At 46.7% G+C, this 72089-nt stretch overlaps 1 long non-coding RNA gene across 2 annotated transcripts; it reads right to left on the reverse strand.

Annotated features, from left to right (window-relative positions):
* Positions 1 to 3043: 3043 nt before the first annotated feature.
* On the reverse strand, positions 3044 to 28797 carry LOC126931536 (uncharacterized). 2 transcript variants are annotated; one of them, XR_007717865.1, is made up of 4 exons: positions 28418 to 28797; positions 24720 to 24801; positions 24113 to 24241; positions 3044 to 3178 (listed from the first exon to the last, which is right to left on the reverse strand). It is a non-coding gene; the product is annotated as an uncharacterized LOC126931536 (long non-coding RNA). The 2 variants fall into 2 exon arrangements; XR_007717864.1 differs by lacking the exon at positions 3044 to 3178 and having other exon boundaries at positions 24117 to 24228; positions 28418 to 28796.
* Between the last annotated feature and the right edge of the window lie 43292 nt (positions 28798 to 72089).

Below are 72089 nucleotides of genomic sequence, written 5' to 3' on the forward strand. Positions count from 1 at the left end.
AAGACCAGCACCAGTCTTTGGCATGGGGGTGCTGGGATTCCAGACCCTGGGATCTGGGTCTCCTTTTTTTGTGTCTCTGATATTCTAGTGGGGGAGATAAGCACTGAACAAGTGCAACAAGAAATAAATGTGTAAGTGTTTCACACATAATGTGTTTACACATTTATTTATAAATGTATTTATACCTTATGAATTATAAGTTATAATGTTTCACACATTTATTGTAAATTACCAAGTTCCAGCGTCTTTGGAGGGCCAAGAACAAGGAAGTGTGAGGTGGTCTGTGGGAGAAGGAGGATTGCTTGAGGAAGCCTTCCCCAGTCAGAGCTGCAAGTTAACTGTCAGGAGGGTGGGGAAGCGCATCCCAGGCAGAGGCCTGGCATGAGCAAGGGTCCTGAGGCAGGACACAGTAGAGCATCTTTGAACGACTTCTCGACCAGCTTCTTCAGCATCATCAGAAAGCCACAACCATCCCTCAGGACTTCCGGATCCTCACTTTCTCTCCCGGCCTGTCCCAAACAGTTTGCAGCCTGGACCACAAGCTCTGAGCACCGGAAGAGCCCAGGAGGGCTGGTTTGATTAGATCACTGTCAGCCAGGGACGGAGGTTAATTGCTATTCTCTTTGTGAGTCTGGCTTGGCCCAGCAGCTTTGCCCACGGCTGTTTTTGTGTGCCTGCGTGTGTGTGTGTGTGTGTGTGTGTGTGTGTCTGTGTCTGTGTGTCTGTGTGTCTGTAGGTCACTTTGGCCTCGGGCTGGGCAGAGGCCGAGGGGGCTCGGGGGAGGGTTGCCCAAGATTTTTCTGTGAGTTCTGAGCCTTGTCTTGTCTGGTGTGTAGCAAAGAGGAGTGCTTAACAAGCATTAAGGGACACAAATAATTCCCCTTTTCTCCTCTCCGCCTATTCTTCCCTCTCTCTTTTCTTGTAAATCCTGCTTCTTGCATGTGAATAGCGGAATGGCTTCATCTAGGACCTTTAATCAGATCCCTGGTAGGCTCTAGGAGGGCAAAGTGCCGGAGGGATTACCTTTTATTTTAGGTTTTTCTCCCCTAGTTTTGCCATTCCCCTCTTCCCCTCCCCTGGCTGTGTTTTCCTCCCTGGCGTTTGTTCTCAGCAGAAGTAAGTAAGGAAGGCTTAAAGCGCGGGGGAGGGGGGCTTACAAACTTAAGGGGATCGGGCCCTATTCAGCCGGGCTTGTCCACAGACTTTCTGCTTTTGTTCTCGGGCCATTCTTCAGCTGATTTCTTCACTCCAGCAAAAGCACTTTAATTCCCTTTTAGATACGGAGAATCCGTCCTCTTCCCCTCGCTGCCCCCTCCCTCTCTCCACCCCACACACCCCATTTCACTTTTTCAGACCCTTTATGCTTCGTCCTCATCCTCCCCAACAAAGACCTAACATCCTCGCAAAGTATTTCTTTCACCGAAGGGGGAAGCTCTGGAGAATCAGGGGGAGGGGAAGGGGAAGAGGGAGAAGAGGGAGCTTCTCTGGGACCAGACCCCCAAGCCAGGCCAGGGGAGACCCGTGGCTTAAGACTGCACCCCCTTGGTCTCAGCTTTGCCTTGGTTGGAGAAGAAAGGCTCTGATGCCAGCACGAGCGTGTGGAAGGAGACAATGTCTGAAGGTGTGTCTGTGTGGTTGTGACAGGAGGGATAGAGACATTAGAGACCTGGTGTGGGCTTTGTCAGCATTCCTGAAAGGGGCAGGAGGGGTCCCAGAGAAACGTCCGTGCAAGGAGACGATACAGGGGCCTTCAGTCTCCGTCAGAATCCCCAAGACCTCCTGGGTACATCCCAGCGGAGCATCCCGAGGGTACCAGAGGCGCTGGGTCTGGGGCCCTCGCTGGGGCTTTTCAGCAACCAGGAAAAGGTTTGAGACCTAGAGGAAAAGGGTTGGCTGCAAAATAGGAAAAGAAAACCCCCAACTCAAAATTAATAAGTGCTTGATTGCAAGCCTACACAACGCATTTTATGTCAACTGCCCTAATAGTTCAATTTGACATTCATAAAAATTTCATTGCATATAAAAACAATTTGCGGGGCAGGTTTTCTTTTTCTTTCCATTCATGACCTCCTTCCCTCTCCCTCCCTCTCACCTTGCTTCCCTCCTTCCCAATAACCTAATGAATACCTGTGAACCAGCCACCCATCCCAACACTAGAACGTGCTAGTAACTTCCACTGACTGCACACACTGATTCTAACACCCTCCCTCCTTGCAAGAAGTAACCATCTTCCTAAATTTTTGTCTTTCTCTTTAAAAAATAGTCGTTATCACCCATTTATATTCCTAAACAAAGTCCCTCTTTAGTTTGAGTTGAGATTTTCTCACTCTACCAGCACCGGTGGAATGGCTGAGCCATCCTACCAAACCATCGATTCAGTGAGTTCCTTACAATCAATTTACAAAAGGAAAATGTGAAAAGTTCTTTCAAACATTTTTTTATAGCAAAACCAGCTCTAGGAAATGGGTGTGTTGTGCTTTTAGTGGGTTTGTTAATGATGCGGGGAGGAGCCTTCAAGGTAAGAATGTCTAAGTGCCTGTAAATCACTGAAAATGGTTCTGCCTCCAATCCTACTTTCATTAGGGGAGTAAGTGTATAGTCCATTACCAGCCTTGGCTTCCCCATCTATGAAATGGGAACAACAAATTAGCTCATCTTTTTATTGAAAACATAAAAAGTGAGAGCACGCGAGAGAAGCAATCTCACTGCCTAGCATCCTAGAAAGATAAAACGAGCTTTCCCATCTTCTCTTCTTTCTGTCTGAGGCTGAGAAAGATGAGTTTCTCTTCTTCAAAATGTCGACAAATCGGCGCAGGGCCATTTAAGGGAAAGTGGGCCGGGGCGATAATAGCCCAATTGGGAGTTTGAACGGCAGAAGGGCTGGCTCCCTCTCCGTGCCAGAGGATGGGCAATTACTGTGAGGCATTTTTCGGGCAAAATAGAAGGCAGAGAAATAGCAAGTAGGAGCCCCAATTATCGGGAGTCATTCTCAGGACGAAAAACACTGTCTCATTCTCCTGCAGCAAACTGTCGGCAAGACGTGGGGCGGTTAGAGTGGTTAGGAGAAGATGGTGGAGATTCAGCAGGGATAATGTCTGGCCTTTCTTAGTAGGGGTGGAGGAGGACGGATGGATGGATACTTTGAAAGCCGGTGTAGCTTGCTTCTCCCTCCTGGCTGCTGTGGGGCACAAGTATGGCATTTGATTCTCTGCATTGTTTCCATCTCCCACACCTTGCCCCAACACAAATAAATCAAGGGTTCTTTCCCTCTCTGTGCTTCTAGATAGGCAAACAAAAAGGACAGTGTGTCTCCAGCCACCACAAGGGCTTTAGGCAGTGGGGTGTTGGTAAAATATTTAACAGCCGGCTCTACAAAGAAACCCTGATTTGCAGAGTTTGTCAATTTCTTCAGTGTAAATATTCCCATCTGACATCACCGGATAGAGTTTGGAAGAGACAGGCAGTCGCATACCGTTATAGAGTAGTTCTACCACCCAGAAACGATAGATAGAAATAACCTCAGAAGCACAGATCATAGTAAAACTTAGACAAATAATCAGGATGTGGTGAGTTTGGAGTGTTTATTATCTTTGCTTTAATATGATTGATTTAATCGTAACCTTATTTAAGTTAATTTTTAATGGATGGTTGAACACCCGGCTTGCCAAATTCCTGTACTTGCGCTGGTCGGCTCTTGGGAACCTGCTCGAGCCGGCTGCAGCTCACTGCCTGCTTGCAGAATATTCTCTGTTTGCTCAGGGCCCACACACTCCTGTGTGCTTGTCATTGTTACATGATGTCAATCAGCAAATTTATCACTTCGTGATAAAGGAAAATCAATAGGCACTTTCCACTCTTCTTCCTGAAAAACAGCCTTCCAGGGGACCCTGGGAGATTTTGTTTTCAGATCAGGAAAGTGGAGTTCACTGCATTCCCCTGCCTGGAGCTTATATTTTAGATTGCAAGACTGCGGCCTCATTCTATGCCCATGTGTTCATTCAATAGCAAACCATGAATGCCTACTGTGTGCCAGCCTCTGGGAGAGGGAGATGGTACGAACTCAGTTACAGGCATTCTTCCCTTTCCAGAGAACCATCAACTCAGGAGCAGATGGCTGGCAAGAAGGCAGCTTCAGCCTCCATGGGTTCCTGCCCTTCTCTATAAATCGGGGTTCCTCAGAAAGCCTCCCTTTGAGGACTTGCACTTCCCTCTTGCATCTCCCATTTTCTAACAAGATTTCTTCCCTTTGATCCCTAGACTGTTCCTAAGTTAGCTGATAGACTTAAATATAAAAAATACTCCTACAACTTCATTGCAGAGCTACTGCTTGCTAACTATGAGATTGACACAGATTAGAAACCTGAGAAATACAAAGTGTTGGTGAGGACGTGGGGACACAGGAACCCAGCTGCATAGCACATTCTGGCATGACTTAGATTAAGTCTACAAATACTTCATGCCCCAGTAATTCTACTGCTGGGCATAGAGGACAGGTACATCCCTACTCAGGTCCCTCTTTCTTGCTTCCTGGGATCACCGAACCAATAAGGGTCTAGGATGGGCAGAGAGCAACGCTGATGGCTTTCTTTGCTTTCATCCACCTCCTGAATCTGTGTCACCTGCATAAAACCCATTGAATGAGAGAAAAGATAAATTTTCTAATTTTAATTTTTTATTTTTTTAGAGGTAGAGTCTCTCTGCTACCCAGGTTGGAGTGCAGTGGTGTGATCACAGTTCACTGCAGCCTCAACCTTCTGGGCTCAAGCAACCCTCCCAGCCCAGCCTCCCAAGTGACTGGGACTGAAGTTGTGCACCACCACACCTGGCTAATTAAAAACAAAACAAAACAAAACAAAAGACCTTTTTTTTTTTTTTTTTTTGGTAGAGAGGGGTCCGGCTATGTTGCCTAGGCTGCTCTTAAACTCCTAGCCTCAAATGATCCTCCTGCCTTGGCCTCCCAAAGTGCTGAGATTTCAGGTCTGGCCACTGTGCCCAGCCCAAAAAGAATTGTTTTAGTTCCCTTTTAGCAACCATAATAAAATTTATTGAGCACTTACTATGTTACATGTGTTATCTCATGGAATCCTCACAATCATTCTAAGAAGGGGATATATGTTTCCTCCCAATTGAAAGTCAAGGAAACTGGGGCTCCGAGACCCATCATTTCTTGCCCAAGGTCACATAACCAGTAGGTGCTGGAGCCTCCTGGGGTATCAGCCCTTTCTGAACCTAGAGCCCATGGGCCCTTTCCCCTCACTTGTCAAATTGAGTTACAACTCTCTGTTTATGGGTTCTTGAGGGCACGATCTGGGTACGTTCACTGCCTAACCATAGTGTCTGGCATGCTATAGGTGCTCAATAAATGTTTTTTGTTTGTTTCTGAGACAGGGTCTTGCTCTGTTGCTCAGGCTGGAGTATAGTGGTGCAATAATAGCTCACTGCAGCCTCAACCTCCTGGGCTCAAGCAATCCTCCCACCTTTTGGAGTAGCTAAGACTATAGGTGTGTGCCACCACACCCAGCTCATTTTTGTTTATTTTTTGTAGAGATGAGGACTTGCTATGTTGCCCAAGCTAGTCTTGAACTCCTGACCTCAAGTGATCTGCCCACCTTGGTCTCCCAAAATGCTGGGATTACAGGCATGAGCCACTGTGCCTGGCCTCAATAAATATATGTGAAGTTAGCAAGGGGTTGAAAGAGAACATTTTTCCTCATCTTGCTATTGGGAGGATTAAAGGAGATAATGGAAACAAAATACTTAACACGTGCTCAACAATTTTTTTAAATTAGCTATATGATGGTCTTGATCTTCCTGCAGACTTATAAATAACCAGGTTTTTGGGAAAAGTCCCAAGCATAGGGAGTTGGGGATTTGGTGAGCAGAAGAAAATACAGTGTGAGGAAATTTTCAACACTGAATTGTTGAGTCCAGGAGCAAATGCACAAATCATGGACCCATACAAAATCAGGCCTGGCAACAAACATTCGAAAAAATGCTCAACATCACTAATGATCAGGGAAATGCAAATCAAAATCACAAGACACTAATACCTGGATGTCTGGTTCCTGGGCCACTTCTTACTGCCACCTGGTTGTCCCATGAGTATCATTTCTCTCCAGAGTGGGAGAATAACTTGCCTACCCCATCAGATTTTTCTCTGACTTCCTTCTCTACTTTCCTTTCAAGGGCTGGGGAAGAACCAGGCTCCTAAAATTTGACTTGAGCATCCATTGGTGAAGCTGCTTTCCTAGAAAAGAACTGGGTCCAGAGCCTCCCGAAAACTTGAGGACTCTGTGTAAAGGTGGAGCAGGGGCCATCCCTCCATGGGGACTGAGGCTGTCTTCTACACGTGGCTTAGAGGTCTTATGGCTTCTTTGAGGTCACCTCTGGGCTGGATGGAGCTCTGGGAGGAGTCAGAAGGCTGTTGGTGATAAAGAATACAAACTATGGCAGCAATTTGTCAAGGACACCCAAGTCCTGCAAGGCTGCTGGTGGCAGCCTCTGGGGAGGAAGGCTGAGCACAAGGTGGTCCCCTAAACTGATGGGCACGGGGCAGCGAAGGGATGGAGGAGGGGGAATGATGGGGATGCAGGAAGTCAGTCCAGCTGCTGAGAGCAACTCTGTCCTCTCTGTGCCTCTCTTGCAGAAGGAAGGTCCTGTCGCCAGCCTTCCTTCTGTTCCTTGCATGCCCCAAGCTTTCTCCTGCTATGGGCTCTTTGTCCTGCGGTTCCTTCTGCCTAGAACACTGTCTTCCCAGATCATGGCAGGCTCCTTCGCATCATGTGAGTCTCTGCTCAAATGTTATTCTCTCAGATCAGTGAATCCAAAGTCATCTCCCAGTCAGTCACTTCCTAGAACATCCCCTTTCCATTTCCTTTGTAACTCTCAGCACTATCTGCAGGGAATTCCCTCATTTTTTGTGTGACTTTGGGCAGTTTCTTAACCTCTCTGTGTCAAATTTTTCTTATCTGTAAAATGGGCATATTAGTACCCATCGCATGAGACTGTAATGCTGATTAAGTGAGATGATATATGTAAGGTGCTCCAAACACTGCCTGGTATGGAGTAAGCAGTAGAGAAGTGTTAACAATTATTGCTATTATTACTATTATTATTATTATTATTGTGTTTGATCCATTGTCCTCTATCCCCAACTAGAACATCATCTTAATGAGGACACATACTTTGTCGTTCCTGTATTCTAATGCCTGGTACAGGGCTTGGTTCATAGTAGGTGCCCAAGAAATATTTTCTGAGTGAATGAATGAATGAATGAATAAAAGTTCTAAAAGAAACTAAGCCACAGTTTTAATGAAACCAGGCAATGGGTATTAAAAGCATTGGGGTTTGATTAGGCTCTTGGATACATACATGGAGGTAGGCACAGTGAAAGCAGGAAGCTGGGGCAACTCCAGATGCCTGTCCCTGGGGCTGGGCCCTTCTTTCAGGTAAGGAGGCAGGAGGAGGAAGGAGCTTTCAGGACATGGGGGGAGGTGCAATGTAGATTTAGAGGGGGTTCTGATGGGGCTGTAGGTTCTCCTCAGTTCTAGGAGCATTTGCTGTCTCAGGTATGCAGTGGATCTATGATCTGGAAGGGACTCCAGAAGGAGAGGAGTGAACTCAGGAACCTCAGTTTATCCTCTGCCCACCTGCCATCTTGCAGAAGAGGAGGCTGAAGTCCAGCCCCAGGATTAACCCAGCATCCTGGCAGCAGGGTTGTGTCAGTCCTTCCCTGGCCCCACATCTCGGGTGTGTGCTTGGTCTTCGTGCAGCATTGGTACCTTCCTAGAATTGAGCTCCTCCCTTTTCACCCTGGCGGTGGGTAGTTTAGGGGTCTATTTGGAAGATGTGACCTGAGGCTCTATACAGGAAACCCCGTGATCCCTGAAAGGTCAAACCTTGGACTCCTGGAAGACCTTCTCAAGTGCTGGAATCCATCTGCTGACATTTGCCCTCTGGGCCTTCACTGTGACCAGACCCCAGGAGACAGCAATGGGGCAGGGCCTGGAGGGGGAGGGGCCTGTGCCAGCCCAGGTCACAGGCAGTAATGGCGATGACCCCTCTGCTTCAAGTGACAACAGCAGCAACAGTAACAACATAACAGCACTGATTTAAATATTCATAATACTGGGCCAGGCATAGTGGCTCACATTTGTAATCCCAGCATTTTGGGAGGCTGAAGCAGGAGGATCACTTGAGCCCAGGAGTTCAAGGCCAGCCTGGGCAACATAGTGAGACTCCGTCTTTTAAAAATTTTAAAAATTAGTCAAGGTGTGGTGCTGCACACCTGTAGTCTCAGCTACTCAGGAGGCTGGGGTGGGAGGATTGCTGGAGCCCAGGAGGTCAAGGCTGTAGTGAGCAATGTTTGTGCCACTGCATTCCAGCCTGGGCAACAAAATAAGATCCTGTCTCAAAAAAAAAAAAAAAAAAAAAAAAAAAAAAAAAGATATTTACTGAGCACTTACTCTGTGCCTGACACTGTCCTAAGGGCTTTAAAATATTACTCATTTATTTCTCACAAAGCATATGACATGTATGTTAGATAAGAGAATCGTGGCAAAGTCAAAGTTCCTGAATTGGATAATTACATGGTGGTGATGCTGTGATTAGGAAATGCACCCTAAGAACTTCATGGTGAGGGGATACAAGGCTACCACTTGCAAATGGCTCAACAAAATGAAGTAGATAGGAACGCAGGTAGATGAACTGATATGGAGAACAAATGTGTCAAAATATTAGCAACCGGGGAATACAGATAAGAGTATGCAGATAAGAGTTCACGGATCCTGCAACTTTCTGATAGGTTTTTACATTTTTTTAATAAAAAGGAAAACTAAAAATGTAAGGACAGCACTAATACTGTCCCCATTTTACAGATGGGGAAACTGAGGCACAGAGAAGTTAGCACCTATATTAGACAATGTAGAAATATCAGCTGTTTTATTATTTACATATGATGAGGCCAAGGCTCAGAGACACTCTGTAACCTGTCCACTGTCACATAGCAAGAAAGTGAGTGAGTGACTTTGAAGGGTTCTATCTCTCTGACCTGCTAAGGTTACGTGGACCTCAGGCTGGCTTGGCTGGGGCAGGGGCGAGTGACTGGACTCTCCCCATGCCTTCAAATGAGGCCCCTGGTGTCCTCCCAGCCTTGTCGGGCCCCTTAAGACAGGGCGAATCTTTGTGGAGCCCCTTTCCTCCCTCCCTCCTTGCCCCTGCAGGAACCTCTCCTGGGAACCCTTGCAGCCCTCCCTGATCTCCCCCATCCTCTGTGCACCAGCAGCCCCATCGGAGGGGCTTGACAGGGTGGGGATATTTGCCAGCAAATACAAGCTATGTGTTAAACACTCCGCCAGCAGCTTCTCCACACCCGGCAATGTTTGCTCAGCAAACATCGCTAATTTTCTGGTTTCTTGGGCTGTGCTGGAGCCCCCAGAGCAAAGCTTGTTGTTCATCAGCTCCGCTGACAGTTCCCTGTCCCCATGGCCACCAAACAGGCTCGGGGCGCAGAGTTGAGATCTCCTCCCAACACAAAGTCCCAAGAATATCTGTGGGGAGAGAGAAGGCTTCTCTGGTTTTCTGGGACAGCATCTTTAACCGGAATTCCTCTAGTGCTGGGATTCTGGGATGTAGGAGAGGGGCTTCAATTATTTCTTGACCTTGAGTGTGTTTGGGGAGTTCTTCTCCTCCCTTCTGGTCTCGGTCCCATCCATCCCCCAAGATTCAGGAAGCCAATTCATTCCAGTTCATATCCATCCATCCATCCATCCATCCATCCATCCATCCATCCATCCGGTATTTTTTGAGCATCCCTTGTGTGTCAGGGAGGGCTGGGTGCTGGTGAAACAGCAGTGCATATGACCAGCCTGACCAGCATGATTTCTTGCCTTCCTGAAGCTGATATAATAAAGCAGTTAGAGGCCGGACGCAGCGGCTCATGCCTGTAATCCCAGCACTTTAGGAGGCCAAGGTAGGCGGATCACCTAAGGTCAGGAGTTCAAGACTAGCCTTGCCAACGTGACAGAGGGAAACCCCGTCTCTATTAAAAGTACAAAAATTTACTGGGAGTGGTGGCGGGTGCCTGTAATCCCAGCTACTCAGGAGGCTGAGGCAGGAGAATTGCTTGAACCCAGGAGGCGGAAGTTGCAGTGAGCTGAGATCGTGCCACTGAACTCCAGCCTGAGTGACAGAGCAAGACTCTTTCTAATTAAAAAAAAAAAAAAAGCAAAAAGAAAAAAAAGCAGTTAGTAAATAAATCAACAAGGCCATTCGAGAAGGTGAAGAAAACAAAACAGGGTGATAAAGCCAGTGCTGCTAGCAAAGGTGGCCAAGAAAGCCCTCCTGGAAGATGGGTTATGTGAGCTCAGCCAGTACAACTGACTTTTTTTCCCCCTCAGGCTCTGTATGGTTCAGCCTGGCACTGTTACAGGCCCTGTCTTTATTTAAAATGTTGATATCTTGTTCATCATAGATTTTTAAAGTGTAAATACAATTTACATAACATAAAATCCATTCTGACCATTTCAAAGCGAACAATTCAGTGGCATCTAGTGTATTCACAATGTTGTGCAATCATCACCGCTATCTCACGGCAGACCATTTTCATCACCCAAAAAGGAACACCTTATCCACTCAGCAGTCACTCCCCAGTCCTCCTTCCCTCTCCCCTGACAATTGCTAATCTGCCTCTGTCTCTGCGCATTTGTCTATTGTGCAGTCATAGAAATGCAATCTGCGGTCCTTTTGAGTCTGGCTTCTGAGTGTAATGTCTTTGAGGTTCATCCATGTGGTAGCACGTGTCAGTGCTTCATTCCCTTTTATGGCTGAGTCATTTTCTTTTGCATGGATAGACCACATTTTGTTTATCTGTTTATCTGTTGCTGGACACATGGTTCAGCATAATTTTTGTTGTGGTTTTTCATTTTGAGTTTTAAAAATATCACATCAAAATTGCATCGGTCTATGGAAGAGGGTTTCAGAGAGAAGGAAACCTGCATAAGGGCCTTGAGGGGGGATTATGAGCTTGAAATCATTTTGGGGGAGGGAGCTCCAGGCAGAGGGAACAGTCAGGGAAACCCCTGAGGCAGGAGTATGCTCTGGGCAGTGGAGGAGCAGCAAGAAGCCCAGACTGGCTGGAGAGGAGTGAGCCGAGGGAGACAGTGTAAGACTAGGCAGGGGTGGAGGGATACAGGTGAGGGTGACAGGTGGCTGGACCAGGTAAAGCTCTACAGGCCAGGGAAGGGAGTGTGGATTCCATTCTGAGTGTGAGGGAAGCCACTGGTTGGTTTTGAGTTGGTGAAATTATGCAATCTAGTTTCAGTTTGCAAAGCTCACTGGCTGCCCTGAGTAGGTGTGGACAAACAGGAGGCAGGCAGGCTTGCTGAGGGATAGTGCCAGGCAAGGAGGTGAGAAACCATGGGGGGTGGGCTTGTACCAGGGTGGTGGTGATGGCAATGGACTTGGAGAGAGCTGTCAGCTGCCATATAGATTTTGAATGCATAGAGAGATGATCCATTCATCTATTCAGTTGGCAAGCAATTACTGGGCACTAACTATGTGCCTGGCAGTGCTAGATACTAGGAATATAGGCAAAAAAACCAGACAAGGACCCAGTCTTCATGGAGCTCACAGTCATTAAGCAAGTAATTGCAGATATGCTCAGCTATGAAGGCCAAGGTGCAGGCATTTTGGCACTATCGATCTATGGCTGTTTCCGGAAATGGAATCCATCGCTCAGAGGAAGGCCCGCTGTGTCATTGGGAGATATGCCAAAGAAAATTCTGCTGCTCTCTGATGATGCGATCAACCAAGGAGTCATTCCCAGTGTCCTGCAACATGGCAGCATCCTTGGGATAAACACTTTGAAGGGGGAAACAACTGCTTTGGATGGTTGTGTTAAAAAAAGAACCCGGGACTGGGCGTGGTGGCACACGCCTGTATTCCTAGCACTTTGGGAGGCCAAAGTGGGTGGATTGCTTGAGCTCAGGAGTTTGAGGCCAGCCTGGGCAACATGGTGAAACCCTGTTGCTACAAAAAATACAAAAATTAGCTGGGTGTGGTGGCAGGCACCTGTAGTCCCAGCTACTAAGGAGGCTGAGGTGGCAGGATCGCTTGAGCCCAAGAGGTTGAGGCTGCAGTGAGCTGTGATTGTGCCACTGCGCTCCAGCCTGAGTGACAGAGTGAGACCCTGTCTCAATGAAACAAAACAAAACAAAACAACCAAAAAGCAAAACACACACACAAACAAAAACCAGGACTCTCCACCCATCAGCTCCTCTCCCTCTCTGGTCTGTAGAGGAAATCTGGAGGCCTGCAGGGAAGCTGGAAGAGGCCCATTAGTTTCCACCAAGCCCCGTTCCCTCAGCTGTCTTCGGCCGCAGCCAGCTCCTCTGCAACCGATGATGAGTCATGGCAGGGGGCTGATTTGGAAGAAACGAGGCCAGGAGACCCCTCAGCTCTTGCACAGGAGACACCCCATTAATCTTTAACAAACATGAAGTTCCATGAGGCCGGGCCCTCAACTAATGAGGCCTGGTTTCCCAGGGACGCCCCCGGGGAAGAGGAATTAACCACCAGAGGTACCACAAGCAGGGAGTGGATCTTCTGAATGAGGGCGGGTTTTTCCCTAGACTTGCTCATCAGGGGCCACCCTGACAGTTCCCCCATAGACTCAGGCCATACATACCACTATTCTCTGAATATGCTTCTCTATAGACACTTCCTTTTAAAAACAGCCTTACGGAGGTGTGATTGACACGGAATAAATCGCGCTTATTTAACGTGTACAGCTGAGTAAGTTTTGATATATTATACAACCACGAAGCCATTGTCACAATCAAGGCAACAAACATATCCGTCACCTGCAAAAGTTTATTCTTTGTAATTCCTCCCTCTCATTCCTCTCTTCCATCCCCAGGCAACCACTGATCTGCTTTTCGTCACTACAGATGAGTTTGTGCATTTTCTAAGGTTTTATGTAAAAGGAATCATACTCCTTTTCTTTTTTTTTGGTCTGTCTTCTTTGCCTCAGCATAATGCTTTGGAGAATCATCAATGTTCATCATTGTTCATCCCATCAATAGTTCGTTTATTTTTATTTATTTTTAATTTATTTAAAATTTTATTATTATTGCTTAGAGATGGTCTTACTCTGTTGCCCAAGCTGAAGTACGGTGGTGCAACCACAGCTCACTGTAGCCTCCAATTCCTGGTCTCAAGCAATCATCCTGCCTCAGCCTCCTGAATAGCTGGGACTACAGGAGCACCCCATCTCGCCCAGCTAATTAAAAAAACAATTGTGTAGAGATGGGGTCTCACTATGTTGCCCAGGCTGATCTCAAACTCCTGCCCTCAAGTGATCCTGCTGCCTCAGCCTTCCAAAGTGCTGGGATTATGGGCATGAGTCACCACGCCTGGCCCATTCCTTTTTATGGAGGAGTAGTATTTTGTTGTATGGATATACCACCAGTTTGTTTATTGATTTCTGTGTATCCATCAGGACATTTGTACATTCATTCTCCTTTTCAAAAAATAAATGTATAATTTTAGAATAGTTTTAGACTTAGAAAGATTGTGAAGACAGTACAGAGACTTCCTATATAACCCCACTCAGTTTCCCTTGTTATTAACATCTTAAATGGTTCATTTGTCACAATTAATGAAACAATGTTGAAACACTGTCATCATTAACTAAAGTCCGTACTTCACTGAGATTGCCCCAGTTTTTACCCAATGTTCTTTTTCTGTCCCAGGATCCATCCAGGATCCCACGTTACATTTAGTTCTCACGTCTCCTGAGGCTCCTCTTGGCTGTGACAGTTTCTCAGGCTTTCCTTATTTTTGATGGCCTTGACAGTTTTGAAAAGTACTGCTCAGGTATCTGGTAGAATGTCCCTCAATTAGGGTTTGTCTGATGTTTTTCTAATGACTAGCCCAGGGCTATGGGCTTTAATGAGGAAGACCACAGAGCTGGATTGCCATTCTCATTACATCATATCAAGGGTATGTCCACTATCATCATGACATGCCATTGTTGGCACTAACCTTGATCACCTTCCTGAGGTTGTGTTTGTCAGGTTTCTCCACTCTAAAGTTACTCTTTTGCCACTCTTTCCATACAGTATTCTTCAAAAAGAAGTCACTATGTGCAGGCTACTCTTAAGAAGCAGGGAATTGGCTAGGCATAGTGGCTAGAATCTGTAATCCCAGCACTTTGGGAGGCTGAGGCAAGAGAATCTTTTGAGCCCAGAAGTTTAAGACCAGCCTGGACAATACAGTGAAACCCCATGTCTAAAAAAAAATTAAAAAAATCAACTGGGCATGGTGCTGTGCACCTGTAGTTCCAGCTCCTCTGGAGGCTGAGGCAGGAGGATCGCTTGAGCCTGGGAGGTTGAGGCTGCCAAGAGCTAAGATCACACCACTGAACTCTAGCCCGGGCAGCAAAGCAAGACCCTGTGTCAGGAAAAAAAAAAAAAAAAAGAAAGAAGCAAGGAGTTATGCTTCACTTCCCTGAGGGCTGAGTATCTACATAAATTATTTGGAATTTTTCTGCATGGCGATTTGCCTTTTCTCACCCATTAATTTATTATTCAATCAGTTATTTGTTTATGTCAGTATGAACTCATGGATATTTATTTTATACTTTGGGTCATAATCCAATTCTACTCTATTAATTTTGTTGCTCAAATTGTTTCAGGTTTGGCCATTGGAAGCTCTTTCAGTTGGATACTGTATCACATTGACATGGTCTCATTATTCTTTCTCTGTGTGTGTGTGTGTGTGTGTGTGTGTGTCTGTGTCTGTGTTTGAGCACTTTATTACTTGCTGGCATGACAAGATGCTCCAAGCTCATTTTGTATATCTCCTTCCCCAACTCCAGAATGAGCCATTTCTCCAAGGAATCCTGGTTCCTTTTCTTGGAATAGTACTAAGACAAGATCTGGGCACTAAACTGTGCTCATTGCTTCTGGGATGTTGTGTCAAGGCCCTGTTGGCTGACAGAGCAACGAAATGTAGGCATGCATACATCTCTCTATCTCTCTCTTTTTTTTTTTTTTTCTGAGACGGGGTCTTACTCTGTGGATGACGCTAGAGTCTAGTGGTGTGATCATAGCTCATTGCAACCTCAACCTTCTGGGCTTAAGTGATCCTCCTACCTCAGACTCCTGAGCAGCTGGGACTACAGGCATGCATCACCAGGTGTATAATAATCTACCTGGCTAATTTTTAAATTATTTTAGAGATGGGGTCTTACCGTGTTTCCCAGACTGGTCTTGAACTCCCAGGCTCAAGTGATCCTTCTGCGTTGGCCTCCCAAAGTGCTGGGATTACAGGCATGAGCCACTGTGGCAGTGTCTCTCTCTATTTTTATATGTATCTATCAGTATCTATATTAAGCTGAACAAGAGTTCACACTGATGTCACCAATGCTGATGTATAATACTTGGATCATTTAGCTTCCTCCCCTTGCTTATCTGAAACTTTTCACTCCGACAATGAGAATTCTGGCTCCCACCATCTGTCTTCCATTTGCTTAATTGTTTAATTCCAGTATACATGTATAGTGGTTTCAGAATTGTTAACCCATATGCTTGTGGGAAACAAGCTTATCAACTAGAATACCGTGCTTGCATACAGTTCCTTTTGCCTTTAGTTGTTTTTTTTTTTCCAGACAGGATCTCACTCTGTCACCCGGGCTGGAGTACAGGCATGATCATGGCTCACTGCAGTCTTGACCTCCCCAGGCTCAAGTGATCCTCCCACCTCAGCCTCCTGAGTACAGCCTCCTGAGTCTACAGGTGAGCGTCACCATGCCTGGCTAATTTTTCTATTTTTGTAGAGACAGTGTCTCATTATGTTGCCCAGTCTGGTCTCAAACTTCGGGGCTCAAGTAGTCCACCCATCTCAGCTTCCCAAAGTACTGGGATTACAGGCCTGAGCCACTGTGCCTGGCCCCATTTTGAGTTAACTTTTGTGAATCATATAAGGTCTGTGTCTTCCCTCTTCTTGTTATTATTGATTCATGTATTTATTTTTAGCATTTGGATGTTCAATTGTTCTAGCATTATTTGTTGAAACAAATGATCTCTTCTTCATTGAATTGCCTGTACCATTGTAGAAAATCATTTGACTGTGTGTGTGTACAATCTACCTTCTTTAGAATTTAAATTTACTTTCAGAAGAAACTTTACAAACTTACCAGCATCTCTTGCCATAAATATAAGATTTTGAAAATAAAATAGAAATGGATATTATGGTTAAATACTCTGCTGTCTGCCATGATTTTGGGGCTGGGGCTGGCAGCATCATCACTGAGGGGAGGTGAGTGTGTGTGTTAGAGAGGTGTTCATGTGCGTCCGCTATCTCGTCCAACAATTCAACTCCTGGGTAGATATCCAAGAGAAATGAATGCTTATTTGCTTAAAACATGTACAAAAATATTTATAGTAGCCCAAATTCCACTAACAGGGGGGTAAAACAACAAATTGTTGATGGAATGCTATATAATTATAATATTATGTATAAATAAGTATATATTACATATTACAGTATTATTGTATAATATAGTTATTACTGCATACTATATATGGTTTGACTGTGTCCCCACCCAAATCTCATTTTGAATTGTAGCTTCCTTAATTCCCATGTGTTGTTGGAGGGACCTGGTGAGAGGTAATTGAATCATGGGGGCAGTTCCCCCATGCTGTTCTCAGGGTAGTGGAAAAGTCTCACGAGATCTGATGGTTTTATAAGGGGAAATCCCTTTCACTTGGTTCTCATCCTCTTCTCTTGTCTGCCACCATGCGAGACGTGACTTTCACTTTCTGTGTGATGATTGTGAGGCCTCCCCAGCCACATGGAATTGTGAGTCCACTAAACCTTTTTCTTTTGCAAATTGAGTTTATCAGCAGTGTGAAAACAGACTAATACAATATATATAATGTATATATTACACTACAATATATACTATACTATATAGCATAACTTATAGCATATTGTATAATACCTATTATACTACAGTAAATATGTAGTAGTAATATAATAATATATAGTAATAAAAATGAATAAACTACTGATGCATATTGTATTAGGCTATTCTTGCATTGCTATAAATAAATACCAGAAACTGGATAATTTATAAAGAAAAGAGGTTTAATTAACTCGTGGTTCTGCAGGTTGTACAGGAAGCACAGTGCTGGCATCTGCTTGACTTCTAGGGAGGCCTCAGGAAGTTTACAGTCATGGCAGAAGGTGAGCAGTGAGCAGGCACGTCACATGGTGAAAGGAGGAGCAAGCGAGGGTGGGTCACTTTGAAATGACCAGATGTAGTGATAACTCACTATCAGGAAGACAGCACCAAGCCATGAGAGATCCACACCCATGATCCAAACACATTCTACCGGGCCCCAGCTCCAGCATGGGGGACTACAATTCAAATTGAGATGGGGGGGGGAAATACCCAAACTATATCACATACAAAATGGATTAATCTCAAAAACATTATACGAAGCTGAAGAAGCCAGAAACAGGAGTTCACCATGTATAATTCAATTTCAGTGAAGTTTTAGAACCAAAAAAACCAAGTCTACATTGATTGCCATTGGAACTGCACCTGGCAAGGCAGAACTTGAGACAGGAATGTGGCAGGCTGCTGGGTGGAGGTGGGATAGAGGGTGATGTAATAATAACAAGGGGGAACATTTACTGAGTGTGAACTCTGTGCCAGCCACTGTTTTTTAAGACCTTGTATGTATTAATTCATTTAATCTTCCCAGTAACTTCATGAGTGAGTACTGTCACTATCCGCATTTTACAGTGAAGGAAGCTGAGGCACTAGGAGGTCAGGCCACTTTCCCAAGGTCACACAGTGAAGTCAAGAAGAAGTAGGATTCACACATGGCCTATCAAGTTCCTGCATTTTTCCACTCATTGTGCTGCTTCTTGAAGAAGCAAAAGAGAGACTGTTGGGGTTTAGTGGCAGAAGATGGAGTTTTGGAGTCAACAAGCTCATTGGAGTCCTGACTGGGCCTCTTGCTACCTGTGTGATCTTACGCAAGCCTCTTAACTCAATTCCTCATGTGAACAATGGTGCTACCAGTCACTCCTACTATGTTGGATTTGGGGATGACACCCAGCATGTAGCCACAGCCCAAGGAATGGTAGTAAGAAAACAAATCATCTACATTTCTATAGCTATGCTGGGATTGCTTTTGGAGTTATAACTAGTGAGATTACTTCTCATTTTGTGGATGTGGAAACAGAGGCTCTGAGATGAGAAGGACTTTCCCAATTTCATCTGGCTGAAATTCACAGCTTCTGGCTCCTAGTGCAGTCTAGCACATCTCCAAGGGAAGTGTAGAAAACAGTGAGCCAGGAGGGGCTGCAGAGAATTCTCCCATGTCACTAATGTACCCTCTAAGATTTTCTAACAGGACAGCACAATAGAAACAGTAGCCATAGAATGAGGTAGGAGAGATGATGTCAGATGAATAAGAGGGGATATGGAGAGGTGTCTTTCATTCTTTGTTCACTTATTTATTCATTCCTATTTATTGGGTGCCACTGTCCAGGCATCAAGCCATAGACTGAGGAGGTAGTAATCCCTACCATCATGGAGCTTATGGTTTCGAGAGGGAAGTTACTCGAGCAATTATACAAGTAAATGTGAAATTCTAGCTGTGGCAAAGTGTCACAGAGGTGAGAAACACGATGCCATGCGCATCAAAAATAGGAGGGTTTGACTTGGTCGAGGAGATCAGGGATGGTTTCTTTGGGAAGGCAATACTTGAGCTAAAATCTGAGGGAAGAGTAAACCTGTGGAGTAGTCATCAGGATTGTTCATAAATATTTGATTCCTTCTCTTCGTCCAAGGACATGCATGGTAGGGTTGCACTTTCCTGCCCCATTGAACCCAAGAATGGTCATTGCTTCAACCAGTGAAATGTGAACAGAAGCAATGGCTCACTTCCAGGCAAAAGACCTCAGAGACAGTACACATTTTGCAATGTTCTCTTTTTCCTCTATCATAGTTGCTAGCAATGTTTCAGATAGTGCTTGCCCAGGGGCCTGGATCCCAGAGTGCAAATGAGAGTAAAAATGCAGGGCAGAATGCCCTGCTAAACCATGACAAACATGGAAAGCGTACAACTAAAGGATGCAGTGATGAGTTTGCCATTCATTCAGCAAGTATTTAGAATGCCTACTGTGTCCCAGATACCAAGTCTAGCAGACTCATCCTAGATGGAATGACGAAGGGGCGGATGGTATCTGAGCTAGGCTCTGAACAAGACATAGGATGTCAACTGCTTTAGAAGAAAGGCACTGGGGAAGGCATTTCAGGCAGGATAAATATCACTTGCAAAAGCGCAGGTATATGAAAACTATCAGCTTGTTGGAGAGACAGCTGGAGGAGTGCAAACTGAAGACAGAAAAGCAGGTGGGGCAAGGCCTTGAATGCCAAGCTAAAGAACTGGAGGCCTTTCATCTGAGAGCCATAGGGAGTCACTGAAAAAGTTTGAGCTGAGGACAGCCATCAGAGAAGCTGTTCTTGAGGAACTGGCTAGGACGCAATGCCCTATGATGGCAAGGGTCTGAGAGTACATATGGGAGCACATTTCAGGTTGGAGAACTGTTTGAAAACTGATTCTTATAAATTGCTCGGAGGAGAGAAATGTCCTAGAGGGCTGTGATCATTGACTTAAAATGTTCAAAAATCTCCAAGTGGGTGGGTGAGTGAGTGGGAATCACGGGTAGTCTAAGAGAGCAAAAGTGGGTTCAAAGATAGTGATGGCTGGAAGGTAGATTTGTTCCAGCAAGCCAAACTTCCTGACAATGATAGCAACTATATTCATTTTCTTTTGCTGGCCTAACAAATTACCATAAACGTAGCGGCGTAAAATGACACAAATAGATTTTCTCATAGTTCTGTAGGTCATAGTTCAGATGACCTTGGCAGGTCCCCTGCTTAGGGTTTCAAAAAGCCAGAATCAAGGTGTCATCAGTGCTGCATTCCTTCCTGGAGGCTCTAGAGGGGAATCCATTAATGTAGTTGGACAAATGCAGTTCCTTGCCATTGTAGGAGTGAGGTCCTCATTTCCTTGGTGGCTGTCCACTGAGGGATTGTATTTGCTCTTAGAGGTTGCTCACATTCCTTCCCATGCTTTCCATGTGCTCCCCACATCCCCTCCACCGCAAAAGCAGATGGCATTTTTCTCATGCTTCACCATGCTCAGGCAGGTGGAGACAAATTTGATTTCTTTTTTTGCCACATCTCCCTGACTCTAGCTAGAGAAAATTCTCTGCTCTTAATTTGTCATATAATTAGATTATATCTACCATCTGAGTAATCCAGAATAATCTCCCTTTCTTAAGGGCGAAACTTTAATTATATCTGCAAAATTCCTTTTGCCATGTATTTACAGGTTCTGGAGAATAAGATGGGGGCATGATAGAATTTACTACAGCAACACAATAGGCTGCTTCAGGTTGGTAGTGAGCTCCCATTTCTGGATGGCAATAAGTATTCATTCATTCACCAAACATTCACTGGACACTTACTCTTTTTAATGTCATTCTGCTTAAATTCCATTGTGTATGTTATTAATATGGCTTCACCAACTTTGTTTTTGTTAGTATTTGCCTTGTACTTCATTTAACCCCTTTAGTTGTACACGTTCCGTCATTTCTTTAAACAACATATAGCTAATTTTGTATTTTATCTGACTTGAGAATCTCAATCTTTTAATGGATACATTTAGACCATTTACATTTATTGTAAGTTATGTGGTTATAATTATTTCTGTCATTTTATTTCTTATTTTCTGATTACTACACTTTATTATACTGTGGTATATGTGTGTGTGTTTCTGATTACTATACTTTTTATTTTCTCTTCCCCTTTTCCCTTCTCTGCTTTCTGTTGAATTGATTGAGATCACTGTTCCTTTTACTGTTTTGGAAATTATATATTGTATTTTTTTTTCCTTCTAGTGATTCTACAATAAAAAAATTCTTATTTGCTTGTGCTTATTTAACACCTATTCAGTGCCAGCCTAGTTGTAGTTATGCCTTCAGTTGGCAATTCCCTTTTGAGATTGTTGGAGAAGGAACTGCTACCTTTGGAAGAAAGAAAGAATGAGCTCTAGAGTCCTCTTGGCTTTAACATCTTAGGATTTTAAAAATCTGTAATTCTAAGATTTTAAAATTCAGTAATTCTCACACTCTCTACATTTTATTCTAATATTCTATTAGTTTAATATTCTAAAATTCTGTGGTTCCCTGTTCTTAACATAATTCTGAAATTTCAAGGACGTGAGACACCCTATATCTAGTACTTACAAAATTAATTAGTTTACTATTTTAGAATTTTTTAATTCTAAAGATTTACTTAGGTTTTAATTAAATTAGTAGTTCAAAATTACCTAGTTAAAACTAAGGTTTTAAAATTTTCTCTTTAAAACTGAAGGTTAAAAGGAGTTTCATTTTTAAAGCTTTCTCTAGTTCTAAAATTCTGTGGTTCTAAGTTTCCTATAAAGCTAGAATTTTAGAGTTTATTGGTCTAATATTTTAGATACGGAGTCTCACTCTGCCACACAGGATGGAAAGCAGTGGCATGATCTCTGTTCACTGCAACCTCTGCCTCCCTGGTTCAAGCGATTCTCCTGCCTCAGTCTCCCGAGTAGCTGGGACTACAGGCATGTGCCACCACGCCCAGCTATTTTTTGTATTTTTAGTAGAGACGGGTTTTCACCATGATGGCCAGGATTGTCTCTATCTCTTGACCTCGTGATCTGCCCGCCTTTGCCTCCCAGAGTGCTGGGATTACAGGGGTGAGCCACCATGCCTGGCTGAATTCTATAATTTTAGATGTTATTGTTGAGTCTTCTAAAATAATATGGTTCTAAATGTCTCTTGAGCTAGTTTTTAAAATTCTCTTGCTCCAAGAGTCTAAGATTCAATCTTAGGTCTCTTGCAGAATCTGCGTCTGGTCTCTGCCTAGGTCTCTTGCAGAATCTTGCAGAATCTCTGAGGAAGCTGAAGCCAATCAGTCTACCTTCCTCACACTTGATCCCAGTGCAACCAGCTTTGTCCCAGGTTCTCCTGGGGCTGACTAGTCCAGCTCTGGATTAAAGCCAGGCTCTGGCACCTGGCCCTGGAATAGTGTTTGAAGATCAGCAGTTTCATGTGGCTCCATCACAGGCCAGGTCTCCCTAAATGCAGTGAGGCCTGGTTCCCCTGGACCCATGAGCCCTCAGTATCATGGAGGTACTGAGCAATTTAATGAAGTGGCCAACATCTGGTTGATGATGGGTCCTTTACAGAGTATGACACAGGACCAATAAGTTGTGCTGAGAGTTGCTTAGATGGCAGGTTCTTGTACCTGTGTAGATGGAGATATGACATGTTTCTTCCACAGCCTTTCCACCTTTCCTATTTTGAAATACTGCCTGGAGCCAGTCCTTGCTAAAGGCCAATTTTCTTCTCCATCTACCTACAATTTATGGTCCTTCCAGATTGCTATCTTTGCTAGGTAATAGAGATGAGTGAACAAGGTAGGTGATCATCTTGGAGCAAATAGAGAAGTCAAAGCAATTTCTTCTCATCCTACCAGTTTCTTCCTTCACATTCCTTACATCTCTTGGAGAAAGCATATCAGGCAGGAGTTTTTCAGTTGCAAAATCAGGAACCCCACTCTATCAGTTAGAATTATACTTCCTTGAAATGCAAATACAGTAGCTTAAATAAGCAAAGTGTTTATTTTTTGTAAGTATTAAGAAATCCAAAGATAGGCATTGCATTTGTAATTCAGGCAGGAAAAAGGCAAAAGGGCGAAGAGCTTTCTTTTAGGGTCTTGTCTTTTTATTTGAGAATGACATTTCTCCCAAGGAGTCATTACCCAGAACTGGGTCACATGGCCCCTTAGAGGTACAAAAAGTACAAACAAGTGTTTCAGACAGCTGCATTGCTATACGAAATGCCAATAGCATTGGAAAGGGAAAATGAATTCTGATAGGTGACCAGCAGCATCTGCCACACCAATTAAAACTTATGTAACTGGAAAACAACTCTGGGTATATGCAGGCTTCAGGCATAGCTGAATCCAGGGGTTCAGTGTTGCTAGATATAGTGGTTACTCTTTGTGGCTCCATTCTTGGTGGCAAAATGGCTCACAGGCTGGGTATGAACCCAGTACTATAATCCCAGCACTTCGGGAGGCCAAGGCTGGAGGATCACTTGAGCCTAGAAGTTCAAGACCAGCCTGGGTAACATAGGGAGACCCCATCTTTGTTTTAAAATAAAATAGAACAACAACAACAAACAATAACAACAAAAATGGCTACCAGAAGCTGCAAACTGACATTACATTAGTTTAGCAATCCCAGGAATTGAGAACACTCTTTTTTTTTCTCTCTCTCTCTCTCTCTGATAGTTCCAGCAAAAAGTCTAGACTTGTCTCATTGTCCTGGCTTGGATCACATGTCCATCCCTGGATAATCCATTATGCCTGGGGACAGAGCTTGTGGTAGAAAATATACTCTGATTGGCCACGGTTGGGCAATGTCTCTCCCTTGGAGCTTCAGGGTAGGGTCAGCCTCATTGAAAACATAAGGACTGAGACCAGGTGAGGACCAGGCACCACAAAGGAGAAGGGATATTGGGCAGGTAAAAGTCACTAGTTCCCACTCGGGCATGTTCATGTGCTTTCTTCATTACACCAAGTCAGCATCAACAGAGGATCAGCCAAGTTATTGGACCTTGAGTCACAAGTCACAAGGTTTGGGTTTCATTCATTCATTCATTCATTCATTCACCCATTCATTCATGTATCAAATAGTCCTTACATTTCCTGTGTGATTCAAGCTGGCCATACTCCTTTCCAATGGCTTCAGTGTCCCTTCTGGCATAGGAGTAGATATTCCCATAAAATCCCATAATTTTTAAAAGTGTGAACCCCAGCTCAGACACTTTTGTTTCATTCCAGGTTCTGCCACCTCTTTGACCTTGGGCAAGTCACTCCCCCATTTGGATCTAAGTTTTCCCAGTGTCCATAATTCCACCTACTTATTGGTTGTTGTGAAGAGGGTGAATGAGATCATGAATATGACGCACGTACCTGGGTCCTGGGCTATAGTTAGCATTTCCTATCTGGTGTCTATCATCATCATCATCAGCAGCAGCAGCAGCAGCATCATCAGCAGCAGCATCAACATTGTTACCTGTCTCAGGACCCTGGCCAGGAATACTTTCATAGAATTGCAAAGCATCTCAATCAAAAACAAACCACCAAACACCAAAGTTCAGTACCCCCTGTCTACCCCTTGTCCTTCCCCAATCACCCCCTTTTACGTTTTTCCTGGGCCAAGAAAAGAGTCTCCCTGTCCTAGGAGCTCTGGGGACGGTACGCTGACCCCTTCTTTAAATTCATCTCCCTCAGTATTCCAGGCCCGTCCCTGTTGGAAAAAATGACTCTCACAAAAGATCCCTCAGCAGCAATTATCTAAATGGGAGGCTTCGAGGGGGAGAACCATTTAGAATCCACTTCATTGCAGGATTAGCTAATTAATTAACGGTTTCACTGACAACTCGTTGGAGAAGTGTATGTTAAACAGGAGCACAGTGGGGCGTGATTTATAGACTCTGACACCCCCCCACCATCCCTGGCCTCTCCACCCGGGCTCCCTCCTTCCCATCCACCCCACAGCCCCTACCCTTCTGCTCACCCCCAGAGCAGGGAAACCTGTGGGGACCCTCTTACAAGCTCCCTCTGGAGTTCCAGGTCTGGGCTGCTGGCCGAGGGGGACCCTGTGGAGATGACAGAAGGGCAACTGACGAGGGGGTAGGCTGGGGAGACAGGAGACAATGAAGAGATAACAAGAGGGCTGAGGCCCCAGGGGTGGCTGCATCTGCCCCTTGCCCCCAGCCCAGAGCCCCTCCATCTGTACCCATCCCGGCACGTGGGGCCCTGTAGGCACCTGCTGGCCGCTGCTGTTTCCTTGCTCCTAGAGTTCAGGGCTTTCCAGAGCCCCACTCACTCTCTGCTTGGAAGAGACAGCACTGTTCGGGGAGCCCAGAGACTTGGCTTTGCCTTTCTTTTGGGAAGGGGGTTTTCAGAAGACGTAAACTAGACTAGGAACTAACGGCAGGATGTCAAAACAGGGCGAGGAAAAGGAGAAGCCAGAAGTGAGGACGATGGACAAGAAGCCAGTGGGAACATCCTGGACGAGGGTTTCTCAAAACACACCCCATGGGCCACCTGCATCAACATCAATGCGGTGGCACATGAAACACACAAATGTCTGACCCAGACAGATTTCAGAGCAGCCCAATATCAAACCCTGGTATGAGGGCTGGGTATCTGACTTTTAACACCCTGATTCTGAATGCCATGGATGTTTAGGAGCCTGACTTAGGGCCAGGTGCGGTGGCTCACACCTATAATCTCAGCGCTTTGGGAGGCCGAGGTGGGTGGATCACTTGAGGCCAGGAGTTCGAGACCAGCCTGGCCAACATGGTGAAACCCTGTCTCTATTGGGGAAAAAAAAAAAATAGCAAAAGAAATCAGCCAGGTGTGGCAAAGTGTGCCAGTAATCCCAGCTACTTGGGAGGCTGAGGCAGGAGAATCAGTTGAACCCAGGAGGCGAAGGTTGCAGTGAGCTGAGATCACAACATTGCACTCCAGCCTGGGGGCCAACAGAGTAAGACTCCATCCCAAAAAAAAAAAAAAAAAAAAAAAAAAAAAAAAAAAAAAAAAAAGCCTGACTTAGAAGCTTGCTAAAGGAAAACAACAAATTTGCTGTATACTGAGAGCCCACAGCAAGGCAGAGCCTGCATTCCAGCTTTGGATCCTTTCTGCTACCAACGAGGTTCTAATTTCAGCTTCAGGGGAGCTGGGGGGAATATGGGAGCCCCGAGGCTGCAAACAAAACGTTCTTAATGTAGACAAGTATTTTTCTGGGGAGAGGGTCTGGAGCTTACATAATGCTTAAAGGGGAACATAACCCCAGATAAGGTTAAGCATCTTCCAGTTAGCTTCTCTGAGCTTCAATTTCTTTGGCTGCGATTCTAGAAGAATCACCTCCATCTCACACACCACGGGGGAATGTGAGCAAAAACACCAGCAGAGATATACATGCTCTCCGACGCAAGGCATGAGGTGCCTCAAAAGGGATCCTCTCACCCTATCCTTGGAAGATCCCATTTCTCAGTTATTAGGGGTTTGGTCAGCAGTACCTGAGAGAGGAAAAGGAGGAGGGAACCTGGGCTGAGTCATGTCACCTGGGGAAATTCTCCAAGGAGGAATGCATCACAGGGGAATGAATGGGAATCACCTTGCTAGGGACTCCCAGGGACAAGGGTGGATGGGAGAAAAGGGGCCACACCTGCCAGAGCCCAGCATCGAGGCATCTGGAAGGGAAGGAAAGGAATTCATGGTGCCCTATGCATCTCCATTTTATAGATGTGTAAACAGAGGCATTACGAGATTAAGTGATAAAGCCAGTAAATAATGGAGTTCCATAAATGTTTGATATATTATAAACATTCAGCGAATGCTTGAATATCATAAAATATATATCAGAAGATTAGAATAGTTTCTGGCACATAGTAAGGGCTCAGTAAATGTTATTATTATGCATCATGTTTACCTATATGCATAGACCCCACTAGATGGCTGACCCATTTACTGGTCACAATGGCCTCCTAAGGTATCTAGTGTAACGTTCTCCACTGCATAGGCAGGAAACTGAGAAGGTAGGGGACTGATTCTCTTCTAAGGTCGCACAGCCTAACCTTGGTGGAGCCTGTCTGAGTGTTTCTCTCTATGTGAAAGGACAGGTTAGGGGTCCCAGCCTGGCCTCATTGGGCACCCCAGAACCCATAGACCAGAACTGTGCTGCCAGGGCTGACATTGTGTGACCTTGAGGCCAGCTTCTCTCCGTGTCATCTGTGAGACCCCTTCCAGTCCTCTGGTTTTGAGCTTTTTTTTTTTTTTTTTTTTTTTTTTTTTTGGAGACGGAGTCTTGCTCTGTAGCCCAGGCTGGAGTACAATGGTGCCATCTTGGCTCACTGAAACCTCCGCCTCCTGGGTTCAAGCGATTCTCCTGCCTCAGTCTCACGAATAGCTGGGATTACAGGCATGTGCCACCATGCCTGGCTAATTTTTGTATTTTTTAGTAGAGACGGCGTTTCACCATGTTGGCCAGGCTGGTCTCGAACTCCTGACCTCAAGTGATCCACCTGCCTCGGCCTCCCAAAGTGCTGGGATTCGAGGTATGAGCCACCGTACCCGGCAAGCATTTTATATAAATACATATATATACACACACATATATACACACATACACACACACATACCTACATGCATATTATACATATACATTCGTTTTTCTTTTTTAATATATGAGAAGGGATCTCACTATGTTTCCCAGGCTGGTCTTGAACTCCTGGGCTCAAAGTAATCCTCCTACCTCAGCCTCCCAAGTAGGGGACTACAGGTGCTTGCCACCATGCTCAGCTGTTCTGCTGTTCTTCACTTGATCTTAGCCAAAAGGCCAAGAAGCGATTTTGCTGCTGTTCTTGTTGTAGAGAAGGGGGTCTCACTATGTTGCTCAGGCTGGTCTCAAACTCCTGGGCTCAAGCCATCCTCCCACCTCGGCCTCCCAAAGTGTTGGGATTACAGGCCTGGGCCACAGGCTTGAGCGCCCGGCGCCAGGTGCACCCTCTGGTTGTCAGGTGGGGAGGTGGAGCTCAGAGAAGTCCGGGCACTTGGCCCAGGTCACACAGCACATCAGGGCAAGCGGAGGAGAACCTTGACCTCCTGCCCTCCCCTCCTCCCCAGCTCCCACCACCCCACCCCCACCCCTTCCCCAGCTCGAGTTCAAGGACGCAGAGGACGGGAGGGGGTTAAAGCCCATTCAAACGCGCAGCGCCCCCCGCCCCCGGCTCGCCCCCCACTCCCCGCCGGCCGCCCGCATCTGGGCGCGCAGAGGAACAGATTTCGCGTTTCACACAGCGCACAATGGCCGCCCTCAAAGGCGCGCCGCCCGCATTGTTCGGCCCGGCGCCCGCGCGTCCTACCTCCGCGCGCGAATTAACCCCCGTCACCCCGCCATTGTCGCCGCGCACTTCGGGGCCGGCCACAAAGGCGCCAGAAAACCCTGCCGTGTTCGGAAGGGTGGAGGGGTGGGGGGTTGGGGGGGTGGGGGGAGGGAAGCAACAGGGACTGGAGGGAAGGGGGCACTGGAGGGATGGGGAGGGCTTGGAGGGGAGGGAGGCCACCGGGGAGAGGGGGCGGACGCAAACTGGATGGGGGAGCCTGGAGCAGGGCGTGGGGGCGCAGGCTAGGAGAGGGGGCGCTGGGAGTAGGCGGATGGGAGGGAAGAAGGGGGTGCACAGGCTGGGAGGGGTGGGGGGCTCTTACTGGCTAGAAGGGCTGTCGGGGGCGCCAGCTAGCTGCAGGGCGGAGGGGCTTGGAGGCTGCCTGTCCACCCCTCTGTCTTCGGGTCTCTGATTAGCCTCCTTTATCTGTTCTGTCTCTGGCTTCTCTGTCTCTTCCTCCGATCATCTCTCTCTGTCTTCTTTCTCTTGCTGTCTCTATCTCTGTGTCTATTTTTTCTTTACCTCTGGTTCTTCCTCGCTTTCTCTCTCTGCCTCTGATTATTTGTCTCTCTCCCTCTCTCTCTATCTCTGTATCTATTTCTTCTTCTCCTTTCTTTTTTAATTTAGGGGCTTGCACACACACGCGCGCGCACACACGCGCCTTTCACTTGCTCCTCCATGGTGGCAGAAATCAGACCCATTGTACAGATGGGGAAGCTGAGGTTCAAAAGATACACCCACCCAGGGCCACACTGTGATTAGAGGCCCTCTGACTCCTGGGCCTTTGCACCCATCTATAGGAGGATGGCCAGACCTGGTTGGTGAAATTGAAGTACCCCCCCTACCACTCAAGGTCATCACCTTCCCCAAAAACGAGGCCACAGCTGCATTTGAATCCTCTTCCAGTGCTGGCAAATTACCTTCTGCATTTAGCCTGAGTTACTCATACAGCAAAGTGCCCTCAGGCCCCAGACTCTGGGCCTGGCTGGGGAAAACGAATAATGCCCATGCCCAGGCAGTATTTGCCATATGCCGGGCAGCATTCTAGGGAATGTTTAACTAATTTTCGTATCTACTTTAAGAGGTTACTGATGTTATCCCCATTTTTCAGATGGGAAAACTGAGGTACAGAGTGTTTAAGTAACTTGCCAAGCTTACACAAAGCTGGTGGTTTATACTGATGGCATAAACAAGGTAGATTTGGTTCTAATATGTATGTGTATATATTTATAGGGACAAATATAGATACATATGTATATGTGTGTGATATATATGTAAATATCTCTATAGATGGATATAGACATATTCGTGTGTGTGTTAGTATTGTTATTGTTATTGTAGTCACAGTTTTTAGGCTTAATCTGTTTGAAAAATGGACTGATTCTTGAGCACGTTTCTGTTCCTCTAAGGCTTTGTGATCTTTTTCCCTACAGGGGCATTGGGAATCTGGGGAATGGACCTGTAGGGCCCTGTAGACTTTGTATTTTTCCACCTCTTGATCTGATGAGCAGCTAAGAGAAGCGTCTCTTCTCCATTTCCCCAACCATGCCGGCTCCAAGTGCCCCCTAGGCCAGGCCCTTAAAGAAAAAATCAAACCCTAAATTTGAAGGTCACTGAAGCTGTCCCTCCACTCCCTGTCAATTTACTAAGAGAGGGCTAGAGGAAAAGTAACCCCTTCACAACAACGTCCAGAGACGTGTGTGTGGCCCTTGGTCATGAACCAAAATGGTTCTATTATCTCATGTAATCTTTATAACAACAAGAGAAGACAGGTGCTATTAGGATTTCAAAAAACAGGTCTACTCTAAGCCCCTGACTGATGAGGATCTCTAGGTGACTTCTCTGTTCTCTGCCCTCTGCTCATGCCAGTATCAGTGAAGCATAATGGGAAGTTACCTACTGCGTCCTAATAAGTCGATTTACCAGTCTGTAAAATGGGCATAATGTTGCTGCTTCTCCCTGGGGCCTTGTGAGGATTAAATGTGGGGAAGCAGGTGCTTCAAGAAAGTGTAGTTTGGACTGTGTTCTCTCCTTCTCTCACCATCTTTCTCTGTCCTACCCCTCATCTGCTTGTTCCTCCCAGTATCACCCATCCATCCCTTCCTCCACCCCTGCCCCCCAGCTCCCCGAGTCTATATTCATAAAAATAACTAAGTTGACCAAGTGTGACCTGCAGCATCCTGGGACATTCTTCCTTTCTGGCTGGTGCCTTGGGTCTCCTGGACAGGCAGGTCCCTATGTCCCCCAGTCCCCCGTCTCGGGGACAGCTTGGTGGGACCTCAACTCACCGTCCCCTGCTCAGCTGTGGATGCCCTTCTGACTGCCCTCACCCCTCACTTGACTCTGGTCCCCCAGTGCACACAGCTGGGATGTTGGCTGGAGCCTTCTACTAGGCTGGAGCGGGGTGATGTGGAGGCGGGGGACAGCCAGCCAATGTGGCTGCACAGCGTCCTCCCCCTGGAGAGAGAAAGCCCCCAGCCAGGCCTGCTGTGGGTTAGATAAGGAGCGCAAGCCACACTGCTTGTCCTCTTTTTTGTAATCTCCTCCACCTCCACCCCTCCCCGCCACCGACTCCCCGACTTTTTTTTATGTCATCTTTATGGCTTTGGAATGATCTGGGCTGACACTGCATTCACTTAGCCAAGGGCAGGTGGGGTGGCAGGAGGCAACTTACTCCTACGTGTATATATTCGTGGGGACCGATAAGGGAGTAGCCCCACCCTCTCCTCCCTAGTGGGGAAGAGAGAATGAGACTGGCTGGAGGAGAGGTTGGGGACGTGGTGACAACCAGTTCACGGCAGAAAACAGATTTTGAACACCAGAAACCCTGCAGTGGCAGAGACCAGCTCTCAGGGAGCTGTGGCCAAACCTCTGATGGGAAGAATCATTTAAGGTTGAAAGAAGCACTGATTGGCAAAGGAACTGAGTTTTTAAACTTATATGCCCTGCCCTGCCCTTCCCTTCCCTTCCCTTCCATTCCCGTCTTCTTTAGATGGAGTCTGTCTATGTTGCCCAGGCTGAACTCGAACTCCTGGGCTCAAGTGATCCTCCTGCCTCGGCCTCCAGAGTAGCTCTGCCCAACTCAATGAACTGAATTTTATCTCTAAATATTCTTTTCTTCCTTCCTCCCTCCCTTGCTCCTTCCTTTCCTTCCCCCTCCCTCCCTCCCTTCCTCCCTCCCTTCCTTCCTTCCTTCCTTCCTTCCCTCCCTCCCTCTCTCCTTCCTTCCTTCCCTTCCTCCCTCTCTCCCCTCTCTCCTTCCTGCCTTCTCCCCTCCCTTCCTCCCTCCCTCCCTCCTTCCTTCCTTCCTCTTCATTCCTTCTTTCCTTCCCTTCCTCCCTTCCTTCCTTCCTCCTCTTCCTTCCTCCCCTTCCTCCCTCCTTCCTTCTTTCCCTTCTTCCTCCCTCCCATCCTCAAGCAATAGACCTTGAGTTTCAGAACATGGTTTTAGTTGTTACCTGGTTCAAGCCTGGCCTGGCTTTTGCAGGCTGTGTGACACTGGGTAAGTGGCTTCACCTGTCCGAGCCTCAGTTTCCCGATCTGTAAAATGGAGACAGTAGCAGAGCCCACTTCATTCTGTCTTATGCGAACTAGATGAAGAAATTAATGAAAGCGCTTGGCACATAGTAAGGGCGGAATCATTGCTACCTGTTATTTTCCTAAATTATTATTTATTGTGTGCATCTCATGTACCAGTGGGGCACAGAGACGAATCGCACAGCCTGTGCCCCCAAAGGTGCTCACTGACATGACAGCTCTCATAAGCAACCCCAAATTATGTTTTTAAAATAGTATTTTATGTCTGGGCAGGAATACAGATACATTCACAGCGCTCAAAAGAAAAGTGATACTGAACTTATGAAGCAGATAAATTAGGGGTGATTATTCTCATCACAAAAGGATACACTACAGGGATTCTTTAAGTGGTAAGTCCTCTAATACTGGAAGCGTGGAAGTCTTAGCTGGAGCTCTCTCTGCCCTGGCTCCCCCACAGAGCAGTTAATGGTGGTGAAATGAGAGAGCCTGGCCTGAGACAGGAACTCCGAATTTGCACCTCATCACTGACTGGTCAGGCAGCCTGCGGCAGGCAGTGTCCCCTCTCGGACTTTCAGTTTCCCCTGATGACTGGACGACTGGATGGGATCGTATCTCTGCAGTGTCCCCGTCCCCATCTGAGCCCAGATGACAGCTTCCCTACTGGACTCTCTGCTTCCACTCCTCCCCCAATCCCTTCTTCATATCACAGCTGCAGGGATCTTCTAAAAGCCCAAATCAGTTTCCCCTACATAAAGCCCTCCAGTGGCTGCCCTTACCCTCAGGACCTTACCCTTCCTTCCAGCCCAGCTCATCTCATCTGCTCCCCTTTCCACCTTGCTCCTGCACCTCCAGCCACCCCCGTGCATTCCTACCCCAGGGTCTTTGCATTTGCTGGTCCTTACTGGAACTTTGCCTCAGGCCCCTTGGCTCTTTTCTTGTTACTAAGTTTCTAGTTGAAATGTCACCATCTCAGGATCCCTCATCTAATAGACATCTAGTACTCACTGGATCATTTTTGTTTTATCTTTATTATCTTAATTGTACTTGGCACCGATATAATCATGTGTCTTTGCTTATTTAATGTCTTTCCTCTCCCAAGAATGTCAGCCAAGGACAGAGACTGGGTCTGTCTTCACTGTTGGCTTCTCAGCACCTTACCTGGGACCTGGCGCTTAGGAGGGGCTCAGCAGGTGTGTGCTGAAGTCATCATTGGACTTCGATGTTTCAATATGCTCGTTTTAGGTGTGTTTAAGTTTTGTGCAAAGGAAGGAGTGATTGGTTTCCTAACTTTTGGAAAGTAAAGATGGTATGAATCCAGTCATATAGGAAAGTCTCCTTGATGCACCTGCGGTCAGGCTCGTGCTGTCTTGGGTCGAAAGCAAAGGAGTGGACTCAGAACCAGCCCCAAGGGGACACGTTACCTTTGGGTGCAAATAGCATAAGGATCAGGGGCTGCTCGCCACAGATACTGTGATGGAAAAGGTCACCAGCAACTGGCCTGCATGGTTTCCACATCTTGGCCACGTGGTTCTTTAATTATTTTCATTTTCATTTATTTGTTTTGAGACAGGTTCTTTCTCTGTCACCCAGGCTGGGGTGTAGTGACTCAATCATGGCTCACTGTGGCCTCGAACTCCTAGACCCAAGTGGTCCTGCCACCTCAGCCTCCCAAGTAGATGGAACTACAGGTATGTGCCATCACACCTAGCTAAGGTTTTTTAATTTTTATTTTAAAAATTATTATTATTATTATTACTGTATTGTTTGTAGAGATGAGGTTTCACCATCTAGCCAGGCTGGACTCGAACTCCTGGGCTTAAGGGATCCACCTGCCTCAGCCTCCCAAAGTGCTGGAGTTACAGGCATGAGCCACCACTCCCAGCCTTTATTTTTATTTTTTTGTAGAGACAAGTTCTCACAATGTTGCCCAGGCTTGTCTTGAACTCCTGGCCTCAAATGATCCTCCTGCTTCAGCCTCCTGAGTTGTTGGGATTACAGGCGTGAACCACCACACCCAGCCTGGCCACATGGTTCTGTGGGTGACTTTAGTCAACCAAGACAGCAGCAATGCAAAACAAAATGAAGGTGCTCAGAGAGACACATGGGACATGCTGAGGAGCCCTGGAGGAAGGGGAGAATAATTCTGCTGGGAGAGATCTGGAAGGATGAGGCTGGAGTGAGATGGATGGTGCAATAGCGGGCAGGGGATTGGGCTTGCTGGTACCTGGTTCGGGGAGGGGAGGCTGGGTCTTTTCTTTCAGACTCCTTTTGTTTGGAATTGATTCTGATGCTCTTAAAAGATGGTTCACCTGATCCCCTTGAAATGATCATACTGAAGTACGTGCCAGAGGGGACCAATAGTTACAAGAACTTACCATGTGCTGGACCTACATAAAATATTTTACTTGTGCTGTTTGACCTAATCTTCACATTGGCTGATGCCAGCCAAGTGATTGTATCCTCGTTTCAGGGATTCGGAAACAGGCCCAGAGAGGTTGTGACTTTTCTAAGCACACACAGCAAATAAACGCTGAGACTGGAATTTGAACTCAAGTCTGCCTGGTTTTGGAGCCAGTGCTTGCTGGAGACATCAAGATGTCTCCTGAATTCAGGAAGGGAGGAAGGGTGATGCTGGGTGCTGTGAGAGCAGGGATAAGATTTAGGAGCAGAAGGTACAATGAAGAGGGGGTCATAGGTGGGGGTTCAGAGGTGGAAGGGAAGAACGTTCTGGTCCCAGAGAAGACTCCTGCCTGCCAGCTCCCAGCCCCACTCCACCCAGCCCTCTCTGCCCCTGGCCTGGAGCAGCCCCGGGTGGGGGACGTGGGGAGGAGAACTAAGCATCATGTAATTGCCCTGGCTCTTCTGTGAAATTTGTTTCGGGACACATTAGTTCCAGTGAATTTAGCCGAACAGCGGGGAGCCCTGAGAAATGATTTGCAATTAGCCGCGGCCCCCCATTGGGATGCGAGGCTTGGGCACTGAGTGGTGAATGGCCAAGGAGGTGCAGCCGCCACCCAGTGCCCGTGGAAACGCCAGCAAGCAGGCAGGAGTGGCTGAACTGGTGAGTTTCAGACCTGACATCTCTCTAAGCCTGGTGGAGGCTGACAGGGGATGAAGTAGAAACATTTGACCCCCAAACTGTCAAGGCCAAGACTTAGCCAGGCCAGGGGGGCGTTCGAAATGATCAAATCCAATTCTCCTGCTTTGCAGAGGGGGTGCAGGAGGTGGGCATTGCACATGTTCTCCTCTGTAGGGATGGCTCCTGGAGCATCTCCTTGTAATCACTGTGCCCCTCTGTGTCCCCAGCACTGTGCCGGGCATTTCTCTCATCATAAATCCTCCCCAACTCTCAGGGAAGCAGGGAGATGATGCCCATTTTGCGGGGAGGGAAATGGATGCCCAGAGAGATGAAGGGGCTCTTGCCAGGTTAGCTGGAATGTGGCAGGAGGAGGACTTGAACCCAGTTCTCTTGGACTCTCTGCATCGTTACACCTGCTTCCTATCACGGCCTCTAAGGGGAGGCAGAATGGCAGTCATTAGGGCCCTGAAGCCAGGCACACCTGGCACAAGTCCCAGCTCTGCCACTTTCTGGCCTTGTTACCTTGCACAGGTCACTTCTACTCTCCGAGACTCAGTTTCCTCATCTGAAAAATAAGAATGCGCTACCCATGTGATAGTGTATCTTCTAGGATTAAATGAGAATATAAAGTGTTATGGCAGTGGGAAGAGCTCAATCAGTAACAGCCATTACTATTACTGTCATTGATTGATTGATTAGAGACAGAGTCTCACCGTGTCACCCAATCTAGAGGACAGTGGTGCAATCATATCTCATTGCAGCCTTAAACTCCTGGGCCCAAAGGATCTTCCTGCTTCAGTCTCCTGAGTAGCCAGGACCATAGGTGTGCCCCACCATACCTGGCTGATTTTTAAAACATTATTTTGTAGAGATGGGGTCTCACTACGTTGCCCAGGCTGGTCTCTAACTCCTGGCCTCTAGTGATCCTCCTGCTTCTGCTGGGATTACAGGCTGGGATTACCCCATGCCCACCCATTATTGCTATTGTTATTATTGCATCCTGATCAAGCTTAACTGTAGAGGGGAGAAGGGAGTGGGGAAAGATCCCATGTTCCCAGGAGGTGGCTGCTTGCCCACATACATAGCCTCCCCAGCTCAGTCAGTCCCCTCTGTCTTATTCATTGGGCGGGCATGGAGATGATCAAGACATAGTGCTGGCCTCACACAAACGCTTCTGGAGTGAGCTGAGCAGTTGCAGCTGTGGGCCTTCACGGCACACAGAGGTCTCGTTACTGGGTAGTTAGGGAGGGCACCTGAGGGGAGGTGACTTTGTCCCAGTATGATCCCTATTATATTGGTGGATCCCCATTGTACAACCCCAGGGGGCGCCCTTCACATTGTGTTTGATGCCAAGCAACACAGTGACTGGGATTTTGATAAAAATGGCAGACACTTGCCATATGCCAGACACTATTCTAAGCACCTTACAAATTTTATTAGCTAATTTACTCCTCACAGTAATATTACCAGATAGGCCCTATTATAATTCTACTTTTCAGTGAGGAAGAAAATAAAGCAAAGAAGGCTTTTGCGCCTTTCTTCTCCCTGGTCACACAGCAAAAGGCATTGCTGAGACTCAACCCACGCTAGCTGGTTCTAGAACCACCCTAACCACTACACTACCCTGCCTGGTTCCCCAGGGCCCTTTTTCCCTCCTGCTGGTCACTTGCCATACTTTGTCCTCCCCATGAATAAAGGAGGCAGGACAAGAATGTCAATCTGGGCCTGGAGCGGTGGCTCTCGTCTGTAATCGCAACACTTTGGGAGGCCGAGGTAGGCGGATCACTTGAGGTCAGGAGTTTGAGACCAGCCTGACCAACAGGGTGAAATCGCGTCTCTACTAAACATACAAAAATTAGCTGGGCATGGTGGTGCGCACCTGTAGTCCCAGCTACTCGAGAGGCTGAGGCAAGAGAGTCGCTTGAATCCAGGAGGTGGAGGTTGCAGTGAGCCGAGATTGTGCCTCTGCACTCCAGCCTGGGTGACAGAGCAAGACTGTCCCAAAAAAAAAAAAAAAAAAAAGTTTATGTGTCACTCAGTTCAAGAAGAAAGAGCTAGACAGATGAGTCTTCATGGCATGCAGAGGTCTCTGTGGGCTCGGGTGGTCAGGGAGGGCTTTTAGGAGGAGGTGGAATCATCCCTGTTATGGTGGAAGGCTTCACCCTGCACAACTCCGTGGGGCTTTCACCTCCCTTCATGGAGGCCAGAGAGGTAATCTCATCTTTCTCAGGTCTACAGATGAGGAAACTGAGGACCAATTGCCCAATGTCATGCAGCTAAAATGTAGGTTGACCAGCCCTTCTGACTTGCCTGGGGCTGTCTGGGTTTAGCACTGAAATTCCCACATCCTAGGAAATCCTTCAGTCCCTGGCAAACTGGGCTGGTTGTTCACCTCATTTGTAGGGACACGGCTGGGATTTGAACCCAAGACGGGCCGACCCCCACATCCCCTTGTCCCTCTGCACCATCCTCTGCACCATTCTTTTTGAATTCGCTCCTTCTTCCTCTTCTGAATTTATCAGCTCTGGCTCCCTTGGTCCCCTGAGAACTGCCCTGTCCCACGCCTTCTGTGGATTTCCCCAGTGCCCGGGGCTGTGCTTTCTCTCCCTCCAGTGCCTTATCTTCCCTTGTCTTCTTGTGGAAGAAGAGATAAAAGTAATTCTTATGGCCGCTTCTCCACTGGCGACGGCCGGCCCCGTCCCCCTCCTGCTGCATTTCCCTGGTCCGGCCAGATAAAGGGTTAGGCCTAAGCACATGTCATTTTCTTTGTGTGAAATCAATATTCAGCAAAGTTTATCTGCCCGACATAGCAGGAAGTGCTAATTTCATCCGCGTCAATTATTTTGATGAATGTTCATAATGCCCGGGGTGTGAGTAGAAGATAAAAGAATTACTGGAATAACGCATACGTACTCCTTGCACACACACACATGCTTGCCCACGAGTTCACACTGGGGCACACACAGACCTGACCAGGGAAGGTGTTGACTGACAGCTGCCCTGTCCTCCTCAGCTGCTGATGGTTCAAAACATCTCCGAAAGAGGGATCAGGAGAGGGGATTTGTGCGAGAGTGTTATCAGTCCGTGATTTTTAGGATAGAACAGAGGTTCTCAACTAGGGGGCGATTTTGACCCCCAGGGGACTTTTGGCAATGTCTGGAGCCATTTTTCGTTGGGGAGGGGAGATGCTACTGGCATCTGGTGGGTAGAGGCCAGGGTTGCTGCTAAACATCCTGTAATGCCCAGTATAGCCTGAAAACAAACAATTCTCTAGCCCACACTTCAGAGGTGTTGAGGCTAAGCAATTAGAATGGAGTTTTTAAAAATTTTACTTTTAGAGCATTTCTCTGTAAATGTATGTTTCTAATTTCTAGCAATACTGGCAAGAAAATATCTGTGGGTTTGCACATATAGTTCTAAGATAGGATGAAGAAACAAGAAATCAGATGTTAAATACAAGTAGAGAAATATTTTTACTTAGGTAATTCCACCTCCTGGTGATTCCCTGCGAAATTTAAAAAGATATGGTAGAATAAAGACAAATCTGAGTTTTAAAAACTCACCTGGTAGAAATTCTCATGGGCTATAAGCCATGGGCCAAGCCATAGTCAACAGAATAGGAATGCTAGGAATGAATTCTGGAGGGTCTGAGAGTCTCTCTTGGATGTGTGTGTGAGGCTCTGCTGGTGAGGGGACCAAGACCCTTGGTCTGCCCCTGGGGTCCTGCCATGTGTGAGTGGAGGCAAACATCACCCCACGCATATTTGTCATTGCAGAACATGTACACAGACAAGAGGACCCCTGCCTTCTACTTAGAAGCAGCGAAATTTGAGCATCTTGTTGGACAGCACGTCTTAAACTCTAACGTGCTCAGAGATCACCTGGAAATCTTATCAAAATGCAAAGTCTGATTCAGCAAGTCTGGGGTGGGGTCAGAGATGTTGCATTTTTGACCAGTTTAGTGCAGGAAGCCAAATGGTTTTTCTATGATTCTGGTCTAAACTACATGTCATAGATGAGGTGCTACAGGCTATGTGGTGCTGGGATTTTTCTACCTTTCTTCATGTCAGCCTCCAGAACCTGTGAAAAACTCCTTGCCTTCTAACAAAAGTCAGCAGCACATATAAATATATATATATTTTTAAACAAATATATCTGAAGATGCCCCTTCTAGGATGAAATGCTGCATGTCGATCACATAATATATGATGTTGTGAGCAGATGTCATGATATTATATGATAAAATATTATGAGCAGATGATATGCTATTTATTATAAGCAGGTGATATATGACGCCATATTACGGTTATGGATGATGATGTATTGTGTATCCTGGCATATGTGGGAGATTATGTATTCACACGCTCTGGCACAAAGAGTCTGATTTAAGAACTTCCTTCAACTCACCTACCTCTGGCTCTGCCAATCAAAGTCTCTCTGCTGAGTGGGACAGATGATCAAAACTCGTCAATCCTTAGGACTAAGCCATGTGTGGATTTGAGATTTCTGGGGATTTTAGGCCCATGGGCCACGAATTCTGAATATTCTGCAACCTGCTCAGAGCTTTAGGTCTGCAGGAGCTGGTTCTCAGATCCATTTGTAGCATGAATAATATTAAGAATAAAATTTCTGCAAGCCAATGGCCGGTCCAATGCATGTAAAGAAAAAGCTGGATGTACTCATGATCTTGAAACTAAATTATAATAAGCAAAAATGGAATCAAGAGGGAATATCTGAAAGTAATAACAGGAACCCTTCAGAGTTCATTTCATCAAAGCAACCATCAGGTGAATACCAATGCAAATACTCTGTAGATAAACAATCACTCCTTGCCAATTTGGAGGGAAGGAGAGAGCAAAGAGGAGTTTGAATGAATAGCAGGTCTGAAAACTAAATATCCTCCAATCAATAAAAATCCATTTCCTGCACATCAAATTCTAAGTTCTTGCATTTTTAAATGCAGAGATGAAATTCACTGGTAATTAACAATTGCAGAGGCAATAAGGGGCAGCGCCTTGGGGTGCAGACTCTGGAGGCAGCCGGCCGAGGTTCAAGTCCAGGTTCTACCATTTCCTGAGTGGGTGACCTCAGGCAGGTTGCAGAATCCTTTGTGCCTCTATTTGCTTGCCTGTAAAATGGGCGTAATGGCAACTCTTGTCTCAGGAGGTGGTTATGGGGATTTAAGAGACACAAAGTGCTTGGGGCAGTGCCTGGCATGCAGGAAGCACTCAGCAAATGCCCAATTTTTATGTTATTACCAATGAACCTATCTACCCAGCAATGAAAGTGCTGCACTCCTTAGACAGTTCCTCTGCTGAAGAAGCCGAAATGCGCTCCCTGAAATCTAGCTTCAACATCAAAAGTGTGCCCAGCGCACTGCTGTTGTCGGTGGAGTGGAGGTGGACCTTCCCCCAGTGGAAGTGGCATTATTGTCAACAGTCAACTGAATGGAGGCTTTGGTGACTTCAGGGTCAGTGAAACACTGAAAATTTGTGTTGACAATGACTTGATATTAATTACACTCCCCATTCATGAAGTCGCTATTAAAAAGAAAATAATAACCCAAGAAACTTAGGAGAAAGGGCTAAGCCATAAGCCATAAGCTTAGGAGAAAGGGCTCTCTTACTGATTCTCACTAAAGTGGATATGGCCACCTTCGATGACCCAAAAGAGTGATCTCTTTTCATCCCCAAGCTCTCTGTCCACCTTGTTCCACTTCCCCTGAGGCTCAGCCCCATAGGTGGCTTGGTTTTCATCCAAAGCAGGATTGTTCAACCTTGGAACCATTGGTCTTTTGGGTCAGGTGATTCTTTGTCATAGAGGTGCTATCCTGTGCATTTTAGGATGTTTAGCAGCACCTCTGAACTCTACCCACCAGATGCCAGGAGTGGCATCTCCTGTGTTGTGATACCCAAAACTGTCACCAGACATTGTCAAATGCTCCCTGGGGAGGTAAAACCATTCCCAGTTGAGAACCACTGATCTAACGACTCCCAGGGTCCTCAGGGGGCCTGCCTACTGTCTTTATAGGGACCAACTGTACCCTTTCTTTGCAGGCTGAGGCAGCTAGCTTTCTTGAATGCTATTCAAAAGACAGGCAGATTCATAGGCTAGGATGTCACCCAAGCAATTGGAATGGGAGGCTCTTCACACAGCACTCTCAGTCTTTGATGAGTCAACTAGATGGTAAAGGAAACAGAGAGGATGATCTCAGTAAGACAACTAATAAAGGTAAATGAAGTGAGGCAGAAGGAGAAAGTGTGGTGGAGAGAGGGTGGATTTTGGAGACAGACCTCTTGGGCTCAAATCCTGGCTGTATAAACCTTGTTATTTAAGGTTTCCAGGCCTGAGTTTCCCTATTCATATGGCGAGGATACAGGTGTCAGTGAGTTCTCTGGAGATAAGTGAGGTGATGTCTATAAGTTGAATACTGCAGTGTCTGGTCCTTCTCAAGTATTCAGTACTAAGAAGCTATTGTTACTAGCTTTATCAATACATATGCATACCTCTGTATCCTACAGACAATTGTGATTATGTAATTGTTTATATCGTTTTTATTTTATGCCCGTCTTTCCACTAGAACATAAGCACATAAAGGCAGGAGCCAGAATGGACTTTTCCACTGCGGTATCCCTAGTCCTAGCACATATTTGCTGCTCTGTGTTTGCTGGATGTTGAATACACTTTCAGATATGCCCTATAACCTAAGGGAACTCTGATTCTGCAAGTAGTTGAGTTTCTATTCCTATGTCAGGGCAGTTAGCTGGAGGTATCTGCAGTGGAAATACCATCAGTCGCCCTTGTGAGCACACCCTATCTGCCAGACTCTGTACTTAGTACACGTATTGGTTATTTATTGCTGTGTAAAAAATTACTGCAAACTTACTGGCTTATATCGACACATATGTATTATCTCACAATTCTGGGGGTCAGGGGTCTGGGCATGGCTTAGCTGGGCCAGGGTCTCCCACAAGTGTGCAGTCAGGGTGCCAGTGGGTACTGAGATCTCATCTGGAGACTCAACTGGGGAAAGATCTTCCAAGCTCACGTGGTTGTTGGCAGGATCCGATTCCTCATGGGCTGTTGGACTAAGGTCCTCAGGGGTGCTGCCCTCTGTTCCTTGCCATGTGGGCCTCTCCATAGGACATCATACAACATCAAAGCCCATGAGAGAAACACTCAGCTAGGAGGACAGAAGTTAGAATCATGGAAATGATATCCCATCACCTTTGTTGTATCTATTGGTTTGAAGTGAGTCCTAGGTCTTGCCAACACTCGGCGGGGAGTGGGGAGGGGGAACATTACACAAGGGTGTGGACAGTAGGAGGTGGGATCACTGGGGGATGTCTTAGAGCAGGGATGTCCAATCTTTTGGCTTCCCAGGGCCACACTGGAAGAAGAAGAATTATCTTGGGTCACACATAAAATAAACACTAATGATAGGTGATGAGCTAAAAAAAAAATCACAAAAAAATCTCATAATGTTTTAAGAAACTTTACAAATTTACTTTGGGCTGCATTCAAAGCCATCCTGGGCCACATGTGGCCTGTGAGCCATGGGTTGGACAAACTTGTCTTAGAGTCTGGCTACCATAGTTCCTTATAAATATTACCTTGTTAAATCCTCACCACAACCCCATGGGACAGGTTTTTGTTGTTGTTGTTGTTGTTTTGTTTTGAGATGGAGTCTCGCTGTGTCACCCAGGCTAGAGTGCAATGTGCAATCTCAGCTCACTGCAATCTCCACCTCCCAGGTTCAAGCAATTCTCCTGCCTCAGCCCCCTGAGTAGCTGGGATTACAGACATGCACCACCATGCCCAGCTAATTTTTGTATTTTTAGTAGAGATGAGGTTTCGCCATGTTGGCCAGGCTGGTCTTGAACTCCTGACCCCAAGTGATCTGCCTGCCTTGGACTCGAAAAGTGCTGGGATTACAAGTGTGAGCCACTGCCCCTGGCTTCGGACAGGTCTTATTCCCATTTTACAGATATGAAAAGAGGAAAGTCATGGGTGTCACAATGACATTGTGACTCGTCAACAATGACCAAGGAAGACAGCATTGTCACTGTGGTACCTATGGTATTGGACAGAGTCCACATTGCTGCGGCCACTCCAATGTGCTGTGATTTTCAGCTTAATCCAACTTGGGGTGTTATATGACTGAGTTCCTGCAGAATACCATAGGCTCCAGGAGACAGAAAGCTTAAAGGATGCAGCTAGTTTAAGCATGGCCAAAACTGGGAGTTCAGGTCCCCTTTGAGAGGAGCTTGTCTCTGTCTACTCCACAGGATACCTGGTAGAGTTGGGACATCTAAGATGTCATCACCACTCACATGGCACCTCAGCAAGGATGTTTTTCATGCAGGGTTGGCTGCAACTGTTTGACTGGGGTCACATGTCTGGGGCTCAATTCTTGACCTTGGCCAAATTTCTTGGTCTTCCTCTATGACATCTCAGGTTCTCTTTCTCCCCACATAACCTCTCCATATAGTCTTTCTAGCAATGTGGCCAGACTTCTTACAAAACAGCTCCAAGAGGGGATATTGCAAGTCACAAAGAAGGAAGCTGGAGATCTCTGAAGGCCCAACCTTGGATGTCACACAGCATCACTTCTAGCACATTTTGTTGGTTAAAGTGAGTCATGGGGCCAGCTTAGATTCTATGTAGGAGGGAACTGGACAAATGCATGGCTACCAGGATACCTGGCTCACGGGGGACTGTGTAGGAAGAGTTAATGTAGCAGGTCTGATTATAGGGCTGGTCCTTGGCTGGCATCTGGGAACTTGGCTGTTGGAATGTTCCCTATGCTATAAGGTTATTTTGCCAAGCCGCAGGCACCAATGCCAGCTTTCTTTCTGAGAATCTGGAATTCTGAGTATTGTGGCTGTCTACATGATGAGCCCCCAATAAAAACATGAGCTTTGAGTCTCAGATGGACTTCTCTGGGCAGAAACATTGCACATGTGTTGCCTCATCTTGCTACTGGGTAAAGGAGCACTCTCAATGTCCCTTCCTGGGGAGGGAGGGAAAGAGCATCAGAAGCCTGAGTGTGGAGCCCTCCAGATGTTACCTAATGTGTCTTTCTCTCTCGCTGATCTTACCACTGTAATAAACTACAGATGTAAGTATAACAACCTTCGTGAGTCCTAGCTAGTCATTGAATGTGTGGATGATCTCAGAGACCCTTGAAACAGGGACCAACTCTCAGAAACAAGCTACCACAAATGGGTGCTACCAAGGCCCATAATGGGAATCAGAATTCCCTTTGGAGGCCAGATGCCAATGTCAGGTACTGCTTAGGTCTCTGACCTACCCCACCCAACTTCCTGGAAAATGAGAATCTAAGAGGTTTGATGAAAAGGAAGAATATGAGTACTTCTGGATACTCCCCCATAGGGGGCATTCTGCCTACCCATGGTTGAGGGCAGCATCTTTACAAAGGTGGTACCAAAACTTGAGTTGCCTCCAACCCCTGCAATCTAATCACAGTGCAGTTGGTCATGGTAGTATTATTGACATGAGGAAAAAATAGAAAACAGCTTAATGTCCAACAGTAGAAGGCTGGTTAAGTAAATTATGGTACATCCATCAGATCTGGTCACTGAAGTGAGGTTTATGGAGAGGTAATGGCAGGGATGTGCTTATGATACATTTCTAAGTTTAAAACAATTAAATAATTGCTTAAATGTGATATTATCACCATGGATCTCTGCTGATGTCATTCTAATTAATTAATTAATTATAATTACCTCTTTCCTACCAGGCTGTGAGCTCTTTCAAGTGGAGATTTTGATTTGCATTTTGTGTTAATGGCAAACATTTATTGGGCACTCACTATGTGGGTGGCAGGTACTCTGTTAAGTATTTTACATGGTTTAATCCTCATAACAGCTGTGGTAGAGTGACTACACCAATGGCCCCATTCCCTGTATCCCACTACTTTGAAATGTGACTTTGTAATTCCTCCCCTCAAGGGTTGGAGCTAGTTTCTCTTCCCCTGGAGGTTGAGCTGGCCTTTTGACTTGTTTTGACCAATAGAATGAGGCAGAAATGATGACATGCTAGTTCTGAGCCCAGACCTCACAAGAGACCATCTAACACTTCTGCTGTCTCTTGGAGCCCTGTCTCTGAAACGAGAACAAGCCTCGTCTAGCCTCCTGGAAAATGAGAGACCATGTGGAGCAGAACAGTCATTCCAGCTGAGTCAGCCCCCAGCCAAGCCACCAGCTGATTTTAGAACTGCTCAACTGACAGTAGACTTAAGGACCATGATAAATGGTGATTGTTGTCAGCAATTGAATTTTTTTTGAGGGGGAGGGGGTGTTGGGGTTTGTTACACAGCAGTAGCTAACTGATACAATAGTCCTAGGAGGTAGGCTCTACTATCCACATACCAATCTTATGAATGAGGAAAGTTTCAGAGGCATTAACTAATTTGCCTAAGGCCATGAAGCTAATTAATGCTGGAGTGAGGATTTAAGCTTAAGAAGGCCAACTCCAAAGTCCTAGCTCTTACCTTCTACACATACTGCCTCTGTATTTCCATGACTGCACAGGACTTGGCATGTAGTAGATGCTCAGTTATTGTTACTTGAATGAATGTTTTACTATTCATTCTAAATTTTAAGCAGATCTTTACCAAAGTATTAACAATGGAAAGCACTGAGTGGAGGAATCATGGATTTAAAAAAAAATTAACTTATTTATATATTTGCTTTAAAACGAAAACCCACAAAAATATTATTTACAAAAAAACAATACACAGAGATCAGAAGAGTGGAGGACATGGCTGGTTTTGGGTAGCTCCAGAACTGATAATTTCTTCTACAATGTTGTCAAAGCCAGGTGGCAAGTCTTACCTTTCTGGAGTCTTCCCAGTGCTCTGTTGGTCTCACACAAAGGCCAGATTCCCACCCAAGCCTCTCAAATTCTCTGCTTGAGGGAGCAGAAACCAGCACTCTATTTCCTCACAGATCCAAGAGCATCCTGAGAAATCCAAACACCAGGGCGTTTTCCTATTAGTTTTTGTTGCTCTATTTTTTCAAATAAGGGAATAGCAAATGTCATATAAATTACACAATTTAGTACAAAATGTAGTTTAGCCCCAAAACAACAGCTGACAAAAAGAAAAAGAAACTCAGCAGTCTACTGAAGAACAATTTCATTTAGTAGATAATTTAGAATCACTAAGTATTAGTTTTCTTAAAATCAAGAAATGCTAACAGTATTTCAAGGATCTTATTGCTGTTACTAACTGGGAAAGTCTTTGCATAATTAGCAATGTGGCTCTTTGCAAGAGCAACATGTCCCTTTTATGTGGAAAGATGGGAATGAATTATCTGTGGTGTCTTGTGCATGTTTATGTAGGCTTTTATAAGTGTCACCACTGATACATTCCTGGACTTGAGCCAGACCATGTAATGTTTGGCAGTCATTTGGTGTGGGCAGGAAGGAAGAAGTTTGGTGAATGGCTGGAATTATTTCTGCAATTCTTGGTATTGCCAAGGGAGGTCTGAGTCCTTAGTTTCCCAACTGAGACTCGTGTCTGCACAAAGCGCTGAATCATGATCTGGGTAGGAGTTGAAGTTCTAGGGGCAGAGGAAGGTTAATGGCCTTATTGGGTCCAGAGCTGATTACTGAGCAGTAGTGTGAGGTGCAGGCATCAATTTAGGAGATAGTCTGAATTCTTCTTCTTGAATGCAGCCTTGGGAAAGGACTTACTGGATTGTATTAGTCAGTAGAGGCTAGGTCATGCTGCATAACAAACAGTCCAAAAAAAAAAAAAACTCATAGTTTAAAACAAAGAGGGTTAATTTCTTGCTCATCTCACTTGTGCAGTTCTAATCAGTAATTGCACCACTGCTCATTGAAGTCACTCAGGAACCCAGCTAGAGGAGCAGTCATTATTTTTAGGACACTGCTATCTCAACATACATTTCCATAATCCATGCAGCAGAGAAAGAGAGTGCTGGAGAATCAAGTACAAGCAATTAAATGTTTGATCAAGAAGCAACACAGTTACTCTTGTTCAAATTTAATTTGGCCAAACAGTCACATCATCACATCTAATTTCAAGGGAAAGAAGACTTGTAACTCACTTGTACCTGGAAGTAGAGACCTAGCTATTGATGAACATTAATGATGTCTACCACATGGATCTGAGAAATTGGGTGCCCAGGAGTGGCTACCTCTAGATATGAACCTTATTAGTTATTAGTAGCAGCATTCCCACCACTCATTATTTTTGTACCTCTTTATATTCTACAAAGGGTATCTACAAACAGCTTACTTGATCCTTTCAATAATAGTAACTGACATATATTTTTAAACCAGAAACAAGGTAGCTACCAGGCACTTTACATATGTTGTCTCACCTAATTCTATGAGCACCATATTACTATAAATCCCCATTTTACAGACAGAGCAACTGAGGCTCAGAGAGGTTAAATGACTTGCCCAGCATTACACAGCAGTAAGCAGCCATGCTTCCAATTCTAGCTGTGTTTTTCTCTTAAGGAAGGAAAGAAAGGGGTTGACAAGTGACCGAGATGGTTGATTATGTGATACTAGTCACTTAAGTTAGCCAGGAAACCTCCTCTTTAAATGATCAAGTAGACTTAGTGATCGTTTTAGGCAAAATCTCTGATTTCCAAGTTCTCTATTTTCTCCCCTTCCACCAGCTGTATCTTGATCTGTCTTGAAGACAGGCATCAACGAACAGAGCAGGGGTGGGTTGGTTTGCGGGGTGCAGTGTGGTGGGGAGGGGAAAGAGGCTTTGCAATGGTGCTGAGCAGTGCCAGTCTCAGGGACACAATCAGCAAGTGTCCAGAAGTGGGAGGGGCTTCTTAGCAAGCTTAGCGTGATCGGGGGTGATGCCCCATCTGTCTCATTGGGGCCTCAGCCCATCTGTTTTCCTGCTGTCTCCAGGGGCTACTGACCTGACCCCTTTCACCAGCACTTAGAGGAAGAAGTTTTGAAACATGCTTGTGTCAGTGAGCCCCGCAAGACCGTGAATCAGAAGGCAACGTTTTAGAGCAGCATTGTTCGGTCGAACTTTCTGCCGCCGTGGAAATGTGCTTCTGCACTGTCCCAGTACGGAAGGCAGTTGTCACATGTCTTGAAATGCGGTTAGTGGGAATGAAGAACTGGGTTTGTCATGTTATTAAATTTACATTAATTTAAACATAAATAGGCACACGTGGCTGTGGTTACCCTATTGGGTAGCGTAGGTTTAGGAAGCACTTCCTAAAGAAGGACACACACCTTTAAGTAATTCACAGACAACAGTTTTTTGTTTGTTTGTTTTGTTTTTTTGAGACGGAGTCTCGCTCTCTAGCCCAGGCCGGAGTGCAGTGGCGTGATCTTGGCTCACTGCAAGCCCCGCCTCCCAGGTTCAAGTGATTTTCCTGCCTCAGCCTCACGAGTAGCTGGGATTACAGGCATGCGCCACCACACTCAGTTAATTTTCTGTGTTTTTAATAAAAACTAGGTTTGGTCATGTTGGCCAGGTGGGTCTTGAACTCCTGAGCTCAAGAGATCCACCCGCCTCGGCCTCCTAAAGTGCTGGGATTACAGGTCTGGCCACTGTGCCTGGCCAGACAACAGTTCTAAGTAACTTAGAATTACATGATGAGAAGTTATTCTTTCTGTTGTCTTCCTCCAACTTTGGGATTCCAGCCAGGAGGAAGTCTTCTTTGTTGCTGATAGGTCTTTGACGCTTCTCTAACAATTGCTCACTTCCCTTTTCAACAAAGAGGGCAAAAGCAGGCCTGGGGCCTTCCACAGGTAAATGCATTTGGCTTACATTTAATAGCATCGTTTTATTTTTACTTGTATTTATTTGTATGGCTACCACCAATTTGTGGCAAGAGAAACAGATTATCCATTTATGGTAGTGATACAGAGTTTCATTTTAAAATAAAAATTTAAAAGTAGAAAAAATGATTTCCCTTAAATAAAAATATTGAATTGGTGGGACAGTGAACATATGGAATACAGATATGAAATGGATTATGATGGTGGTATACTAATGGCCAGGTTTCTTCCTAAGCTAATGTTATTTTTTAAAAATAAACTTTATATTTTGGAATAACTTTAGATTTACAGAAAAGTTGCAAAGCTAGTACAGAGACGTCTCCTATATCCTTCGTCCAGATCTTTGCTGAAGAGACCATCTTACATAAGTCCGGCATATTTGTTGAAAGTGAGAAATTAACATTGATGCAATACCATGAACTAAACTCTAGACTTTATTTGGATTTCATCGGTATTTCCACTCATGTCCTTTTTCTGTACCAGGGTCCATTCCAGGGTATCACATTGCATGATCTAAGCCAATCTCTTCCCACCTTTCAACTGTCAGGATGCTAGGCTTGTCTGGAAGAAGATGCTGGAACCAGCCCAGACACTTCCCAGAATAGTCCTGCAGCCTCAACCTGAACATTCTCACAGCAGAGTTCATGGCACAACACAGGTTCATGACCCCTGAATCCTGCAAATGAAAACACTTGCCTTTGTTTTTCACCCCTAGGTTGCAGCTTGGCCTGCTATCTACCATTTTGACTTGGGGTCGTTAGCTTGGTTTACTCTTTTTTTTTTTTTTTTTTTTTTTTTTCTTTGGGAGCCATTGATTTCATGGGTCCCAACAACAAAACTTCATAATGATCCTTCTCGTATTTCACTTCAGTAGATTCAGCTGAAAGACTTGAAGGTGAACTCTAGGAGCCTTTTGGTTTCAGCGAGGGAGAGAGTTCTGTGGGAAGTGGTGAGGAAGCTTTTCAGGGAGGAATTAGAAGACAGAAGCTAAGAAAGTTTTCCCTGGAAGTGAGGGAGAGTCTTACGATGGAAATCTTCAGATTATACAGTATTCCATCCCCACCTGATGGCCATCGTAAACTCTCTGCTTGCATGCCACCAGCAACGGGGAGGTCACTCCCTCCCAAGGCAACTCTTCTCATCTTTGAACAGCTGTGGATCAGATTCACAGATTTTCCCCATTTCTCTGTGTCCTTCACTTGTTGGTTCTCTTCCAAGTGACAACCTTTTCTCTCTTTCATGGCCAATATACATTCTCCAAGAGCCTTTTCATTTCTAGGTAAGGCTGCTCTTCCCAGAACGATTTCAAATTTATAATCCAGGATAAAGCAGGATATTTTGAGTGTGGGGCTGACCAGTTCAGAGTAGAGCAGTAGTTTTAAATTGAGGGAGATTTTGCCCCCAGGCAACATTTGGCAATATCTGGAGACATTCATTTTGGATTATCACTGTGTGTGTGTGTGTGTGTGTGCGCGCGTGTGTGCGTGCACATGCGCTACTGGCATCTGGTGGGTAGAGGCCAGGGATGATGCTCCACATCCTATAATGCTCAGATGCCCCCTACAACAAAGAATCATCGTGCTTGAAATGGCAATAGTGCCAAGGTTGGGAATCCTGGAGTAGAGAATTTCAGTCTCTTTCACTCTCTCTCTTTTTTTGAGAGAGAGTCTTGCTCTGTTGCTCAGACTGGAGTGCAGTGGTGCAAACCATGACTCACGGCAACCTCTACCTTCTGGCCTCAAGTGATCCTCCTGTCTTAGCCTCATGAGTACCCGGAACTACAGGCAGGCGCCACCACGCTTGGCTAATTTTTGTATTTTTTTTTTTTTTTTGGTAGAGATGGAGTTTCATCATGTTGCTCAGGCTGATCTCGAATTTCTGGGCTCAAGATCTGCCTGCCTCAGCCTCCCAAAGTGCTGGGATTACAGGCTTGAGCCACTATGCCCAGCCTCCAGTCTCTTCTTTTATGACTCCATTAAAGCAGCCAAGGATGGGATTAGCCTTGCAGTCACTCCGTTGATTTGGAGTATGTATACTCCAAAAATCTTTTGGTCTTTGTCTGCCATAGGCTAGGACTATGAAACATCTTCTCCACCCCAAACCTGAGTAAGTCTAAGGGAGAAGAGAGTCTTGCTCAAGGTCCAAAATATTCTCCAAATGTGAATGTGCCCTCTGCTCCATCTCTACGGTCACCCCCCAACACGAGCCACCACCATCTCTGCCCTGTTACTGGAACACTGCCCACGCGAATGACTGCATAGCACTTCTTAATAACACATGTGCCCTTATGCCCTAGTTGTTTACATATATGGACTATTTTAAGCTTCATAATGGCCCTAGGAGGCGGGTATGATTGCCATTATATCCATCTTTTAGATGAGGAAACTGAGTCCCCGGGTGGCCAGGTAATTTGCCTGAGTTCACACGAATGGGAGTTGGAGAAGTGGGGTCTTCCGTGCCAGCCCATCCGGCCCCCCAAGTCTGTGCTCCTGAGGCCCTGCCAAGCACGTGGCCTCTTCTTTCCTCTGCAGTGGGAACTGTGGCGAGGAGCTTTGTCAAACTGGACGTGCAGAAGTCGCCACTGGAGGGTTTCATGCAGGTGGGAGTGACGTAAACAGGATCCCATCTGCACTTTTACAAGGTCACACAGGTGCTGGGTAAAGAATGGGTTACTTAAGTTAGTTGGGAAACCTCCGATTTGAATGATCAATACACTCAGTGATTGCTTTGGGCAAAATCTATGCTTTCCAAGTTCTCTTTATTTTCCCACTTGGCTCTGCAACCTGACCTCCTGAGGCCTCCCCTTGGCACCCACGCTTTGTCATACTTCTCACACACATCCAGCACCCCTCCTCCTTCAGGTCTTTGCTCAGGCTGACCCCTCCTCCTGGAAAGCTTTAGGGTTCCAGCTCAGGGACACTTCCTCAGGGATGCCCACCCTGATTACTCCTTCCCCACAGGCAGACCTCCCTCCCCAGTACTCACCCCTCATTAGCCTCAGCCACACACCCTGTTTATGTCCATTATCGCGATGTCACAGTCTGTCACCATTTTTATTGATTGACTTCCCTGCTGTGGTTTGTCTCCCTGGCTCTGTGAGCTCCGAGAGGAAAGGGAGGGAGCTTACTCACCGCTGTATCTAGTCCCGAGCACCCAGCACAATGCTCTGGGGCATGCAGTAAAAATAATAATAATAAATAATAGAGTAGCCATTGCTATTTCTCGTTTCCATTTTATAGATTGGAAAGTCAAGATTTAGAGAGGTTAAGTAACTACCCTAATCACACATACCATGTGTGTGTGTGTGTGTGTGTGTGTGTGTGTGTGTGTCTCACAGGGGACAGGGCGTCAACCCAGGCAGTCTGAAATGGGCATCCAGACTCCACCCTCACACCATCTCACCTCGCCCTGGACCTCCTGACTGCACCTCGTCTCTCTAAGGCATCAGAAAAGCCCTGGCTAGGAAGAGACCAGGGGCAGAGCAGAAAGAGAGAAATGAACAAGAGAGAGTTAAGGAAGGACCTGAGAAAAAGAGGCCGAGTTGGGAGCGTGGAGAGGAGATTGTGGGAGGGGATATGTAGAGGAGAGATTTTTCCCATCAATTAACACAGGCTTCATAGAAACAGAAAGTATTCCTGGCAGTCGTGCCCTCTTAATACATCATATCTCTAATCCCCGGAGCCCTCTGACCTTACCCATAATCCCTTCTCTTTTGTTCTGCTGCCTAAAACCTTCCTACCCTGAACCGAGTATTACATCCCTGGTGAGGTCTGAGCAGAAGAAAGAAGGTGGCAGGGAGCAGGACTGGGGGTTGGGGAAAGTGGAAGAATACACATCCTCCTAAGTGTTTGACCAACAAAATCGAGCTAAATTCCCCAGCCCGAGCAGTAAACTGTTCCTCTGAAAGGCCCGGGAGCCTCACCCTGTCTCTTTGGAGCCTCCGCGGCCCCCCTCCCCTTCCCTCCTGGCTCCCCTGCCGTAGCTGAGACACAAAGCTGGGCCCTGGATTATCTTAATTTCCATATGGAGAGCTGTGTAAGCCAGTTCAATGCATGGCCAGTCATTTTGTTCACAACTTTGCAGCAAGCAGGAGCAAAAGCCGCTGGGAAATTAGCCATTCATCCTATCTCACCTTGTGTGTGCATGCATAGATCAGTAAATACAGAGGCACGGGGAAACCGAGTCTCCTTTGTTAATTACCACATCGGGCCCTGCCACTTCCCTGAAATTCACTGCAACTCTTGATTTTTGAGGTAAACACACACACACACACGTACACACAGGCGCACAAATACAAGCAAATACATATGTACACGTATATATTTTACATTCACTTTTAAGCAGCACTGGGGCAATGAGGCTTATGTATTTGTGTTTCTTGGAACTGGGCAGCCAAGGGGGGCTATTGGGACTTTCCATATCCATCTCCCTTGCTCACACAGGCACAGTACACCTCACCCCCTATACACACACAGGGCCTACTCCAACCCCTATACATAAACAGGACTTGCCCCATCCCTATACACACACTGGGTCCACCCCTCCTATACACAGGGTCCACCCCATCCTACTCTCTTACACACACATGAAATCTACCCTGTCCTACTACACACACACACACACACACACCATCTCCATCCTATCTATATACAACTACACATGCACCATCTCCACTCTATCCATACACACACACCACCCATCTCCATCCTATCTATATACGACTACACATGCCATCTCCGCCATCCTACACACACACAGACACACACACACACACACACACACCATCTCCATCCTAGCTACACACACGCCCCATCTCCATCCTATTCACACACACACACACACCATTTCCATCCTACACACACACACACACACGCGCGGTGCACGCCATCCTCTCTCACACTCACACAGTCTGCCCCTCCCTTCACCCCATCCCCAGTCACTCTGGGTAATGCCATCTGACAGCATCTCTGGGCCTCTCTCCTGACCTTGATGGGGTCTACATCTTCCCTGTGACCCCCAGTCTCTCCCCACCCTGGCATTCTCCCCAGGTCTGGGTGGGCTTCTCCATCGGCCAGCCCCCACTGCCTTCAGGATGTCCTCGAAGCCCCCCATGCTGTCTCCAATGTTCTCTGTACCTCCACCAGCCCCTCCCACCTCCTAAGACTGGAGGGCTCCCCTCGACCCTCCAGGATCACCCTCAAGCAAAGCTCTGATCTCCCTGTAAGCGCGGCCCGGGATGGTTGTGTGTGCCCCCAGCCTGCCTTCTCCGGCATCTCTGTGCAGGGTTGCATATTACCCCCTCCCACACCAAACTCAGGACTGGGGAGGAGTGGCTGCCCAGGCAAGGGGAGAGAAGAGACAGCAACAGGGTCTTTGGGAGGATCGGGAGAGAAAAGGGAAGATGGCTAAAGAAATAAATAGCCCAGACAAAACACCCCTGGAGAAAGCTTCCAGGAAGTTCCGAGAGGTCCAGATGGGCAGGGAGAGGGAAGCTGGAACAAGAGGGTGTGGGAGAGCTCAGGATGGCCTCCTAGGTATTTGGGGTTGGCCTGTCACTGTCACCACATATGAAACCCTGCATCATTGTCCTCCATCTGTTTCCTCACAGTCAATGCAGTTCAGCGAGCTCTCAGGAGCACTTGGAGAGCACTCCAGGAACTTGGAGGTAGAGGCTGCAGTGCAGTTCCTAGCTCTGCCTCTTCCCAGGGTAAACCCCTTCACCAGTCTGAGCACTGCTCGCCAGATCTGAGAAATGGGTCAAGGCTGGGACCCACCTCAAGGAGTTACCATCAGGATCTAATGGGTGATGAACCAGGGCAAGTGGCGGGTGCAGTGGGCACACTCCATGGGTAGGGGAAGCCGGGGTGGTGGTTGCTGCTGTCACCTCAGAATCTGGTATAGAGTGAGCGTTCAGTGAACATTGACAACCAAAGTCTTTCCCATGACAATACCTCACATACAGCAGGTGCTTCAAGATTGCTATTGTAGGCGGGGTGCGGTGGCTCAAGCCTGTAATCTCAGCACTTTGGGAGGCCGAGACGGGTGGATCATGAGGTCAGGAGATGGAGACCATCCTGGCTAACACGGTGAAACCTCATCTCTACTAAAAAAAAAAAAAAAATACAAAAAACTAGCCGGGCGAGGTGGCGGGTACCTGTAGTCCCAGCTACTCGGGAGGCTGAGGCAGGAGAATGGCATAAACCCGGGAGGCAGAGCTTGCAGTGAGCTGAGATCCGGCCAGTGCACTCCAGCCTGGGCGACAGAGCGAGACTCTGTCTCAAAAAAAAAAAAAAAAAAGATTGCTATTGTGGCTGTGAGTGTCATAGTTACTATTGTCATACTTTTAGTACTAGTACCACTTCTGCTATGTCACAAAGCCTGAAATCTAATAGGTACTTACTAAATGGTAACTAATACCATACCACAAATCAAGAAACCCAGGGAAATGGCCCCTGCACAGAATGTCCTAACACAGGGAGAAATGACTCAGGATAGGGAGCCAGTTTGGCTGGAAAAGCTTCCTGGGGCAGGCACTTCCCACTTGGGCCCCGGAGGGTGAGTAGGAGCTGGTTGGCAAAGCAAGGCAGGAAGCCTTGCTGATGTGTGCAGCTTAGAGGGTGGGACAGGGTGAGGCCATCTGAAGGTTTGGGGAGTTTCCACCTTGTCTGGGGAGAGAAGAGTCTGCCCAGGCCCCTGGGGAAATTTTTAAGGCAGGGAGAGCCTGTTTTTTGCAATGGCTGAGAGCTTGGGTACTGAAGTCAGATGCTTGGCACATGACTTCACCTCTCTGAGCCTCAGCTTCCTCATCCATGGAATGGCCTCTCATAAGGTCGAGGGGAAGGGATTGATAAGACATGTGAAGCATGAAGCAGGGTCTGGGCCCAGCAAGTGCTCAAAGAATGGTGGGTATCATAACCTTGATCTTGACAAAACTGCCCCGCCCTATCCTCCCAACCCTCAACTGTCCCATTTGAGCGTTCCTATGCTGCCTTGATCATGAAGAGCTAGAACTTTTCTCTTCTAGGCACAAGTCTGTCGTCAAGCCAATTTTCAAATCCCAACCGCAGCAGGGACCCCATCTCCTTCCCCTCCCCACCTGGTATCCCCAGCTCCATCCTCTCCCCTCTCCCAGCCTTTGCACACACTGGAGCCTCTGTCTGGAACACCGTCCCCCCTCTTCTCTCTCTGAGTTGCTGTGTCCCATGCTCTGAGTCCCAGCTGCCAGGCTAGGTCCTTCTGGAAGCCTTCCCCGGCTCTGGAAACTGGGTTGGGGCCCCTCTTAGGGAGCCTCTGCAGTTCCCTGTGCTTTTCCATCAAGCATGTGTCATTCTACGTGACTGTGAGCAATATAAGGGCAAGGTGTACACAGTAGGGGGGCTGGCACACAGTAGGTGTTCAACTGAAAAATGTCCACAAAAACAAAAAAACACACAAGAAAAATATCCACATGGCCCACGAATCCCTAGGGAGCATTTCAATATTTCTGAACCACCTCCTACAGAGCCCCTGCTGTGAGCTCAGATTAATGGTCAGAATGTCTTGGGTCTCTCTTTCCCAAGTTGCATCCAGCCAAATGAGGTGCTGCAGAGTCCCCTGCCCTACTTAGACCTCATCTCTGGATGAGGACCCTCCTTCACCTCCTCCTCCAGGAAGCCTTCCCTGATACTCGCAGCAGCATGTGCTGGAGTTCTCCTCTGATCTGCCAGAGCCCGTTGGGGTGGCCTTTCCATTTGGATGGTGCTAATTCTTCCCCATACCCTAGTTAGGGGTCTCCACAGCTGACCTCCCCCTGCTACATGAGAATTCAGGGTGAGCAAGGGCATTCTCAGGCAAGGCAATTTGTGTTTCTCTGTTTCTGGAGTCAGACTGCCAAGGTACAATCCCGGATGCCACATGTACAGACTATGACTTTCAGTCAATTGCTTAACGTCTTGGTGTCTTGGAGTTCTCATCTGTAAAGTGGGAATAATGACACCAACTTCCGAGAATTGCTGGGGGATTATCTTCAGCCATGCATTTAAATGCTTAGTAGAGAGAAGGGCTCTTTAAAAGCCGGTTGCTGCTAAAAAGCCAACCTTTGTAGTTTTTACGCCACTTAGGACAAAACTTAGCACACATTAGGTGCTCAGTCAATGCCTAAAGAATGCATAAGAGAGAATGTATTATTTTGCTAGCTGGGGTGACGTTGGACAAGGTTCTGAGTCTTAATTTCTGCCTCTGTAAAACAGAAATAATAATTGTATGTACCTCATCTGGGTATGTTGTGGAGGGTAAATGGTATAATGTAAATCATGTAAATAAAACATCAGCCCTGTGTAGGACTAGAATGAATAAAAATATCTAATATTTAATTGATGTTTCTAAATGCCAGGCCCTTGTGTTATGCATTGAATCCTCCTAACCATCTCACAAGGGAGGACCTATTATTGTCACAGATGAGGAAACTGAGGCACAAAGAGGAAAAGTCACTTGGCCAAGGTCACGCAGCTGGAGTGGCACAGCCATGAGGAAATGGCATTGGCTGCAGCGCCCCTTCCCTTATCCACTACGCTCTCTTGCCTATCGTGATAAATATTACTTTCTACCCTTCCCACACTTCCCATTAGACCACCAACTGTAATGGGTGGAGCAGAGGGGAATGGCTGCTGCACATTTCTTATAAAAACTCTCCCTGGCTGGGCGCGGTGGCTCACACCTGTAATCCCAGCACTTTGGGAGGTCGAGGCGGGCAGATCTCCTGAGGTCAGGAGTTCGAGACCAGCCTGACCAACATGGCGAAACCCTGTCTCTACCAAAGATACAAAAATTAGCCTGGTGTGGTGGCAGGTGCCTGTAGTACCTGCTACTTTGGAGGCTAAGGCAGGAGAGTTGCTTGAATCTGGGAGGTGGAGATTGCAGTAAGCTGAGATTGGGCCACTGCACGGCAGCCTGGGTGACAAAGCGAGATTCTGTCTCTAAATAAATAAAGAAATAACTCTCCCTGCTCAATATCTAGAACACAGTTCTACAAATATTGGACTACCAGCCTGTGTCCTAAACGTGCAAAGCACATCACTGCCCTGAAAAAGCAGGTTCTGGGGAATAGCACTGCATGGTGTTTTGAGACCACAGACTTTAGGGTAGATAAACCTTTGTTCGAGTCCCAGTTCTGCCTCCACAATGCTGTGTGACCTTGGGCAAATTACCTCCCCTCTCTGAGCCTCCGCTTTGCATCTGTACAATAAGCCACCCTCGCTTGTAGGGTGGGAGCATAGATTAAATGACTGCGAAACAGGAGACCCTAAGCGCATGGAAAGAGCCAGAATGAGCCCGGGCTGCATTCTGGGATCCCCCATCCCTGGTCCCTGTCCTGCGCGCACGGAGGGGCAGAGTGGAGATTCCGAGAGTGGCCCGGCCAGCTTTCCGGCTGCCGCCTGCGCGCGGTGTCAGGCGGCGGGTGATGGATCGGCTCGGACACACTCCACAATAGCTCGCACACACTCTATTACCCGGTGATTGTCTGCCCGGCGGCCCCTCTCGGGCCGCGCTGCTACAGATAATGGCCCAGAACAAAGATGGCAGCTGCTTTGTAGGGGAACAGATTTGTGGCAAGTTGAGATAAAATAAAGAGGAAGGAGAAAGGGGAGAGGAGACGGCGGCAGGGGGGCAGGGAACATAAAAGGAAGAAAGAGGGAGTGAGGGCGAGAGAATGGAGGGACGGGAGCCAAGATGTTGCTGCAGAGAAGGGTGGTGGGGCTCAGGCTGGGGAAGGACGGAGGCTGGCTTTGTCCAATAATGATGGGGACAATGATGGTGATAATAATAATGATGGTAATAGGCTGCAAGCTCTTGGTGCTGTCAGTGGAAAATGCCCCAATATCTTAGGCCGAGCTGATACTTTTTATTCTTGCCCGAACTCATGAATAGCAGCGGATCTGGCCTCTGGCCTGGGGCCTCTGGAAGTGGGTGGGGGTCTGGGCCAGGGGGTTCCACCCCAGTTAGGAGATCCAGCTTCCAACTCCCATCCTTACTCAAAGCTCAAAGAAGGTGGAAGGGTGGGAAAGGACAGCGAAGGGGAAAGGACCCTCCTTCAGCTGGGGTAGTTCCCTTTACAGTTTCCCGAGCTCCACACTCAGCGACTTTGGCCGACGCCTTATTGACCATCCTGGTTGCAAAAATAGGTGAGAAATGTGTTCTTTCAGCTGAGCCCAAAGCTGCCCAGAATAAAATCCAGGTTCTTTATTAAGGAAGGCAGGGGAATGGATATTGAGAAAGCAGTTAGCTGTCTCCACCTCAGGTACTTAATAATTAACATTTATTGAGCATCTATTATGCTCCTTGACCTATGATATTCTACATAATGCCTCACCTAGGAGGGAGGCAGTGTGATTATCCATTTTGCAGATGGGACAACTGAGGCTTAGAGAGGTAGACTGACTGCTCAAGGCCACACAGCACACGTAGCACTCAAACCTAGGTCTGTGGTCCCGTTTTCTGCTAGATTATCTTCCTTCACCCAAAGAGTCTCTCAATGAGGTCATCATCCTGATATTCAGGAGCTGGGGTGTGGCAGGACAAGAAAGTGGATTTTATAATTTCAGGAGGAGAAGGGTAGGAGCAAGCTTGGAGGAGGTGAGGACTGAGGGCAGAGACAGGATGCTGAGGAGGACAACAGTGACAATAATATTTGCCAGTCACTTTCACTTTTCACACTGCTTCCTGACTGTCATCTCAGCTGAAGTTTACAAATGCCTCTGAGTGAGCCAGGGAAGATTTTAGCAGCTCTGTTGAACAGGTGGGGAACCGAACACCTACATCCTGAAGTGGAAAGGACAAATCAAGCCCAAACCTGCATTAGTCCATCTGTTTCCTCTGCCTAGAGGGTTTCCCCATGCATTTTCTCCGCATTCTTCAAGGCCTGCTGGGATGCCCCTTCCTCCAGGAAGCCCTTCCGGTTTCCTCCTGGACTTGTCCATACCTGGGGGAGTGCTAACCTGAGAAAAGGATTGTGCATACCTGGATGGAGAGAAGTATGTCTCATTTCCTTCTATGTCCTCATGCCCAGCCTGGCCTGCACAGCCCTGGGTTTACAGGGGTGGAACAGACCGCCTGCTCTGTCGTGACTTAGGTACACATCGTGGCTTTCCTTCCCAAATGTGGCTGGAACCAGACTTCCCAGGCACAAATCCCACTAGCAGAGTAAACTTGGGCAAGTCTCTTCACTTAGCCTGTCAACTGGGGACATAATTGTAGCTGCCTCAAGCATGTGGTTGTTGTGAGGACAAGAGAGGGCGCTTGTGTTGAGTGTTGAGTGTGGCACAAAGCTTGCACATAGTAAGTGCTCAATAAACACAACCTCTTCAATCCTTCCTGATCTCCACTGTTACGGGGGAAAAGACTGACCCCACTTCTCAGTACATTGTTTGGCTAAACAAGGCCACGTGAGTAACGTGATCAGAGCAGAACCTGGCAGGCAGTAGGCGCTCCAAGTCCCGGGTGGCACAAGCCTATGGGTCTATGCTGAAGAGATCCAGGCCTCACCATATTGGCATTTTGCTAACCCCTGGGCCAAGCTGGCCCTTAAAAACTGGAACAAATTCCACTAATTGCTCCACTCCTAACCAACTGGATTCCATGGCTCTCCAAGTGCCAACTGTGCACAAGACCCAGTGTCTAAAGCTGGGACACTCAGTAGAAATATAAAGGAAGTCACACCCATCATTTAAAATCTGCTCGTATTCATGTGTTTAAAAAGTAAAAAGAAATGATGAAATTAGTTTTAATAATGTGCCTGATTTCACCTAGCATGTCATTCCCATCATCAATATTTTCATTCCCATCATCAATAGAGAAATATTGGCTGGGTACGGTGGCTCACGTCTGTAATCCCAGCACTTTGGGAGGCCAAGATGGGAGGATTGCTTGAGCCCAGGAGTTCGAGGCCAACTTGGGCAACAAGGAGAGACCCCATTTTTACAAAAAATAAAATCAGCCAGGCATGATGGCTCTCAGCTGTAGTCCTAGCTACTGGGGAGGCTGAGGTGGGAGAACTGCTTGAGCCTGGGAGGCGGAGGTTGTGGTGAGCTGAGATCACACCGCTGCACTTCAGCCTGGGGAAGAGCGAGACTATCTCAAAAAAAAAAAGAAAGAAAGAAAGAAAAAATAAAAAAAATAGAAATATCTTTAATGGGATATTTTACATTTTTTTTCTACTAAGTCTTCAAAATCCAGTGTTTTTTGCTTTTGTTTTTTTGCATTAACAGCACATCTCTATTCAGACCTTCAACAATTCAAGCCCTCAATAGCTACATGTGGTGAGCTACCATATTGGCAGTGTATCCTAGATGAAAAAGATTTTTTCACTGGACCATAAGCCAGGTAGTTTTTTTAAAAAATTAAAATTAAGCCTGGGCGCGGTGGCTCACGCCTGTAATCCCAGCACTTTGGGAGGCCGAGGCGGGCGGATCACGAGGTCAGGAGACCAGTCTGGCCAACATGGTGAAACCCCATCTCTACTAAAAATACAAAAATTAGCCAGGCGTGGTGGCGCGCACCTGTAATCCCAGCTACTCGGGAGGCTGAGGCAGGAGAATCGCTTGAACCTGAGAGACAGAGGTTGCAGTGAGCTGAGATCGCATCACTACATGATCTAGCCTGGGTGACAGAGAAAGACTCTGTCTTGGAAAAAAATAATAATAAAAAAATTAAAATTTTATATTTTTTAAGACAGCAAGTGATACCCTCCCTTCTATAACTAAACTATCTATGTTTATATTTTAAGCTGTGGATCCAGCATGATCTTTGAACTCTCCCTGAATGGTTGGGTGATTTTCTTTTTTTCTTTTTCTTTTTTTTTTTTTTTTTGTCCAGAGGACTGAGCTGCAGGGCCACATTTAAGAGAAACTGGGGCGTCCTTGTCACCCCAGAGTCTGAGTGCAGCGGCCGTCTCCTCTCTGGAGAAAAAGATATATAACGCTGAACGCTGTGAAATTTGCCGCTGTGAGAACAGCTAATTTTTCACACCCAGACGAACTGGCTGGGTTTGTTAAAGCCCAAGATAATCAAATAATCATTATAACTCATCTTCGCCCCTCCTGTCTTTCGCTCTTTGTACCATTAATGTCCCAGTGGGGAGCAGCTCTGGGTTAGTTCAGACCTAGCCTATTTAGATAACCTTCTGGTTGGTCTTCTGAGAGCAAAATATCCCTCCTGGAGTATCTTACAACAAATGAACCAATCCTCTCTAATCTTCTTATCGTCGTAGCCTCTGCTCCAGGCCTGGTTATCTCTCGGGCTTGCAAAAGAGAGAAAGAGAGAGATTTATACATATATATTTATGGTGCATAGAAATTTATATAAATATATGTATATGCATGAGATAAAAAAAGGGAGGTGCCAAGCCACAGCCTAAGCTCTTTTCTGTGTCTCCCTGGTGAGGCAACAGGGCTGCAGCTGGCCGGCCCCTCTGCCTGGTTAGGGAGGCGTGGAGAAGCTCCTCACCGGGGCGGCCTGCCTTCCCCCCAGCTGCAGCAGTGGCCGGCTGGGCAGGGGAGAGCGAGAGGCTCTGCAGATAGGACCCGGGGTGGGGGCCTGACCTGACCAGTGAGTGGCGGGGAGCAGCACCCAAGTGGCTGGCCCCCCAGGGACCTACCTCACCTGTCACTGAGGTTGCCTACTCTTCCTCCCTCCCTCCCTTCCTTCCTTCCTTTTTTCTGTTTTGTAAAAATTTACTTTATTTTACTTTTTTTGTTTTTTATAGAGATGTGGGTCTCACTACATTGCCCAGGCGGGTCTCAAATTCCTGGGCTCACGTGATCCTCCCTTCGCCTCCCAGAGTGCTGGAATTACAGGGATGAGCCACCACGCCTGTTTTGTTTTTTTTTCCCCCTCTCTAGTTCTTTCTCTCTCCTTATCTGTCTTTTTTCTCTCTCATCCCTCTATTTCACTCTCTGTCTCATCCCCTCTCTGTCTCTCCTCTCTGTCTCTCTGTCTCCCTCTCTCCTATTTTTCTTTCCTCTCCTCTCCCTCTCCTGCCTCTCTTTCTGTATGTCTCTCTTGTTCTCTCTCCTTTCTCCTAGATTTTTCCCTCTCTCTGCCTCCATCTCAGTCTCTCTCCTCTTTCTGTCTCTCTCTCCTTCTCTCTGCTTTAATCCTAGTCTCTCTCTCATTTATTCTCTTCTCCTTCCCTTCATTCCTCTTTCTTTCTCCCTCCCCATTTTCCCCCCTTTTCTTTCCACCCCTCTGACCAGCTCCCTGACCCCAGCATTCTCCTCTCTCTCCAGACCCTCCTCTGGTGTCCTCTGAGTCCCCCCTTTGCCCAGCCCCCCCCCATTGCCACCATCCCTTCCAGAGCACCCAGTCCCTCCGGCCTCCCTCTGCCACCTCTCCCTGCGGCCACTCACACCCACGTTCTCTTCCTCACCTCCCTCCACACCCCTTTCCTTTCTCTCACTGTTCCCATCACTCTCACCTCCATTCCTCCATCAGCCTTAATTTCTGATTAATATGTTCTTAGCCAAGGAATGAGAGAGAGAGAGAGAGAAGGGCGGTGTTGGGAAATCTTCTAAATAAATCATTTCGTCATGTGAAGAGCTAATCTGCAAATGACGGTCGCTGTTTATCGAGTTTTTAGCACTGCATGTTAAATAGTGATATGGAGGCTACATTTTAAAAACCCCATCAGAGTGCAGGGAAGGGATTTTTAACTTCATTGCCCAGAAAGAAAAATGGTAAAGAAGAAGATAAGACTGCTTGGAAGCGTTGGCCCTGAACTGTTAGCAGGAGCAATTAGCAGGCTGGGCGGAGGGCAAGAGGCTGCGGGTCTGGCTGGCTGGTGAGGACCTAGGCCTTCCAACCCTCCCCTCCTCCAGCCCCAGATGCAGTCCCCTCTGCCGCCTCCACTGGAGTCATCCCTTTCTCTCCACCCATGTCAGTTTCACAACCGAGAGATTAAAACACAGGTCTTGAGTTGGGCTGATGGCATTCAAACACAGCTGCCACCACTAAGTGTGTCTCGTTGGGCAAGGAATTTTGCCTCCCTGGGCCTCATTTTCCCTGTCTGGCTTACTTGAACAGGAGTGCTTGAGATCCAAAGAGGGGGAAAAAGACTAGTTCTAATATACAAAAAGGAACTTCAGGAATCAAAATGGAGCGTAATGTCCAAAACAAAATTACAAAATTCCTTCCAAATTATTTTCACAGAAAATTGTCTTTAATGCAGGATATGGGTGCATTTTAGTGTATTGGATATGCTGGGACAGGCAACTTCCAAATATGAGCACACTTAGAACCCCTGGAGTTCTTAAAACAGTCCCAGTGCTGCTTCTGGCAATAGTAATAGAATAATAATGGTAATAACATCTGCTTCTCCTTTTTTTGAGTGTGTGTCGTGCTAGGGACGATGATCTGTACTTTGCATATGCTATTTTATGTGATTTTAGCTTATTTCCTCATCTTTCTGCCTCTCCCCAGAAAGATTAGGTTGAGTTTTTATTGCCTTAGAGACCAGACCAAGACTGAGGTGTGAATTTACAAGGAGAGACTTACTGCAGCTCAAAATGATCCTATCCGTGAAGGGTGGGTCTGGGTGCTGGGCTTTGAGGATGCTAAGCTGAGCAGGAGCAGACCCAGAGCTTGAAACACTCAACAGAGCTGCCCAGCAGTGGACTGACAAGCTTTGCAAGGTGGGGAATCTCCCATTGACTGGGAGCAATCAAGCTCAGATGCTCTAAAAGGAATTCCTGTCTTGAGGGTGAATGAGGATTAGATTCTGGAGTTAGACTGACCTGGATTTGAATCCCGACTCTGCCACTTGTGTGGCAAAGAAACCTAAGCCCATTTACCTCAGTCTTCTTGGCTATAAAATGGGTATAGTTAAACCTCATAGGGAGAGTGAGTTCAAGCGCTAAAGAGAGTTTCTGCAAAAGACAAATCATCTGCAAAAAGCACTGCTCAATACACAGCAGTGATCATAATTCTGTCTTTTTCCTTCTTGCCGACCTCCAAAGAGCTAATGGAGGGGAAAGTAACCAAGGCTGGCTCCAGCAGCCGATGTGGGTCTCTAACTCAGCTCCAGGCTCCCATTTGCCCGGTGATCATGCACCTGCTGGACCTCAACTTCCATATCTGTAAAATGGGGATGATTGCATAGCTATAAAGACCGTACTCACACAAAGGGAGAATAATCAGCAGGAATAATATAATCAGTTACCATTAATCGTACAGGGGCCAGGGATTTGCAGATGCACTTAGGTTAAGGGTACAAGCCTTGGGTTCAAGTCCAGCACTGCCACTTACTAGCGTGTGACCTTAGATAAATCCCATCACCTCTCTGTGCCTCGGCATCTCATCTATGAAATGTACCTGCATCACTGGGCTGTACTGAGTGTTTCAGTCTGGACTCCTTAGGTAGAGTTTTTGCTTTAGGAGGGCAGAGTTGAGGTCTTGGGTTTCTCTATCCTTTGAAGTACAGGGCTGGAGACATAGGGTTAGTTAACAAAGTGCTTGTTGACTGACTGTTTTATAAATATGCAAATAGCAACTCCAGTAAGAAGCTGTAACAGATGCTGTTGGTTGCCACGCCTATCACTTGGCACACCCTGGACAGTTCAGATGACAGTTCCCAAAGACATTGATGGCATCCTACCTCCAAACCCGCCTCTCTGCCCAAGAGCTTCCGATGGCCACAGGTATGTGCTTGGTCCCTACACAGAGTAGATGAGAAGTGCCTAGAAGTTAATTCCCCCAGGAGCAACCTTCAATCAATGACCATGGGGGTTGGTGGACAAATGCCTCAGCTTCTGTGTCCTCAGAGCTCTGATCTTAGTGGCCTCCTAGGCACTCCCCTCGGGACTGAACCCAGTTGCCCACAGCAGTCACCTGCTCATAAGTACATCTGGATTGGTTCCCTCTTCTTTCTTGTCTCAATTTGGGAAGAACCCAGCCTTCCCAGAATGGCTTACATTTGCATCCCACAGAGTCTCCTAAGTTCACACACTGACAAAAATACGTTCTCACGTTTTTGCATTGTCAACTCCTATCAGCACTGCGAAGATACGAGGTGTGCTGAGAACTTCTAAAAGGGTAGATCTGCCCCAGTCTAAGTGGAAAGGTGGCTTCTGCAAGGAGGAGCTATTGAAAGAGATCTGAAGAATAAGAGTTTACAAGCAGGTGGGGTGAAGGCATCCCAGGTCAGGGGAATAGCCTGTGCAAAGGCCCTGCAGTGGAAGAGCTTGCTGAGTTTTTGGCAGGGCGTGAGGGCGGCATGTGCCCCCTAACTTACTGTGTGATCCAGGAAGTCACTTCACACCTCTGAGCCTCAATTTTTCCGTCTGTCAAATGACCCAAAGCTACCTACTCCTGCCCATAGCTTCTGCAAAACAGGATGTGGGAACTTGGAAGTTAGAAGTGATGAAAGGTGGCCTAAGGAGGGACCCAGTAATCATAATTAATGTTTTCTTCTAATGGCCAGTGGTTGAGTAGCTACCATTGAGACACCAAGCAAGGCTGTGTTTGGTTCGTAATGATTTTCTCCAAAGTTTTTGTTCTCACAGAGTGATCGTTTAGTGGGAGAGAGTGTCAAAGAAACAAATATGCAAATAGCTGCAAAGTATGATATATGCACTGATGAATTTTGTACAGAAAAATGAAGCAGAAAAGACAGTGTGGGAGAGGAGATGTGTTTTAGATAAGGCCCCGGAGAGCAGAGAACTGAAGCAAGTAGAGGAGACAACTGCAAATACCCAGGGTCAGAGTAAGCCAGGCAGAGCCAACAGGAGGTGCACAGGTCCTGAGGCAGGAGTGACTCATTGGAGACATAACAAGGAGACTGGTGGGGCTGAGACATAGTGAGCAAGAAGGAGTGGGTGTGAAAGGAGCAGAGGTCAGAGAAGTTACGGGAATTCAGATCCCGTGGGGCTTTGTGAGACCCAGGTGGGATGTTTGGCTTTTAACCTGAGTAAGCAGGGATCCGGGGGAGGAGTCAAAGCTGGCATGGATGACATCATGTGATTTATATTTAAGGAGCATTCTGGCACTGTATGGAGAATGGCCCGGCAGAGAGCAAGGTTGGAGGCAGAAAGGCAATTGACGAGCCCCCTCCCTAGCCCACTTCCCAACCCAATGCATTGGACCTGTTCCCTACAGAGACCTCCCTCCAATGTCCAATCCCCAGGCCATGCCAGCCAGGGAGTGATGGGCTGCAAATGAGTGGGCAGGCAAGCGCCTCTAATTTCCACAAGCGCCGTGGGTAAAGGCTGTGGCAACGTGCAATTAAGCCCCGAGCTTTAAAAACATGGTAATAAGGGAATACGGGCCGAGGAGGCAGCCTGGTAATTTAAATGATATCCAGCTCGAATATGGAGTGTCTAAATGTTCTCTTCCAGAGATTTATATCAGCATAGACCTGCCTTATTCATTTATTTAGTTAACTAGCGACTTATTGGCACATCCTCCCAGCCGCTCTCCAGCGGAAGAGACAGAGGCCTAGGTGGCTGCTGGGGGTGACTCTGTGGAGGGCTGACCAGAGGGGGAATAATGACTGCAGTTATCACCGGACTGTGTTGAAGGCCTACTGTGTGCATGCTGAGGATCTAATGTGAGAATCAGAAGTGATGCTTGCATGAGTTTATGTGATCCGCCTCATTGTGGACATGAGGAAACTGAGGCACAAAGAGGAGAAATAACTTGTTCAAGTTCACACTGCTAGTGAATGGTGTGCCTGGGATTCAACCCAGGTCTTCTACACCAGAACTGCAGCTTTGCCCATGATCTAACATTGAATATCAGTTCCTTGACTCCTGGTCATTTTCTTGATATTGGTCCTGGCATGCATGGCTGTTTTCCGTCTGATGGTTGTGCAGCCGTCAGAATTTATCCTGGCCAGGTGTGGTGGCTCACATCGATAATCCCAGCATTTTGGGAGGCAGGAGGATCCCTTGAGCCCGGGAGTTTGGGCCCAGCCTGGGCAACAATAACAACAACAAAATTAGCTGGGTGTGGTAGTGTGTGCCTGTAGTCCCAGCTGCTCGAGAGGCCAAGGTGGGAAGACTGCTTGAGTCCAGGAGTTCCAGGCTGTAGTGAGCCATGATCGTGCCACTATACCTGAGGTGGGTGATAGAGTGAGACCTCGTCTCTAAAAAGAAAAAAAAAATTATTTTGAGTGTATCCTGTACATAAATCCATCACCCCATTCAGACTCTCCAACCTGAGTGGGACTTTATAAATCACACCGGCCAGGGCTCTCAATTTCAGGTACCTCTGAGGGTAGTAAGGTGATAAAGAGAACCTACAAAGGCTATGTGCAAAAAAAAAAAAAAAGTTTCTCGGTTTTATTAGAGACAGGAATATTAAAAATACGTCACTTTCATCTTTACCAAAACAGTGGTGAAAGTGCAATGGTAAATGGAGCTAACACTCCTCTTCAGTGCTGGAGATGTGATAGGGAGTGGTGGGGACGGTGGCATTCATGGGAGCCACTGCTACTCAGCCCTGGCCAACTGTTGCCCCCTGTAATATGGATCCAGAACTTTAAGTTATTGAAAGATGCCGGAAGTCTAAAGTGGCATCATAAAATTTCCTTTTAATTGTGAGTTCAACTTGTGTAAAGACAGTCCAAATAAAAATATATTTGCAGGCTGGAGTCTGCTCAGGGAGCCCTGTTTGAAGCTTCTTGTCCAGTCCAGTGCCTGCATCTTGCAGATGACATGGCTGAGGGCTGGAGAGGGTACGAGGTTCTGAAGGTTGCACAGGATCTGAGAGGTGAAACCTGAAACTCGAAGCCAGGTAGCCTCACCCTGCATCAAGACGGCCCATTGCTCCTGTACCACTGCAGCCAGGGAGCTTTTCCTCCTCTCTCCGCCTGTATCCCTGGTTCTTACCCGTACTTCCAGGTCCAGCCTATGTCCCTCTTCTGCCAGGACATCTGCCTGACCACCCCAACTTCTTCCCCTTGTCCAAACTCCTAAATCAGTGCTTCCCAAACATTTGGGTATCTCCTTCATGACTTTCACTTTGCCCACACACTGCCTGTGCTATTATTTACTGAAATTTTTCTTTAAATGAACTTCTTAAAAAAAAAAAAACCCAAACACATTATTTTAAAAGAAGACTTGGGATCAGTGCTGTAGACAGAATATCCCTTTGCCATAAAGAGAAAGTAATAGATACACTAAATACAGTGAAAACAAGTCAGTCAATGTTATTACATTCCAACAAGGCACAGTTTGGCAAAGGCTCAAAACCTGAGGCTTGCTCCCTGTTCAAAAAGGAGCTGAGCAAAAATATACCTACCCAATGACCAGAAATTCCACACTGGGATATACCCAGCCAAAATAAGACCATCAAAAGACATGCACAGGAATATTCATGGCAGCCTTATTCATAAGAGCATCAAAGTGGAAACTACCCAGATGTCCAGCAACAGGACAATGGACAACAAACAGGGGTGTGTTCATTTGATGGAATATTATGAAAAAGAATGAGCTGTGAGCATGCTATAACATGGATAAATCTCACAGGTGTAATACTGAGTGGAAAAAGCAGATCCAAAAGGTACGTACATGTCTATCCACTGATGAATGAATAAATAAAATGTGGCCTATTCATGCAATGGAATACTAGTCAGCCACTTGAAGGAATGAGCTACTGATACCTGCTGTCACCTGGACAGACCTTGAAAACATCATGTTAAGTGAAAGAAGCCAGATGCAAAAGGTCACATATGTATACTTTTATTTATATGAGATGTCTAGAGTAGGTAAAGCCATAGAGACAGAAAGCAGATTGGTGGTTTCCAGGGACCAGGAAGAATGGGGGAGATTGAGGAGTGTTGGCTGAAAGATTCTTTCTGAGGTGATAAAATATTCCATATGGATTGTGGTGGTGGCTCTACAACCTTGCAAATATACGAAAAGTCATTGAGTCATACACTTGAAATGGGTGAATTGTGCAGTGTGTAAATTATATCTCAATAAATTGTTTAAGGAAAGGGTCCATACTATATGATTCCATTTGAGTGAGTTCGAGAGTAGGCAAAACTAGCTGGGTGCAGTGACTCACACCTGTAATCCCAGCACTTTGGGAGGTTGAGGTGGGAGGACCGCCTGAGCCCAGGGGGTTGAGGCTGCAGTGAGCTGAGATTGCACCACTGCATTCCAGCCTGGGTGAATAGTAATAATAATAACAATAATAATAATAATAATAAGCAAAACTAATCTTAGGTGAATAGAAGTCAGACTAGTGGGTATGCTTAGAGAGGGTATTGACTGGGAGGGCATCTGAGGAACCCCTGGGGGCCATTGGGATTCTATTGTCTTGATCTGAAAGATCACTTTGATGGTGGAAATGTAAAAAGTTATTGAGCTATACATGTAAGCTTTGTGTACACGTTCGTGTGTTTAAGTTACACCTCATTTTTTAAAAATGGAGACAATGAGAAGGTGTTAAAGAGAGGGCAGCACCAAACGGAGCCTTTCTCAGTGACGGCATTAGAAGGACCAGGGAGAACTGAAAAGGAGTGAGTTTCTCCCTCCGTTACTCAACATTAGCTAATGCCCTTTCTCTGTACCACCTAAAACTACCTTCAGTAGCACAGGGGAGAGTTCCTGCCTTCCATTCTTAGATAGTCCCACGGGAACAATCCTGAGCCAAGGGTTCTTCACATCTCATCTCATTAGAAACACACACCTCTGATTATCCCCTTTGTACACATGAAGAAACTGAGGCCCAGGGAGTTTGGAGAACTTGCCCAAGGTCTCCCAGTTACTAAGTGGCAGAGCTGGGATTTGAACTGCCTGGAGCCCTGAGTGCCTTTGTCGCTCCTTTTCCTGCTCTGAAGCTTGGACATCTCACAAGAGTCCTTCCTGTCAGGGTGTCACCCCGGAGATTTGAATACCCCCCAGGCAAGGAAGCGCACTACTGCTCCAGGTGATTTGTCCCATAATTGGGCACTGAGTGTCCACACAACCCTGTTGAGCCTTGGCTCTGGTGTCTTCTGTGGCCACTCTTGATGATGTGACCAGCTTGGTGGCCCCTGAGGTCACCAACCCTAACAGCTGGGTGAAGGAAAATCTCACCCATCTCCAAACAGACCCCACTGGCCATGCCCATTCACTCCTCCTGTCTCAAAGACCCTGCTGTCTAGAACGTCTGGGGTCCTTGGCCTAAGCAGGGTCTTATGCCGTGTTGAAAATGACCAACCCGTGGCCTCTTCGATTGTGGGGACACCCAGACAAAGCAGAGCCTTGTCCTCTACATGAAAACCCTTTTTGTGTCAGACAAACCCTTTGCTGTGTAGAGATTCACTTTCCCCTTTCTGAGCCTCAGTTTCTTGATCTGGAAAAATGAGGATTATAATGTTAGTTTTCTCAGTGGCTGAAATGAGATCTTGGTGTGACCATGATGCTGTTTTATTTGTACCAGAGAAAGTGAGTGCGATGTTAAGACCCTGAGATTTGGTGTGAGACAGACCTGGCTTCTCACCCAGCACAGTGCCTGGTGTGTTGCGGCTGATGGGAGGACTTGCTGGAGAAAGGTGTGAATCAGGGATCTGCTCTTCTGCCTTCTTGCCATCTCAGGCAAGTTCTGCAGCTGGCTGATCCTTAGGCCCTCTTCTGTCAAGTGGAGATAATGGTACCTTCCCCATCACTTTGTGTGAGACTTCAATGTGAACATGCCTTACAGTTACACTTCTCAAACTTCAACCTGTGCATGAAACACCTTTTATTAAAATAAATGCAGCTTCTATTGAGTAGATCTGGGGTGGGCTCATGACTCTGAATTTCTAGTCAGCTTCCAGGTGATGCTGAGGCTGCAGGTCTGCAGACCACATTTTGAGTAGCGAGTCATTGAAGCGCTTAGCACATTGCAAATGCTCAATAAATGCAAGCGATTTTTTCCAGCAAAGACTGGGTCTCTCTATAGCCTTAAATTTCTGTGTTTCCAGAGTCTTCTGTCTCCCAGCTTCCTTCCCCCAACCTCTAGTCCCTAATCCTCTTCCTATGCCTGGGAGGCAAGGGCATTGGGGCCTCCTTCCCTCCCAAGAGTACCTCAGCCTCAGCTCATGCTGCAGGGCCCATTTCACCCCTCCAGCCACAGGGGCAGGTTCCTTCTGCCCACGGCTGCCTTGGGTAGGTTTTCAGGAACAGCTGCCAGCAGCTGAGATATAATGACTGCCTGGAGAGTCGTTAGGAGATAATTAATATTTGCAGCATAGAGCTGTGACTGCTAAGCCGCTCCCGCCCACAGAACTGGGGCCTCCAGCTCTTCCCGGCTGAGGGTCCCAGACCCTAAGGGCAGTACATCCTTGGGGCAAGAGGGGGACCCTGGAGGCAGGGGCTGCGGCATGGCCATTGGGTTCTCTTTCGGGAGGTTGTATTCCGCTCAGCTGCTAGGGTTGGTGACTTCTGGAGGCTGCCAGGCTGGATACAGCATCAAGAGTGGTCAACGAGGGCACCAGGGCCAGGGCTTAAGGTGGCCACAGCCCCTCCTAGCACCTGAGGCCAGCTGGTCTTTGGCGGTTGCCATGGTGATGGTCGTCCCCAGCAGTTGGGCAAGGACGTTGCAGCAGCAGCAGCAGCAGCTGTGT

The sequence above is a fragment of the Macaca thibetana genome, chromosome 11 (genome assembly GCF_024542745.1).
Source record: "Macaca thibetana thibetana isolate TM-01 chromosome 11, ASM2454274v1, whole genome shotgun sequence".
NCBI lineage: Eukaryota > Metazoa > Chordata > Mammalia > Primates > Cercopithecidae > Macaca > Macaca thibetana.